The sequence below is a fragment of the Camelus dromedarius genome, chromosome 6 (genome assembly GCF_036321535.1).
Source record: "Camelus dromedarius isolate mCamDro1 chromosome 6, mCamDro1.pat, whole genome shotgun sequence".
In the NCBI taxonomy this organism is placed as follows: Eukaryota; Metazoa; Chordata; class Mammalia; order Artiodactyla; family Camelidae; genus Camelus; species Camelus dromedarius.
This window is the reverse complement of record NC_087441.1, coordinates 66,281,192-66,353,280: the sequence shown is the minus strand read 5'-3', so window position 1 is coordinate 66,353,280 and position 72,089 is coordinate 66,281,192. Positions and strand designations below refer to the sequence as shown.

General features: G+C 38.8%; 1 protein-coding gene across 2 annotated transcripts; it reads right to left on the bottom strand.

The window, feature by feature from the left end:
• Positions 1–29,682: 29,682 nt before the first annotated feature.
• ELOVL4 (ELOVL fatty acid elongase 4) lies at positions 29,683–60,158 on the bottom strand. 2 transcript variants are annotated; one of them, XM_064486926.1, is made up of 7 exons: positions 59,728–59,768; positions 40,871–41,017; positions 38,845–39,032; positions 37,587–37,667; positions 34,518–34,689; positions 33,355–33,482; positions 29,683–30,894 (listed from the first exon to the last, which is right to left on the bottom strand). In XM_064486926.1, the coding sequence occupies exons 3-7, from the start codon at positions 39,004–39,006 to the stop codon at positions 30,619–30,621; spliced, it is 819 nt and encodes a 272-aa protein (XP_064342996.1). In that variant the 5' UTR covers positions 39,007–39,032; positions 40,871–41,017; positions 59,728–59,768; the 3' UTR covers positions 29,683–30,618. The 2 variants fall into 2 exon arrangements, with proteins under 2 accessions (XP_064342996.1, XP_010996051.1); XM_010997749.3 differs by lacking the exon at positions 40,871–41,017 and having other exon boundaries at positions 59,728–60,158.
• Positions 60,159–72,089: the final 11,931 nt, after the last annotated feature.

The window sequence follows — 72,089 nt, the reverse complement described above, 5'->3', positions numbered from 1 at the left end:
ACTAACTGGCCCTCCTCCTTCAGGAAATGCAAGAATCATAAGGATGCCTGACTCACCTGCTGCACCGGCATTGTGCAATCAGAGCGACAACAGGGAGTGGAGATGACAACAGCCCAGCCCAGCTGTGGCAGCTGGTTCTCTAACTGCCTCCATAAGCCAACAGGAAAATTATGACCTAGTGAAACAAACAGCTCACGACATCCTTCAAGAAACTCCAAGTGGTGTGATTTTTCTTCTCATGCTTGCAGTGAAAAGACCACATTGCTTAATTGATGCTTTTCTTGATTTGCTATGTTGTTTTTATACTTGACTTACAAGATTTTTTTTTTCCTTGTAAGACTCTTCACAATGGCTCAATCCAATTTCTGTTCAACAAAGATTTCTCAAGCCCCTTGTCACACTAGACACTGTACTGGGAACTGGGAATGCAGTCATAAATACCAGTAAGTGGACATAGACTCTAGTCTCTTCTGTTAAAAAGTTATAAAAATTATAATCATCCTTTTCAGTTTATTCGGTTCCAAAATAAGTAATATTTATTCTGCTTGAATCCAGTTTTCCCATTAGTTCCAGAAATTCTTACCCAATTTAGTTTTATAATCTTAAAGTTATCTGAAATCTATATTTGTCAAAGACCTTTCTATAAATCTCCTTGAAGGTGACACACTTCTGCAGGGAGACTTTTGCGAAAGCATCTGAGTAAAACAGTTACTGTCTGTAAATTATGGAAGACTTTTAAAAGTGTCTGATGAGAGCTTATTACAATGGAATTCATGAGGAAATTTGGTTATTTCTGTGACACACAACATTTTAAAATAACTGGAATTACGATAACAACATTATACCAGGATATATTAGACTTGAGGAATTCTGTACAATTTCTGGAACGTTTATAACATATACCTATACAAATACACCATAAAGAAGGCTTAGTGTAACCTCTCATTTGACAATGCTTCTCATGTAATTTAACATATTAGGTAAGTCTAATTCATTTAACATCTCCTTCTTTTTTAATAAGAAGAGAAAACAAATCTTTTGAAATGTTACTGGGACTCTCGGGAAAATCCCGAAGTTGGTTATAAGTCAGAAAGACTTCATTTAGGATTTGATTTGAGAATGTCTGTCCAAAAATAAATAAATAAAAGGTTTTAAAGCATTTAGTCAAATAGGCTTATAGGTCACTGTGAAGAAACACCCAGTTTTCTACTTAACCATCATGACAATTTAAGATATCAAGGGCAAATATAGAAACTTAAATAATTATTTTTTTTGAAAACCTTAGCTCTTTTCATAGAAAAGACTCAGCTTTCTTAAGTAATCAAAGACCTGATAAAGACAACATAGGAAATTATTTGACAGAATACAGAATCTTTGTTTTCTAGATTACTTTAAAAGGTAAAGAAAAGCTTTTACAGTCTCTTAACAAGAGCAAACCAGCAATCCAAGAAAACTTCATCCTTTTAACAGAGAGAAAACCAAGTTCTAATTTTGCACCAGTTTACTGTCCATATTAAAATTCATTCACTCAATTAAATTCATTCCAATCTTAGCTGGTCCTGACCATGCATAAAATTCCTTATCAAAGATTCCTTTTCTACAAACCTTGGTGGCTTTAATTACATACGTTGGAATTTTTAACGCTTGAAAACCTTAATTTTAGTGAAAATTAAGATGTAAACAACTATGAACTGTCTCTCACACTAGCATTCTGAATTGGCAGACATAAGTATTTTTAATAATTTCTAGAAATGTACACTTTCTCATAGTAAATTTCTCTGTGTGGCACAAACATGTTTACTAATAGACCCAAATATCTTTAGTTATTCCATAAAAGGAAACCAAAAATTGATAAACCAAGAAAATAAACCCCCAAAGAACGGGGACTGTGAAGTGATTCCAAATAGATGAGGAACTGCAGCTGCCACCAGCGGGTCCCAGTGTGGACTATAGGGACCGAACCCAGGACTGGCATTTCCCAATAAAATGGGAAATTGTGTTCCTAACTTCTAGCAGTTCCCAATATGGAACTAGGGATTCCAATCAGATGGGGGAACTGACTGGAGAGCCAATTAGATCAGGACCTCATCACTAATAAAATTTGCAGCACACTTTTCAAAATATTAGAATTTTAAAACCATAAAATAGTATTTAAAAGAGCAAGGAAAATAAAAACAGAGAGAAAGCACAAAATACAAAAATGATAAAAATGGACAACAAATATCAGTTTTGATATTTTTATAATTAATAATAAATACAAATAGATTAAAATATTTTATTAAAAAGAAATGTTTTCAGATTGGATCAGAATATCGAATCTAAGTAAATGCCATTTCCATAAGACAAACTTAAATAAGCAATGCTTAAACATTTCGGGATGTGTAAAGAAAAATCAAGAAAGGAAAAGAAGAGGAAGCAAAACCAGATGGAGATAAAAATAGGATTCAACAACTTCAGACAATAAACAGGATCTAGAGGTTATAAATAAATGATAACTAAGAATTTTTAAAATTTGAATAATATAATTAAAAGTCTGATTGAATAAATATTTAACTTTATGCTCTAGAGAAAATACATCATTTTGGAACATCATGGCAATTTTACAAAAGATTCCAATGCAAAGAAGTTGCTGTTACCACGTTCTCTGATTACAGTTCAAAAAAGCAGAAATTAGTAACAAAATATTTAACAGTAGTAGAAAAACAGCCACTTGTAGGGATTTAAAATCACTCAAACTGCAGGTTAAAATAGAAAATGTCACTACAACTGCAACCTGTTTAGAAAAGTGATGTAATAAAAAAATTCTGACTACTGCAATTTACAAAATAGCATGGTAAATGAGTAAAGAGAATCCAATACATTTGTAAAGAGTTAATAAGCAGGGATGTATGAGGGGTTCAGGTCCAGAGGGAGGAGTAGGAAGACCTTGAGTTTGCCTCCTCTCACGGACACACCAAAATTGCAACTATTCACAGAGCAACTATTGGTGAGAAAGACTGGAATCAAGTGGAAAAGTTCTTCAACTAAAGATGTAAAGAAGGAACCATAACAAGATGGGGAGGAGGGGCAGAGTCATGGTAGAGTCAAGACTCATGCCCGTGATTGGTGACCCACACACGGGAGAAGAGCTGCAATTGCAGAGGCTCCCCCCAAGGAGCCAGGGGTCTGAGCTCCACATCAGGTTCCCAGTCCAAAGGTCCTGCACCAGGAAGACGAGCCCCAAGGACGTCTGGCTTTGACGGCCAGCAGGGCTTACTTTCAGGAGAATCAGAGGCCTGTGGGAAGTAGAGATTCCACTCGTAAAGGGAACACAAATTCTCACACACTCTGGGACCCAGGGCAGAAGCAGTAACTTGATAGGACCTGGGTCAGACCCACCAGCTGATCTTGGAGTGTCTCCCAAAGAGGCAGGAGGCGGCTGGAGCTCACCTGGGGACATTCACACAGGTGGAAGCCGTTTGCGGGAGCTTATTCTACCACGTGGACACTGGTGCTGGCAAGCGCCATCTTGGAATCCTTTTCCTACCATATTAGCACCAGGACCTGGCCCCACCCACCAGCCTATTGGCACCAGTACTGGGGTGCCTCAGGCCAAGCAACCAGCTGGGCAGGGTCACAGCCCCACAAACCAGCAGGCCTGCTGCCTTAAGACGTCTGAACTCACAACCGCCCTGGGACATAGCCCTGGCCACCAGAGGGCCCAGGACCTGACCTCACATCCCAGTGCGCAGGCACCAGCCACAGGACCCCCTGGGGCTCGGCTCCACCTTCCAGCAGGCCAGCAGCAGTCCTGAGACACCTTGAGCCCCTCAGCCAGCAGCCCCTCAGCCAGCAGCCCCAGGATCCAGCCCCATCTACCAACAGGCCAACACCAGCTTTGGGACCCCTCCGCCCAGGGCCCTGCAGCCAGAGAGCTTGGGACCTGGCTTTGCCCACCAGTGAGCAGGCACTGGCCTTGAGATCCCCTGGATCCTGGTCCCACTTCTGCCCACCAGCAGGCCAATACCAGCTCTGAGATACCTTAGTCTCCTCAACTAACTACCCCAGGATCCAGCCCCACTCACCAGTGGGCCAGCACCAGCAGGAGACACCTCAGAACCCACAGTCAGCCCTATCAGGAACTGACCCACCCACCAGCAGGCCGCAACTATATTCAGGAGCCCCAGCCCAGAAACCACCTGCTCCAGAACCCAGCTCTGCCCAACACTGGGCCAGCACTAGCCTTGGAACCCCACCAGGGTTCCTCAGCCAGTCACGCTATGATCTGGCCCCACCAGCCAGCAGCCGGCAGTCTCCACACAAGGCAGAGCCTGGCAACCCACTGGACTAGGGGTCAGCCACACCTCGCAGCCTGCCCACAGAAGTCAGCCCACACAACAGAAGGACCCCCACAGTCCACACAGGGCACCCCTAGAACACATAGCTCTTGTGACCAGAGAAGAGGGCACTGCTGGGACACAATATCAAAAAACACAAACAACCCAATTAAAAAATAGGCAGAAGACATGAATAGACATTTTTCCAAAGAAGACACCCAGATGGCCAACAGGCACACAAGAAGATGCTCAGCATCACTAATCATCAGAGAAATCAGATCAAAACCAATATGAGATACCACCTCGCACCAGTCAGAATGGCCATCACCAAAAAGTCTACAAATAACAAATGTTGGCAAGGATGTGGAGAAAATGGAACCCTCCTACACTGCTGGTGGGAATATAAATCGGTGCAGCCACTATGGAAAAGAGTATGGAGATTCCTCAAAAAACTAAAAACAGAATTGCCATATGATCCAGTAATTCCATACCTGGGACACCATACCAAAGAAAAAGAAAACACTAATTTGAAAAGATACATGTATTCTAATATTCACAGCAGCACTATTTACAACAGCCAAGATATGGAAGCAACCTAAGTGTCCATCAACAGATAAATGAATAAAGAAGGTGTGGTGTATACAGCCAATGGAATACTACCCAGTCATAAAAAGAATAAATAATTGCCATTTGCAATAACATGAAGGGTATTATGCAAAGTGAAATAAGTCTGACAGAGAAAGACGAATACTCTGTTACCACTTTCAAGTGGAACTTAAAAAAACAAAACAAATGAATATAACAAAACGGGAGGGGGTAGTTAATAAGAGGGACTTGCACTACATGACATTGAACATTATAAACCCATAGTAATTAAATCAGCTTTCCTCTAACTCTCTTACACTGGATACCTGATCAGACTCCACCTGGCCTAGTGACGTTTTTTCTCCTTTTGATTTACACCCTCAGTAGCAGCACTGGACTCCTTGCTGGATACCTGCCCCTCTTAGAACTGGTTCCAGCTAAAAGATTTGAAAGGTAATCATGGACAATGATAGTGGAGGTGGCCAAATCTGTGTAAGCTGCAGTAAAGTCCCCTGGTCAAGGGGTGACTCTAAACACGTAGTACCCAAAGTGTAGTTTACAGCTGAAGCATCAAGATCCCCCGGAAACTTGTACAAAGTGCAAATTCACGGCCCCACGCTGACCTACTGAATCCCTGTCTGGGAGTAGAGCCCAACACCCATCCTGTGTTCAGCCGTCTCTCCGGGTCATGGTTATACCTGCTAAAGTTTTAGAAACACTGCTGTAACCTAGTCTCCCCTTCACAAGTCAGCTTCACATAACACCTAATCAAGTTGGTTTTCCATCAATGGGGCCAACATTTTCTTTTAGATAATCAACAGGTATGTGGGGTTTGGATGTTGGGCACAGGAAACGGGAAAAGTGGAGGTGGGAGACAAGATGGAGGTCAGCGGAGATATGATTCCATCTTCCTTCTAAGGGATAACATTTTATACTTCCCGTCTCATAGGAATGGAGAAATTCAATGATTCTTTTGAACAAAATTTTAACCCAGCATCGAACTGAGTATCCAGGGGAAGGACAGAATCGCAGGTGATTATCTTCCAATTGCACCCGGTTTCTTTGACCTTCCCTTCCTCTTCTCTTTCTCATTCTGGCATCTAAAGACTACTGCCGTTAATAACAGTGTATAATAGCTTAGATATTTCTTCCGCAGAGTGACAATTATCTTGCATTCGATTCCCAAGTTCTGAGGAAAAGAAAACGGTTGTCCATTACACTGGGGATCTTCTATCCATATGTTATATACAGATCTCCAGGTTACACAGGACCATGGCAACCATGACAGCCCACCTTCTCAGAAAGCAGATACTATTAAAATAGCCTTGTGTGAGTGCGTTTCCTGCAATAATACCACCTTTAAAAAATTCCTGTCTCTTACCATGTGATCCAGCAATCTCACTCCTGGGCATATATCCAGAGAAGAGTATAATTCAAAAAGACACATGCACCCCAATGTTCATAGTAGCACTATTTACAATAGCCAAGAAGACATGGAAACAACTTAAATGTCCATCATAGATGACTGGATGAAGATGTGGTACACACACACACACACACACACACACACAATGGAATACTACTCAGCCATAGAAAAGAATGAAATAATGCCATCTGCAGCAACATGGACAGACTGAGAGATTATCATATTGATTGAGGTAAGTCAGACAGAGAAAGACAAATATCATATGATATCACTTATATGTAGAATCTAAAAAAAAGGATACAAATTCTATTTATAAACCAAAAACAGTCTCACAGACATAGAAAACAAACTATGGTTACCAAAGGAGAAAGAGCAGGAAGGGTAAATTAGGGATTGGGGATAAACAGACACACACGACTGTATATAAAATAGATAAACAACAAGGACCTCCTATATAGCACAGGAAACTATATTCAATTTCTTTTAATAACATATAATGGTAAAGTATCTGAAAAGAAAATATACGTATGCATATGTATAACTGAATCACTTTGCTGTATACCTGAAACTAACATTGTAATTAACTACACTTCAATAAATTTTTTTAAAATTCCTGTCTCAAGATTGTAAAAATGCATCCATTTTAAATTTTGAAGGGAATATGAGTCATTTAACACAAGGATATAGATCCTAACACTTCCCTTCAAATGGGACAGACTCACCCTTTGCAGGAATGAAGGGTAGTGGCTACTGATCTGTGACAAAACATTTCACATAGGATTCCTAACATTTCCACAAGGAGTTACCAGGCTTTGGGAAGTCTTACATTGCTAAGGTGATGTAAACATTTTGCTGGAGGCTTAGTACGATTGGTTGAAACAGGTCACTAGAATTTAATTTGTCTTCTGGGCGGAGTCCCAAAGAAGCAAGCAAAGTGTTTCCACAAACCAGACAACAGTTTGAGTGCTTCTCAGCATGTTACAAATATTTTCAAGGATCGATGAGACTTTAGGGATGACTTAGAGAAGAGGAAGATAATTTTGTTCCCTTAAAAATCATTGCTCACAATAGATATGATGCCATTTTTCTTTAACTTTTTAATTATTTATTTGTGTGCCATGGGACATGACTATTAAGCCAAATTTCTTTCCTTTTTTTATTGAGGTATAGTCAGTTTAGAATGTTGTGTCAATTTCTGGTGTACAGCACAATGCTTCAGACATACATATACATACATATATTCCTTTTCATATTCTTTTTCATTATAGGTTACTACCAAATTTCAGTTCTCTTAACCTTTCATATTTTTTTCCATTTAAGACTAATGTCCATAAACTCTCTCTCACGCATACCATTAGAGTGCATGCTGTACTATGTAAAAGCTAATAATTAGGCTGATGAATCAGGTACAGCAATAAAAAATTGGGTGGAGCTTAGCAAAATTTTTAATTTCATAAGAATGAAGAAATTTAGGGAAGAACTTAGTTTATTACCCACCCCTCCTCCAAAATGAATCCTTTCCCGGCTTCTTCTCTTTAGTTTCTAAAGTAAATTATTATATATGAGCCATATCATTTGAATGTAATTTTTTTTCAAAGGTAGTTTATTTGTAAACATAAGTGACTAATTATTACATCACAGCTTTCCTGTTTTCATCTGTGCCTCTTTGTTAAGCTGGTGTCTATGTACCATAGGCAAAACCAACCGGAACTTAAAAACCTGGTCCGTCCAACTCACTGTGATCTGTCTGTGTGGCCACACCTCACAGTGGGAGCCTGGACACGCCAGTTTTGCTGGTCCCAGTGGAAACTGTCCACACCTCAGAAACAGATCGTTCCCCACCTCTGTTCTCTCTCCCTGCAAGCCTGTTATTCTCTCTCATTAAGGACATGAAGCTGTCTCTCTTTGTCTAGAAGGACCTGTCCTAATTCTACCCTGAATCTGATGTCTCTGGGGTCATAATTAGAGGAAGAGGACAAGCCCAGGACCCCCCAGCCCCGCCCGTCTCTGCCACTGTTACCTGTCTGAGGTGGGGCAGGTAGGTGTGAGCTCCCCCTTCTCACTCCCAACCTCTTGCCTCCCCTCCCTCCTCTCCCCCCTCCACCCGCTGCCTCCACCGTCAGCCTGGTCAGAATGAAGGGCTCGCCTGGATCATGGCCAAAATGCCATGACTCTGATTCTTCAGTTGTTCACTTTCACACTCCCTAGCTCACTCCCTCAACTTTATAGTTTACAAAGTGATTTCATAGCTTTACATTAGAAAAAAAGTTTTTACACTATTTAAAAGAAATTTTTTCCTAATTTATTTTTGTTTTTACTTGAAGAGCCTAGTTTTTGTGGGGGATTTTTTAGCTTTTTTTTTTTTTTTTTTTTGGAGCGGGCGGTGTAATTTAGGTTTATTTATGAACCCAGGACCTCAGGCATGCTAAGCCTGCACACTACCACGGAGTTAGACTCTCCCCCCTTTTTTTTTTTAACACTCTTGATCTTATTCGATCTTTATAGCAGCTCTGAGGGGCAGACATGGCAGATTTTAATACCTTCATTTTAGAGTTGAAGAAACTGAAGCCAATAGAGGATTTTCCACCTGCTCACTGGCACACAGCTTCTAACGGGCGAAGCCAGGGCCAAGAACCTTGCCTTTACTCAAGGGTGCCTATTTCATGCAGCTGGATTTTATGACTCTACATTATATATCAAATTAAAGAAAGTTTGGTCCTTCTACTCCCATTTCCAGTCATGGAAAAACATAGACTCCAATTTGTCTGTTTGTTGTTTCTGAAATGTCCTCCCTTGTTCTGAAGCTTCAGAACATTCAAAAGTAACTCAAGGGATATATCCAAAAACAATGAAAGTACATGTGTTTAACAAGAATTGTTGTAGTAATTGGTAGGCAGGGCCAGGACTAGGGGTAAGGCAAGTGAGGCCTTTGCTTCAGGCCCAAAATTTAAGAGGATATTTAAAAAAAAAAAAGTAGTCAAGATGAACACTTTAATGCAATATTTTAAAAAATCAAAATTAATGGAAAAAATACACACTGAACAAAATATCAAAATTTTAAATAAAGTTGAGATCAGTAGAGAAAAAAAGGATAATAATTACTTGAAGAATCACAGGAGTTCTATTCTTCAACCTGTCAAAAAAAATTGGCAACTGCACCAAATCTGTACCTTCTGCTTCCAGACTTCTGACTATGTGAGAAAAAAAATAAAGCTATTAATTTAAACTACTATTAATGGTGCTTTTTCATACTTGCAGCTAAACACGCTCCTTCCTGAATCAGTAGCTTTGAGTTTCACTGGCTGAACAAACCAGTTCCCTAGGTTAGCATCTTCTACCAAGAAATGCATGGCAAATATTTATTGATCTGAAAGAAATTTCGTTTGATTGAGAATATTTCTAAAATAAAATGCTGAGCTCTTATGGGGACAATTTGAAACTGCTGGGCTTAACAGAGTAGAGAGGCAATACTGAGAAAGCCAGAACAGGTCTGCAATCAATAGAAGTAATGATAGTAATGTTTACTGACTATTCATCATGTTTCAGGGACTATTGATTTTATTTCTAAGATCTGAAGCTTTCTGAAAATGGGGCACCTCCTTTTTTTTTAGTCCATGGATGCAGTCCAAGCTTTCAGTTTACTCTTGGGGTGAGTGTGTATTAATGACTTTAGGCGTTATTAGACAAATCACAGCAGCCGTTTTTAAACAGCTGCTTTCGCCAAACCCTAAGGCTTAAAACATCTTTCCAAAGACAAATAAGATACTATCTCAGCCCTCAACGAACTCGCAATCTGATGGGAGGCTTATAACCCGGTGAGGTGTTTATTCCCATTGATCTGTTTCTGCCTGCTTTATTGTCCCCAATACCCAGCCCCTGACCTTTCTTGGGTGGCTCTGCCCTAAGCTGCTGGACCTGCCAGCAGTGGTTTGGAGCTCAGTAGGTTCCTGCTTCCATTGTGGTGGGGATGTCAGCTGTGAAACAGTCACCTTGGTGAGAACCCGGAAAGCCTTTTCCCGGATAAATGCTGTTGATTTTCTTGATGATTAAGTTTCAAGTACAACTTTCGATTTCATATGACATTCAAGTTCAATAGTTCCTGTGTGTAAGCCTGAAGTTTAATACCTGGGTATGACATTGTTTCAGCTGGAGGGCTAAATAAGTGAATGACCAACAAATTTTTGAAACGCAACGCTAGCTGGGAGACCACCGATACAGATGCTCAGTGCATTGTGTAGTATTACTAAGCCCAGGAAACATCCCCATTGTATCAACTTGAACTAGTCGCCATGAATCCAACTTGCTTAGCAAGGCAAACTCTGTCATCATCCTTTATGGATAGTAAACACCTAGTTAGTTACTATTGCATAAATTAATAATTACAGAATAAACTGGTTCAACTTGGTCTCAACTAGCTTTTATTTTTGACATGTTTAAAATTTTCCTAATGTTTATGAGCATTTATTACATATTCTCTTCTAGTGATATGTTGGCATTTGGCCATTTTACCACAACTGCATGTTAAAGGAATTAATTAAAACTAGTGCACTCTCCAGCACCATATCAACAATCTTACTTCTGCAATTTGTAACTAACAGTAAAAATCCACTGTACTTGCTTTACATATTCTTTTAAATATTGTACCATGTTCTTCCATTAAACCATAACCTCATTTCCAGTAGATGTGAAACAAGCTGACAAATTGCCTACTTCTTTGAGCTTATTATTTTATCTACCTCTTTCACATAAACCAATGTCTTCTGATATTAAAGATGACAGCACAGACTAGGAAAGAGGAAATGTGGATTCTAGCTCAGACTCCGGCTGGGTATAACAACTTGGTCAAGTTTTTTAACTTTGTATCCTGACTATTTTTTATATGCATAGTCAAAATAAGATGATTTTTAAGTTAAATATCCTCCCAGATTCATGCTTCCATAAGCACAGGTTTCAGTCGATGATTTCGTCAATTAATGTACGGAGGAGTAGTATGTTCCATTTACATTGTATCAAGAGTTTCCAGGAGGCAGTTCAAGATGGCAGCATAGGAATACCCTGAACTTACCTTCTCCATAGACACAACAAATCTACAGCTATGTACAGAATAATTTCCTCTGAAAAAGATCTGAAAAACCAGATGAACAGCACCTCCACAACAAAGGATTAAAGTGCCCCAGCAAGACTGGTAGGATAGATGGAGACATAGTCTCTCCAAAAGCCTCACCCAAGTAAATTGACCCACAATTAAAAGGAATCTCAGAAATACGTAACTTTTCCCTGAGGAGTGAGGGGCTTGTGCTCCACATCAGGCACCCCAACCCTTGGGTCGGGCACCAGAGAGACAAGGCCCCCAAAATGTCTGGCTTTGAAAACCAAAGGGATCGCTTTCAGGAGATCCATAGAACTGTAGGGAATGGGGAACCCACTCTTAAAGGGCTCATGTGCAGACTCCTTCACCCTGAGACCCAGCACAGAAACATTAGGTTAAAAAGCACCTAGACCATAAGTGAAGGAGACCCACTTGCTCATCTTAAAACATCTGCTGAAGAGGCAGGAATCTGCTGAGACTCTCTCCAGAGATGGAGGGAAGACTGGGCAACACATTTTTTTTGAAGAGTTAAAAGTGCTTTATTTTTTTTCCAACTTTTTTTATTGAGTTATAGTCATTTTACAATGTTATGTCAATTCCAGTGTAGAGCACAATTTTTCAGTTATACATGAACATACATATATATTCATTGTCACATTTTTTTTTTTCGCTGTGAGCTACCACAAGATCTTGTATTTATTTCCCAGTGCTACATAGTACAATCTTGTTTATCTACTCTACATTTTGAAATCCTGGTCTGTCCCTTCCCACCCCCCATCCCCTTGGCAACCACAAGTTTGTATTCTATGTCTATGAGTTTGTTTCTGTTTTGTATTTATGTTTTTTATTTTTTAAGATTCCACATATGAGCAATCTCATATGGTATTTTTCTTTCTCTTTCTGGCTTACTTCACTTAGAATGACATTCTCCAGGAACATCCATGTTGCTGCAAATGGCATTATGTTGGTTTTTATGGCTGACTAGTATTCCATTGTATAAATATACCACATCTTCTTTATCCAGTCTTCTGTTGATGGACATTTAGGCTGTTTCCATGTCTTGGCTATTGTAAATAGTACTGCTGTGATCATTGGGGAGCAGGTGTCATTTTGGAGTAGGATTCCTTCTGGATATATGCCCAGGAGCGGGATTCCTGGGTCCTATGGTAAGTCTATTCCTAGTCTTTTGAGGAATCACCATACTGTTTTCCACAGTGGCTGCACCAAACTGCATTCCCACCAGCAGTGTAGGAGGGTTCTCTTTTCTCCACAGCCTCTCCAGCATTTGCCATTTGTGGACTTTTCAATGATGGCCATTCTGACTGGTGTGAGGTGATACCTCATTGTAGTTTTGATTTACATTTCTCTCATACTTAATGATATTGAGCATTTTTTTCATGTGCCTATTGATCATTTGTATTTCTTCCTTGGAGAATTGCTTGTTTAGGTCTTTTTAGTGGGTGCCATTTTTACAATCTCACTCTGCCTTGCTAATGCTGGTGCTGGCAGGCATCATTTTGACACTCTCCTTCTAATCTGCTAGCACCAGTGATCCACCCACACTGTGCTTAAGCTGAGGTCCCACCACAGCCAGTGAGCATGTGCAGCCCACACAGGGGATGCCCTGTGAGTTCCTGACTCTGGTTGCCAGAAGGGATTACACTTCTGGGCCCCACGAGCCATCTCCTACATAAGGCTGCTCCTTCAAGTCTGGGAGATGTAGATATCTCACCTACTACACAGCAACAAACTCAGAGAGTCAGGCAAAATATGGAGACTGAAGAATATGTTCAAAATGAAAGAACAAGACAACAACCTCAGGAAAAAAGGTCTTAATAAAATGAAATTAAGTAATTTTCTTGATAAAGAGTTCAAATTAATGGTTATAAAGATGCTCACCAAACTCAGGAGAAGAATGGATGAACACAGTGAAAACTTCAATAAAGCAATAGAAAATATAAAGTATTAAATAAATATAAAGAGATAGAAAGTACCAAATAGAATTCACAGAGCTGAAGAATAAAATAAGTTAACTAAAAAATACACTAAAAGAGTCCAACAAAAATACTCTACAAAATACTAGCAAACTGAATTCAATAATATATTAAAAGGATTGTATATCGTGATCAATTGGGATATATTCCAGTGATACAAAGGTGGTTCAACATCTGCCAATCAATCAGTTGATGTACCATATTAACAAAATGAAAGATAAATATTATATGATCATCTCAATAGGTGCAGAAAAAGCATTTGACAAAATTCAACATTCATTTATGGATAAAAACTCTCAGCAAAGTAGGTATAGAAGGATTGTACCTCAACATAATAAAGATCATATATGACAAACCCACAGCTTATCTCACAACCCAACTGAGAGTTTTTCCTCTAAGATCAGGAACAAGACAAGAATGCCCAATTTTGCCACTTTTATTCAACACAATATTGGAATTCCTAGCCACAGCAATTAGGCAAGAAAAAGAAAGAGAATCCAAATTGGAAAGGAAGAAATAAAATTGTCATTATTTGCAGATGACATGATATTATATATAGAAAATCCTAAAGATGCCACCAAAAAACTGTTAGAACTAATACATGAATTTGCAAGATATACAATTAATATACAAAAATATGGTGCATTTCTATGCACTAATAATGAACTGTCAGAAAGAGAAATCAAGAAAACAATCCCACTTACAATTGTGTCAAAAAAAATACCTAGGAGTAAATTTAACTAAGGAGGTGAAAGACGTATGCTGAAAACTGTAAGACATTAATAAAAGATATTGAAGGCACAAGTAAATGGAAAGATATTTTGTGCTCATGGATTAGAAGAATTAATATTGTTAAAATGTCTATACCTACCAACCAAAGCAATCTACGTATTCAGTGTAATCCCTGTCAAAATTCCAATGGCATTTTTCACAGAACTGGAATAAATAATTGTAAAATTTGTATGGAATCACAGAAGATCCCAAATAACCAAAGCAATCTTGAGGGAAAGAACAAAGCTGGAGGTATCATGCCACCTAATTTAAACTATTCTACAAAGCTATGCTAATCAAAACAGTATAGTAATCATATACAAACAGACACATAGATCAAGGGAACAAAATAGAAAGCCCAGAAATAAAACTATATATATATATAATCAAATAATTCATAACAAGAAGGCAAAAATATAAAATTGGGAAAAAAATAGTCTTTCTAATATATGGTGTTGAGAAAAGTGGGCAGCTACATGCAAAAGAATGACATTGGGCCACTATCATACACCATATACAAAAATTAATTCAAAATGGATTAAAGAGATAAATCTAAGGCATGAAACTTTAAAAATTCTAGAAGAAAACGTAGACAGTAAGATCCTTAGCATCAATCTTAGCGATATCTTTTTGGATTAGATTTTAAAGTGAAAGGCAACAAAAGCAAAAATAAACAAATGGATCTACATCAAACTAAAAAGCTTCTGCACTGCAGAGGAAACCATCAACAAAAGGAAAAGGCAATCTACTGAACAGGAGAAGATATTTGCAAATCATACCCAATTAAGGGTTAATATCCAAATTATATAAAGAACTCATACAGCTCAATAACAAAAAGACAATCTGATTTTAAAATGGACAGAGGATATGAGTAGACATTTTTCGAAAGAAGATAAACTGATGTCCAAGAAGCACATGAAAAGATGCTCAACAACATTAATTGCCAGGGAAATGTAAATCAAAAGCACAATGAGATATCACCTCACCTGTCAGAATGGCTATTATTAAAACAATTAAAAAGAAATCAAGTGTTGGTGAGGATATGGAGAAAAGGGACCCCTCATGAACTGTTGATGGGAATGTAAATTGACACAACCAGTATGGAAAGCAGTATGAAAATTCCTCAAAAAAACTAAAAATAAAACTACCATATGACCCAACAATTCCACTTCTGGGTTTCTATCTGAAGGAAATTAAAACAGAAATTCAAAATGATATATGCACTCCATGCCCACTGTAGCATTATTTACAGTAGGCAAAATATGGAAACAATCCCAGTGCTCATTGATGAATGAATAGATAAAGAAGATGTTATGCACACACACATGGGAATACTACTCAGCTGTGAAAAAGAAGTAAATCTTGCCATTTGTGATGACATGAATGGACCTTGAGGGCATTATGCTAAGTGAAATAAGTCAGATAGAGAAAAACAAATACCAAATGATTTCACTTATATGAGGAGTCTAAAAAACAAAACAAATAGAACAAAAAACAAAACCAAGACTCATAGACACAAAATAAACAGGTGGTTGCCAGAAGGGAGGAGGGTGAGAGGGATCAAGAGGTACAAACTTCTACTTATAAAATAAGTAAGTTGTGGGGATGTAATGTACAACATGGGGAATACAATTACATTGTATTGACTTTGTATGGTGACAGATGGTAACTAAACTTATTGTGGTGATATTTCACAGTGTATGCAAATGTCAAATCACTATGCTGTACACATGAAACTAATACGATATTGTATGTCAAATAGTTCAATAAAAAAGTTTCTAGTATAGTGTCACATCTAAGATTGCATTGGCCACCATAAATGTTAAATAGAATGCATTGTCTAGGTATGAAAATATTATTCCAAAAAGCTCTTTATAAATTAGAAGCAAACTTTTCTGAAGTAGTTTTGGCTCTCTCTCACTCTCATCTTTCTCTGGACCTCTATTTTAGCACCTTTTATAATATAATTTTTTGTTTTCTTTGCCCATCTTCTCCACAAATCATTGACTGCTTCAAAAGCTTAGGATGTGTATTATTATATTCCTCAGGCCAACACAACAATTGGTACATGGAAAGAATTGATCAAATAATTGTCAAATTTATATATGCAACACTAATCTAAGAGTATAAAGTATAATCACCATAAAATGATAAAAGCTGCCTTTATATCATCTAACTTCTGACATAAGCACACTACTTCTTGGCAAGGAAATGCCTTGTTCCCAGAATTACACTAATGTCTCCCAAATGTTTATACAAATTATGGTTACAATTAGGAAACCTTTGACTTAAAATCTGAATACGAAAGGGTAAGAGTTGCAAAAATTGTTGAATTTTAACCTTTATCACAATTTTTATGAATTATTGTAATTTTAATCATCAATTAAGATGTTCAAAATTAGACAATTCATTTCAGTAGTACAATTCCATAGCCATGTCAAGATATCTTAAGAATTTATACCACAATTTTATATATATATATATATATATATAAGTGAAGCTTTCATCTCAAGATTTATTTATATATAAATAAAGCTTTCAGATCAAGATTAAAGCAATGTATTAATTTATACTAAATATTTAGTAAATCTATGTGAAGAGCATTAAATAACCTTCACATCTGTCTTATTTTTTTGTTCTTCTCCATGACACTCTTGACCCTTTCCACTCACCAGATAATAGTCAATATTACACACCCACAATAAGAAGTCCCATTAGGTCATGGTGACCCACTTCTTATAATTCTATGAATATCCTATGAATAGGAAAATCAGACCTTTCTTCTAGTTGCATAAATATGTTTATTTATTGTCCCTGATGCTACTGCCTAAAATAGGCTCCCAGTCCAGTGTACAAATGGAGGCAATGCCTTTCCTAAACTGAACTGGCCACGTGGTGCTATGAAGTTCACAGCAGGTGACCACGGCTTCCCAAGATTGTTGATAAATATAAATCAAAATGAGACAAGTGATTAGTCAAAATAATTACTATGGAGTGTTACAATTATACTGACAGTAATAGCAACATGCTGTAATTACTACAGTGGCAATGGTATCATGGAAACCCTGTGATAGTGCTGACTATTCATTGAACATTTGGTATGTGCCAGGCCCTAGGCTAAATGTGTTTCGAGCAGTATCTCACTGAATCCTCACCAAAACCTGATCACTCAATTGTGATGGAGAAGTAGGCAAATTGACATGAATTTTTAAGATAAAAATAAATTCAGGATGAAGTAAGCTACCTCAAATTCTTATTGGAAAAAAGAATTCCTTCTTCCCCATTCCCTCCCCCATCTACAGCACAATGAAGGCATAAAAAATGATGACTCACTCAACAATGTCTGAATGAAACTGATTGTATTAATCAGAAATGTAAGTGGTTAACTTTAAACGTCTGACTGATTTTTCCAAGAAGCAAGTGGTATTGCCTTCATAATAGTCTATGATTGTTATGATTGTTATGACTTAGTGTATTTATAAGATCACAATTCATGTCTAATAAGCAAGAATGAAACAAATCTGGAATATGTTTGCTCCAGTTTGCATGCCTTAAAGAATGATTAAACTAGTTAATCCAAAAAATGTGATTTATCAAGACAGCGGAAGACAAACCACAGACTAAGAGAAAATATTTGCTAAAGACATGTCTAACAAAGGCCCACTATCTAAAATACACAAAGCACTCTTAAAGATCACCAGTAAGAAAATAAACAACCCAATATTACAATAGGCAAAAGGCCAAGGCAGATGCTTCACCAAAGAAGATACACAGGTAGCAAATAAAGACATGAAAAGATGTTCCACATCTGAGGTCATTAGGAAATTGCAAATAAACACAGCAATGAAGTAACACTACACACCTATTAGGATGGCCAGACTCCAAACTCTGACAACACCAAATGCTGACAAGGATGCGGAGCAACAGGAATTCTCATTCATTGCTGGTAAGGGTGCAAAATGGTACAACCACTTGGAAGACAGTTTGGCACTTTCTTGCAAAAGCAAACGTACTCCCAACACACGAACCAGCAATTTGCTCCTGGGTATTTACCCAAAGGAGTTGGAAATTTGTGTCCATACAAAAGCCTACACATGGATGTTTATAACAGCTTTATTCATAATCACATTTGTGTTCAAACTGTAGGAGATTTATAGATGTATACAAGAATGGGCACGGTATTAGTAATGTTTCTTAATCTGGGAATCTATGGCGAGCCCCTCTGGATTTAAAGTCATTAATTTCTATTATTGTCACAGTGCCTGACCATGAGCCCTTAATCTGATTATCTCTCCTGCTATTCTAACCAGAGCTGTTCCAGCACCGTCTTATAACAAGTGCAAACTAATACCTAATATAAAACAATACGAGCTAATGTAGAAAGCTCTTTAAGTTTATTGTGCTATTAAATAAACTATGAAGTGCTTCAGTTCTCGGTTAAGAAATCATGCTATTTCCTTTAGTGATTTTCTTTTCCTGAATTCAAATTATAGTATATTAATCCACAATCAACAGTATCAGGACAGCAGAAGGTACAAATAACACCCCAACAAGTCTTTAATTGGAAGGCTTCTGTCTGCATGGAGATTTTATTTCCATCTCATAGTAAGTATTTTCTAAGGAGGTCCCAAATTCAGAGCATCATTAAACTGGTTTTTGATAAATCACAATACGTAAGCTATGCTATCTAAGTATCAATACACTGAATCCTTTACTAAGCAGTTAATACATACAGTGTATTATAGTATCTTTAAGGTACAGAATGCAATCGAATCACCAGAAAGGTTCTACAATTTCCTAACTATAGGAAACCATTTCAGAAGTAAGTTTTAAGCTGTGAATAGAAAACAAGAAGAAAATCATGAATCGTCTTAAATAAGTAATGAACATTTTGTTTCTCTGGGAGGGAAAAATAATCTTTTTTTGGAAATGAACATAAAAAGATTGTGGATCACTTGCAATTAAAAAAAAAAAAGCCTAGGGTAGTGATTCTTTCTTTTTATGGCTGTGGAAAGAATAACAACCCTGCAAACTACCCAACCCTCCCCGTTTCTACCACTAAATAAATTAAGAAACGTAAATAAAACAATTCTACCAGAGCTGAGGGAGAATAAACTTTTAAGGAGATGCCAAGAAAAATCAAGCAATTCACATTAAGAAATTATATGAGCTAGACACTGTACTAAATACTTTTTATACATTTTTCTATTTAATTCTTATATATTAACTATTTGAGTTAGATATTATCTATCAACCGTCATGGCATTGCAGTGCTTATGCACAAGTTACTGTTATTTTACTTAATAATGGCCCCAAAGTGCAAGAGTAGTGATGCTGGCAATGTGGAGATTCTATTACTGTGCCCCATTTATAACTTAAACTTTATCATATTTATGTGTGTAGCAAAAAATATAGTATAGATAGGGTTTGGTACATCATGTACATAGGCTTATATGTTGTTTTCAAGCATGCACTGGGGATCTTGGAAGTACCTCCTGCAGATAAGAGGGGGCTACTGTATTTATTAGTGAAAACACAAGAGAGTCATAGGATCAATTCAGGGGCCATAGCAGCCACATAACAGTGTTTTCAGAAAGAAGAACCATAGAAAAATGAAAGGGGCAGGAACTATAGGAATAATAGAAGAGAATTTTTCTCCATCAAGGAGAGACATATTTTTCAAATTAAAAGAGACTTCCAGATGTGTAGCAGAATACATGAAAAAATAACAAAATCTAGACAATTCATTGTGAAATTTCAGAAACCTAAGGACAAAGAAATACTACCAGACAAGGGAAAACAAGTCATTAACAAAGGAATAAAATTCAGACCAGCACTCGATTTTTCCTAAACAATATTATTCATGTGAAGACAATGGATATACTTCCGCCAAGTTTCTAAAGAAAAAATATTGATAATTCAACCTAGGATTCTGCACTCAGCCACTGAGGTTCCACCTAGATAATGCAGGATTATCTTCTCATCTCAAGATCCTCCACTTAATCACATCTACAAAAACCCTTTTTTTCAAATAGGTTCACATTTACAGGTTCCAGGGGTTAGGACCTGATATCTTTGGAGTCACCATTCAGTGCATTATGTTCTGAAACCTTGCTCATTTTTGTTTATGAGCCCACTGAGCAAACGTGGGGTGGCTAGGAAAAGAGGCTGACTAATATCCATGGAACAAGTCACCCTGTCCTGTGTTTATTGAAAGCCTCTTCTACAGTGGTACCTTCGGTAAGCATTTACATGGAAAAGGAGTAACGTCACACTCAGAACTTCTCAGAACTTCTTGTCATCAGTCCTCAATTTTACTCCATACAGGTTCTTAAACATCTGGCCAAACCATTATCAATTACCCAAAACCCAATGAAAATTCAGAACTCTGCTAATTTTTCCTTCTAGCAACAGTAGACAACCATGTGCACTGCCCCAGGCTCTTTTGTGGGGAGGATTTTCCTTTCACACATCTTTCAGAGCCACTCTAAGCAAAGCTGTAACACTACCACAGTCCATTTCCAGCTTGTGTTTGCATATTATGTGGAATAGCTTGCAAACCAGGCTCAATCATTTCCCTTTTCAGTTTCTCAGTCAGGGTTCCAGCATAAATTAGAATTTGTCCCAGATGGTTTAAATGAAGAGCCTTTAATAAAGAGATCACTTATAAAGGTGTAGGCAAGGTTGATGAGCAAAGGATGGTGAGGTACTTAGACACTAGCAAGAGTGTGATACTACCATCATCCCTAGAAGTGAAGAAACAAGAGAAGAAAACAGTGTTCCTGGAACTTAATGAGAATTGAAACTATAGGTAAGGGGGTGGGAGGGAATAGCTCAGTGGTAGAGGGCACGCTCAGCATGCACAAGGTCTTGGGTCCAATCTCCAGTCCCTCCATTGAAAAATAAATAAATAAACCTGATTACCTACCCTCCCAAATCTTCAGAAACAAAAACAAAAACAAACTATAGGTGAGAGGCTTCCCTGTGGGGGCTGTGGTTGTGGAGGAAGCTAGCTGGGTCAGAGATGCAACACTGAAGCAGGGAGAGAGCATGGAACAGATGTTCTACCCACTCTGTTCATCTACCTGTTGATCTTCTATTGACTGGACCCATCTGGAAGCCAAGTGGCAAAGGAACCAAGGTGATGCAGTGTCCATATGGGTCAGTATCCTTTCATAGGAACTTTCAAGAGGTCAAACCTATGGGTTGAGGAAAAGCGACAGTGCAGCAGGAGTGATGCAGTGGTCGTCTGAGGCACTGCCCGTGACACTTACCTGATGAAGGAATGCTGCTGTGTACGCCCTAGTTCATGACACGGTGAATCAGAGAACGCCCAGTCCATGACAGGCAGCTCAGCTTACATGACCATGTGATAGTCTGTGGTCAGATACACACATTTTTACCATGGTCCAGAAGCAGTCCAGTTATTTGGAGTTATTTGGAGAATAGGTCACGGCTTTGCTCTAAAATCCTAGAGGGCTGCCCTGTAATTCTAAATCAAGCCTTGTCAGAAGCCCCTACAGGATTGTTTTCTGTCAGATTCTTCAAGCATCATTTGATCTATTGGATTTTGAGGCTCAGATATCAAGAGTAACTTGCACTGCTGCAGTCCATAGTAGGAATGAAGCCATCTCTTACTCTGGTCCCATTCAGAACTGGCAGCCTTATGGGGTATTGATACATGGGTCAAAGCAGCACCCTCAAATGCATATATGTTGTTTCAAAAGTCCAGTGAGATTTACCAAGCTAAGAAATTCACCTGTTTAACAGTGATAGGTGACAAAGTATAGCAACTGTCTTTCACGGAGGAAGTAAAACCAACTGCTACAGACCACTGGACTATTATGTCCACCAAACTACTGATGTCATGGCCCTGGAAATTGCATGCTGTTTCTCCTCCCACTCTCAGGAATGCATGTCCTTTACCAAAGAGTCATGGTACTTGCTACCTCCTACTTGCTACCTCTTACTAACCATATCCAATCAGCATGATCAACCAAAGCCAGGTCTTATGGCATGATGAGACAAACAAGGTTCCTAGATTATTACAGAATGCTGGATCATCGACATTGTCCTGAAGTTAAAACTGCGAAGGAATACAGGTGAACAAAACTACTCATGTTATCTCTTACTAGAGAGTTGAAGAAAAATGTTTAATGGATTGATAGCTAAATATCAGATGCCAAAATTATGTTGATTGGCTTCAGTTAATTGACTACATCTAGGACAGCCATTGCACTTGGAATCACGTGATTAAGTTAACGATAACCCACTGTCATTCTCCAAGACTCTCCAATTTCAGGTCAGGTCAAGTAGGAGAGTTAAATGGGTGTATGATAAGAATCATCACCCCTGAATCTTTCATGCCTTTGGTGCTGGTGTGAACCTCTTAACACCCAGAAACATGGCATTGCTTTTGGTCCACTGTTTCAAGAAAGAGGGGATATTTCAGGGGCTTGGACTTGGGCCTTTAATCCATATTAGCCCTCATTCTATGAGACAGGGAACCAATGTCAAGATTCAGCCAGATTATGTCTAATCCAGCTTATACATTCAGGAACCAGAGAGGCAGGTTTGGGGATCCCCTGGGCCCACTGAGGATGGACTCAGGCCAAAGGTGCGTTTATAGCCTGGCCTCCTTAAGTTCCCATTTCCACTGATGGCCACAGTAGCAATTTGGGTGCCCAATGGTCGGCATCAGCTCAGTGTCCTGGTAATCCCCCCAAAGTCTGCTTATTTCCTTTCCCTTTTGGTGAAAGCTAGGAGGATTCATAGTGTATCTTTGTGACAATGTCATAGGGAATTTTCTCAAGGGGACCCAACATTCCTTTCATTTAGGAAGCTCTGGGTCTATGAACTGACTCAGATATGAAAATTGGTGAGGGGCTGTGTCTCTCTATGGTGGTGATTCAAGCCATGCCTGTGTTCACTAACTTTAGAGTCAGGGATAGACATCAAGCAGGACTTTTGTAGGCTGCCTATCTAATTCAGTCCTAGGGACATTATAATAAATTAGCCACCCCCATAGACACTTATGGACAAAGCTCTTCTAATAACCACTCTGACTCGGTCTCCCATTCCTGTAACCATGTCCACTTTGTCTCTGGCATTTAAGTACTGGCGTTTGGCCCCTGGCCATCCGGAATACCATCATTCCCACTGAAGTGGGGAATGCATTTCAGAGATAGCATCCTCCCTCCCTCATCATCCTGGAGGGGATCAAAATATGTCACCCCAAAATATGCCACTTTGACATAAAGATTATCTTGACCTGAAGGCCACTGAGAAAAAGCAGACACAAGAAGAGCTCTCTGCCTTCCTTCCATCCATCTAAAAGCAGGGCACACATTTCCTTTATGAAGCTGTCCCCTGTCCTGCACCAGGAAAAGGAGAACAACCCTTATCACTGAAAACGGAAAAGGCACTGAGGTGAGTCTGCATAAACAAAACCTTGTGAAATTACCCTTGTCTACCACTAGATTCCCCCATATGCCTCCTAGTTACTTCCACACAATGTATCAGCCTAGAAGCCCAGACTCCCTTTCCTTTGTTGGGTCACTTCTCCACAATTTATTGTCTTTTGTTAATATGGTATATAAGCTCTCAAATCTAACCACTTCATTGGGTTTTTCACTTCTGTCCCATGAAGCATCTATGCATGTAAAATTAAAAACATTAATAGTAATAAAAGTTACAAACCTTTTCTCCTGTCAATCTGTCTTTTGTCAGTTTAATTTGCAGGTCTCAGGCACAAACCTAAGAGGGTAGAGGAAAAGTTTTCCTCCCTGCAATCCCCAGTCTTCAGGAAACAGCCCGCACAGAAATTTTCAAGGACCTATCACCAATGTACATTTACCAATGCATTTCTCTAATAGAGTGAGGTCAGTGGGCCACACATGATAAACCGTTTCCAACATTCCTAACTCCTAACTCTCTAAGCCTTTGGATCCTCTCCTCCACACTACTGCAATGAATTTCAACCATATGTCTCATTTTGATGTAGGCCACTAATGATTCCAGGTTTTAGTTAAACAGTTGACAAATCATGACAGCTACTTCTCACGGTTGAGCTATGTCCTCAAATTATGAAGTTCTGGTTAAGTGCACTTATAGTAATAATTTCAGTCCAACCTAAAGGTATCTTTCTTTCTGCTTGCTTAGCACTCATAGAATCTATTCTTACACATTTCTACCGGGGAAAATGAGCTAAAGCTGATCGTTGTAGGCTCTCTCTCCCCAGAATAGGTTCTGCACTTGTCTCCCTGGGGCATGCTGTGATCTAATTCTCTGTACAGGTGTGATGACGTTGAAAGAGTAGCAAGCAGACACAAGGAAGATCGGCCTCCCTTTTGAAAGGTAACTAACTACCTTGGTTGAAGTCACGACAGGATCTCAAGCAATGAAGGACTAATACCTGACAAGGAAGACAGTGCTGCTTTTCTTGGCCAGAAATAGTCAATGGGGTTGAGAGATTCAGGCTCTCTCAGACTGATCCAAATCCATCCTAATGTCCCCATTCCAATTCTTTGGGTCCCACTCTTTCCCAATTAATGCCACAGCTTTCACTTACTGAGGGCTGGAAACTTCAGTTGTAACTCGGCAACCCATGTTGGATCAAACTTTGGATCTTGTTTAAAGATGTTTCAGATCTGTAGCTACAAGTTATAAGAGGGCCTCTCAAGGCAGCCAAGAATTTAAAACATGAGCTCATTTTCTTTCTGTAAGCTCTGCAGGGCAATCAGAAACAGGTTTCTCACTCAAGTCTTTATATTCCTCATTTCCAACACAATACCACAATGCAGCAGTCACGTGGTCTGCCAAAGGCTTGGCTTTCTATAATTATTTCATTCTTGGCAACCAAAGGTGAAAACAGCTATTGGCTACGTGGAAAACAGTATCTCATTTCCCACTGGTCATGATGTTATCGCTGCCTGTAAACTCAACTAGGTCAGATAGCCAATTCCATAGTCTTATCTTTGATAGTCCATTTCCTGACTAAATTTTGGTGCTGAATACTTAACTAGGTAAGGTTCACTGCATGAAACAGATACCACTCAAGGTATTTCAAGCAAAAAGAGCTTTAATTCAAAGGATTCAATGCTTATAAGATTATTGATAGGTTGGAGGACTAAAAGTCAGGAAGCCACCAGCTAGTCCTAGACCTCAAATTCAGATGACCCCCATCTGCCGTGATTACTATCACCAACACCACTCCCTGCGTTCACAAAAACAATGCCAAGACAGCGAAACATGTAATTCAGCTGTTGCTAACACGTCTGTAAGGAGCCTGTTTATATAACTGCATTACTACAGAGGGATGGCATCCACCTCCCTTCTGCCTTCCAAAAATTTCATGAGTGCCTCACATGGACAAAACCTCAGTTTGTGAGGGAGTCTGAGAAACGTTAATTTTTTGTCCTCCAGACTATAGTACCAGGAGAGGGAAGGAGGGAGAACATATCAAGGGGTTAGGAACGGCTTCACAGAGCCCATAAACACCCAGCACACTAACCTAAACATTCTGCGGGATTTCTGAAGTATACTTTGTAGGGCAGCCTCTAGGATGTAAACTCCAAATCTCAGCTCTAAGGATAAATTAGAAACGTGTTCCCCAAATTCATCTGGCTGCTCTTTTTGCCTAACAAGCTCCCATCCATCTTTTCTTTCTGGCAAAAAGACCCAACACCACTTTTACAAGGGCTGGCAGTAATAATTCAAACATAATGAAAACACGTAAATGTTGTTAAATAAATACAGCTTTGACGAGCAGTTATCTGTTCTTTCCTGATCATGTACCTTCTCTATTAAATTTTCACGACGAGAACTGAACTTGGAAAAGATCTGAAATTCAACCGTGTGTGTACAGCTCATATACCCTCACCACATAATCTGCTTATAAAAATGGGAGAGTTGTCCTTGATTCTCAGATTCAATGATGAAACTGGAACACAAGCCACATTCAAAGGTGAGGTGTGAATGTCCCTAACATAATGCTACCTACCGTGCAAGACTTCCCACCCTCTCATTACCAAACAGCTTGGCAATCGTGGTCATCACAATTCTTGAAAGACTGGTTCTCAGGATTGCTTCCTCACAGGGAGGAGAAACTCAACGGGGATGACAAAGAAGGGATTTCAACTGGATGCTTTCCTTTATCCCTGTGATAAATTTAAAAAAAAAAAATTCTAAACTGAGGGAAAGGAGCCCCCTGGCTTCTCTAAAATTGCAGAGAAGGGGTTCCGGGATAACGCAGAGGCGGGCAGAGTGTTTGCAACAGGCACGTAGACCAACAGATACTCTTTACAGCCCACCGCCTCGTATATTAGGTGGGATGCCCAACCATTTCAAGATGCTACCTTTTTAGAAATGGCTGTACTTTCTAAACCTTCCAAGATGTTTTCGTTTTAGAATCGCTTTTGATTTGGACATATTCTTTGTGCAGATGTTCAGTTACAACATGGCCTTCTGATAGGTGCATTCGAATATTATAATTAGGTAGACAGATATCAAGGGGTGTGTTTCAGCGTGCGTTTATTCTTAAAGGAGAAGCTACATTAAGGACACATTCTTGGGGTAAAATCTCACCTAGGAGAATGGGAAAAATAAAAAAATTTCAGTTGCGTTTCAATGTAAGACCAGATAGATCTCCAAGGAATAAAGAGATGAAGGAAAATGTGTTCACACGTGGACACAGAAACATGTCTTTATGTGGTAAAATGAAAAAAATGAAGGAAAAAAGGGACCTAAGTTCTGGGCATTTTTTAAAACAGGTAGGAAAAAAGTTTTATTTCTCAAAGGATACAGCAAAACTCAGACCTATAAGTCTAAAAGAACACCAAGAGATAGATCACCCTTGCTCACCTAAAATTCCTGTTAATTAACCATCACCTAAACACAGCTATTACCACCTCTCCATACGTCACAATGCTCTTTTAGTGATGTATTCTAGAATCTCAGTCTTCATCTGGTGTTTGTTCTTTATGTCAGTTGTAATTTTTAATTTAGACTTCTATATGCCCTTCAGGAATGTATCCATGTAAAATCCTCCTGTTTTAAAAACTTAAAAAAAAAAAAAAAGCTGTGCCTTTCAATTCACAGCTGCACCTTCCCCCTGTAATTTATATCAGGAAAACCAACTTCTACTTGTAGGATTTGGAGGGTTTTCAAACAAGGGATCTGTTTCCACTTCTCTCCCGGGCGCAGATGTCCTCTACCTAAGATACCAAAGATTAATTTAAGCGTGGATTCTCAAATAAACTATCAAGGACTTGTGTTCCATGGTTACCTGTCAAAACTGCTTGCATGCCAAGTGGCAGGTGACCAGTCTCCTCCAGCAGGTCTATGGTTGCTGCTCAGAGGCTGTGCTCCTGGGCACGTAGTTTGGCATCTCGGTGCCTCCCAGCTCTGCAACCCTATTTATCATCCAGCAGGACGCTAAGTCTTCGTCACCCAGGTCTGTACTGAGCATGCCTCTTCACATCCTCTACATCCATAGTCGTCTTTTTCTCAGGAAGGACGGCATTATGAACACGACGGGCCGAGATTAAGGCTCTAACAAGGGAAGAGCTGAGAGACTGTGACCAGCTCAGCGTGATGTAGCACTGAAATGAAGGTGAGAGTCCAAAGTTCTGTCCTAACAGTCAACACGTGATGCCTGTCTTGTCAAACGGATATGATGGCAAAAATCACCTCCACCTCTGGGTTCTCCTTCTTACTCACGGGGTTACATGGAGCAAACCTGGAAATTAAAATATTTCTAATAGACAACAAAACACGGCTGGATTCCATGCTCTAAAATGTGAAGATAATAATCCATATGAGAATGTTTTTTGAATGCATACAGAGTGTGTGTGTGGAAAGAGAGAAAGACAACGAATAAATTAACAATGCTAAAACTGAAACTAGTCACTGGTCAGCGTCCACCAGCAAAGCAGAGCCAAGAGTAACAGAGAAAAGGGGGAAACAAAAAAGAGCGACAGAAGGGAGACCCAAATAAATAAATAAATAATGTAGATGGGGGGGGGGAAGAGTGACAGTTACTGATTCTACAAGAAAATGCACTGCTCCACGCCTCAGCTATGGCTAGTCACTGCAAATATTTAACAAATTCCCTGCTTTCTATGTAAGAAGACATTTCTTTAGTGACAAAGTTTTGCCAAAAGAGGCTGCAGTCCTCCTGTACTGATTTTTATGTATGAGGCATGTGTATTCAGTGTGATGATACAGAAATTACCAAAGTTGACAGAAAAGGCTGTATTTACCACATCTTAAAATCATCTTTGGTCAAGAAACTTAAAGTATAGTAAGGACTGAAGGATTTAAGTATCAGAACACGAGAGCTCCCCAACTTTATTTTTGGAATCAAAAAAGCACAGCATTAAAAAGTGCTAAAATTTACATTTGAAATGACAAATGTAAGAATAAATCAGAAGAAAATGATATGTTTTATGCCTTGATCCAATAGTTCTTCCAAAGGCAACTAATTTTTAAATTTAATATTCCCATAAGAAAATAAGCTTTTTACCAGCAATTGTTGACATCCAGGTTCTAGTTTCATTTCTTTTCTACTTTAGAAATTGGCAGCAGGGAAGAATTTAAACAATCGAATCAAATAAACATCTAGTAGATAATTTACATGATAACAAACTGATTAACCAAAAAAAAAATCATTTTTTCCCACAGTTGTAGTATATTTATTGTGCTGAAATCAGGTAGCAGGGAATGAACACCTCTGGGGAACCAGTACAGAATGTTTACAAAGATTTACAAACCTCTGGTCATTACACACTGAGCAGCAAAAACAAAGGTGTCGAATCCACTTAGGCCAAACTCTTACATGTGTTGCAAATTTTCTGTAATTCTCATAACCGCATGCCTTTGGGGAAAAGTGTAATTTTAATGCACAATAAACAGTTTATAGTTTACAAAATATTCTGAGATAGCCTGCACAAACAGCATTACATCCTGCACATGCAGTTTTGACATCTTAAAGATACTTAGAAACATTCATGCTTTTTGGAGGGGTCACATTTTCCCTTTCTCTAATGATTCCTGGGCAATACCCACTAGCAATGTGACCTACTTAATAAGACACTGTACAAGTTCTCTTCCCTAGCGGATTTCCAGTAGTTTTTTTATATTACATAAAATACTTCATTTGGAAACAGCAAATTTCATTTGTTGGTTCTGGCTACTCTCACTTTTATTCATTTTATGTCAGCAATTAACACCTTGTAACAATCAAGCACTGAATTGATCAAGCTTTAGCACCAAGGAGTCAAGAATATTGTACCAAAATGGGTTTACACTTCATATCTAGTTAAAAATAAAACCTTGTAACTTTGTCACAAGGAAAATATCACTCCAAAATTAAATACATTGAAAGAGAAGGATAGTTTCACAGAAAATCTTGGTATATGCTATTAGTTAAAAAAAGAAAAAAGTTAGTGAATTCGAAAGCTAATATTAAAATTTACAGTAGAGGACTCCTTGATTTTTTTCATTAAAATTTATTTAATTTTAAATGTTCTTTCCAACAGAAGAGGTAGGTATATTTCCATATATGAAAAATCGGTAACAGCCACAAATCAAAACAAGGAAAGCCTGATAAGAAATCAACATACTCTTCTAAAAGCCCATAAATGTAACTATTTTATGATGTTACTAATAAAGACATGAGTTGTTTCATTTCCAATCAGACAATAATCTTAATTTTCATAATATATTTCTGGTAGTAACAGGAGTATTGAAAGGCTGCCTTCTCATCACAAAAATTGTTTCCCACAGTGATTTGCGCTGCAAGTCATGGTGACCTCTGAGTCGCCAGACAGGATTTTACTGTAATTCTTATTTTCACCAACACCATCATCATCAAGCCTCTAAGAGTCTACAGAAATCATCAGATTTTTAAAATTTAATAACAATCAAAAGGGTATCTTCGGACTAGAGGTGGAGCGATTTGACCATTCCAGTCAGCAAATGAATTCAAATGTGCACATTTCCAGCTCGGGACCAGAAAATGGAAGGTCACTGATTTTCGTCAGTAGGTAATAAGTAATTTAGCAACCAAAAAAAAAAAAAATGCATAAAGACCGTGTTTCTGTGATCATCGGATTGAAGAACGAAGGTACCTGAAAAGTCTCATGCGTTAGACAAACACATGTGAACAGAGGGAGGGCCTCTAAAGTCATGTAATGATTGCTTTGGTCTGACAACATCAAGGCTAATAAAAAAAAATGTTTAAAATAAAAACTTCATAAATAAAACATCTGGGTGTTGTATTTAACACTTTACTCAATCTAAAGGTTACTAATACATAGAGCACATTTGTCTTCTTCTCCCCAAAACCCCAAACCCTCATTTGCTGCTCTTTTCCCTGAAATCCTGTATGAAATGGGAGCTTCCTCATTGTCAGCAACCGTTAAGGCCCAGTTCAGTTTACTCTCCTTTCGCTTTTCCGTTTTTCTGCTTTGTTCCGTTTTCCAGCCCTAGGTGCTTGTCTGACTTGCTTACACCGTTTGCTGAGACGCCGTTCACGGCCGGTTTTCCAGGCTTCGCGTTCTTGGGCTCTTTGTAGGTCCGTACATAGAAGTTGAGGAAGAGGAGGATGAAGCTGATGGCGTAGGCGATGAGCGCCCAGTGCATCCACTTGGGGAAGGGGCAGTCCGTGTAGAGGGACAGCGCTGTGTGCCCGATGGTCACGTGGAACTGAACCTGAAAAACAAGGCAACGCGGCGACGTTGGCGCGGGCGGGCGGCACGCAGCCTGCCCCCGCCTGGGGGCCTTCCACCCGCCGGGCCGGGCCCCTCCGTCCTCTGGCTCCTCCTCGCTCAGGCCGCCGCCCAAACGCCGCGTCCTCAGCCAGGGCTTCCCAGCGACTGGGACTCAGGTGCCTCCACCCAATGGGCCCATCAATGCCGGGAACCAGAGGGTCTTGTTTTGGGTGGGTCTTTTCCTTCACAGGAATGATCACTTTTGCTTCTGTTGACTTCTGGGCTGTCCATCTCTCACCCGGGTACCGCCCCTGAAGGCAGAGCTCTGCGTGGCACCCAGGACCCCCGAGTCCTTGGCACTGTGTCTGGGCCCAGTGAATTATTTTTTGGATAATGTTGAATGATGTTATCTAATGAGAGGGACTATCAGTGGCCTAAGAGAGTAAAGTAATAGCACTGTAGGCTGTTCAGTGTTTGTTTTCCTCCCATATTTTAGACTGATTTTTCTCCACAAAGTTGTCAGCAAGCTGGTACACATACTTGTAGAAATCAGTTTATCAAAATGGTTCATTATTTGTTCCTTACAGAATGGCAGACAGGAAGGTAAATATGCATCTGAATTAACACCTTCCTTTAAAAACTAAGATTTTGGGTAAAATTTAGTAGATATTTGATAGTAAGTGTAAAAAGAGAGAATCACTTTCAACTTTAAGAGTGTTTAAAAGGAGAAAAGCCAAAATTAAGATACTTTTAATTAAGATGAGGCAAATCAATGTAAATAATGATCTATCAATAAATGAATGGTTCTCAATGTAAGAATTATGAATTCCATGGTATTAACAAGGGTTAACTTTTTACAAGATTAACTCACATGATGAACTGTTGTGAGAATATCTGGCTTGGAAATACACCACCCTTCACAAATTAACACCCTATTTGGAACAGGCAATTGTGTCTTCTCTTTTAAGGATAGCATGATCAATATTAATTATTATATTAAATATTAAAATATATACAATTATATTTATAATACAAATAAATGTTATAATTACAATAATTAAAATAATTTATTCCATCGTAAGCCCAAAATTTCTATGAGAGTAAAAAACTTTTCAAGTTTTCCATGGCAAAACCCAGATTTCATGAACTACTGATTTCACAATGATTCTTAAAACCTGCATGCCCAAAAAAAGGGTGTGTGCAGGGGTGTGACTGAGCACAGCAGGGCTCTGGGGAAGTCAGGGGCAGGCTCCAGCAACACACATACAAAGAGTTCACGGGATTTGTCTCATCTCCTCATTTTCTCAGTACCATTGCCTAATTACTAAGAGAAATGAATTACACCGTCTGTATAAACAGCTTACACAAAAAGTGGAGGAAGCTTCCTGTAGCACTGTAGTTCCAGGTGCCTCCTTCACACCCAGCATTCCCCAAAAGTTGTGCTTCCTGTTTGGCTAGCCAGCTGTTTGGCAACTTAAAGCAGAGATGAATAGTATTTCCAAATGTGATTTCACTGATAAAATTATGTACATGCTATGATTAAAGCAAATTATAATCAATTCCAAGGCTTGAAGAATAGCCACCAGGTTGGTTTGGGATTTCCAGTTTGGTGACCGGGCTAGCGCTTAGCTCTGAATGCTACACTGACACACCCAGATGCTACAAGAAGTCCTACTAGGCGTATGTGCTGAAAATCATCTGCTCTGAAGACTGGCATTTGAAAATGCTGAGCTCTGCTCTCTAAGGACTGTGTGTTAGAGAATTAGGGGTTCTCTAGTCCTTGTTCCCTTCCTTGACCCCACCCCTTCCTTGGCTCCGTGCCTTCCTTACAATCTTTATATTCTAAATGTATGGGATCTACTAACAAGGATGAAAAATGGACCAGAAAACAGAAAATTTAAGCAAGGGCAGGATGAAGAGAGGTAATATTTTTAAGTGAAAAAGAAAAAACGTAGGGGAGCACGTACAGCTCAGTGGTAGAGTGCTTAGCATGCACGAGGTCCTGGGTCCAATCCCCAGTACCTCCATTAAATCAATGAACGAACGAATGAATGAATGAAGAAATACATACATACCTCATTGTCTCCCCCCTAAAAATTTTTTTAAAAATTAAATTAAAAAAAAGAAAGAAGTTAGATTTCTTTTCTAATCATAAATGAGTCTGTGTACTTTGTGGTGTGCTTAGATCTTAACTCACCCATTTCACAGATATTTTTAAGGACTAGTTCTCTTACAGAGACAAGAGCTGCATCTGGTCTTTTAAGGACATGTAAAAAGCAAGTGGCCGTGACCACTAGGTCTACGAACAGGTCGCTCAGAGCCAAACAGCCTCAATTCCTACAGCTGGAGCACAGAGGAAATTGACTTTGTAACAGAAAATTGTCAAAAAAGACTCAGCAATCAATCAGACTCAAACAATTTCAGTGTTTCACCAGAAAAACTTTAGAAGCATTTAACTCACCAGCTGCAACATGGTCAGGTATCGTTTCCACCAAAGATACTTCTGAATCCACGGGCCAAAGGCAGTCAACCCATAGTATGAATACATAATCACATGGATGAAGGAATTCAGCTGGGCTCCGAAAAATGCTTTAGAAAAACAGAGGTAATTACAAGACACAGAAACCTTTATTAGGGAATAAACCACTTAGACATAAAGTAAGTGAATCTCCGTTATTTTCTAACATTTAATCTTGAGTACAGATTAGGAGTAAGACTTGTAAAATAGTTCTAATGGAAAAGCCTTCTCTTCAGAACATGCTGAGTAATTTCAAAGTTTAGACTCAGGCTTTCGCCGTATAAATAAAACGGGTGTTCTTCAAACGCAAAGGACTTTCAGAGTGGCAGGTTTTCAAATGGGCTACTCCAGTGGCGTTAAGTAGACGCTAATGTAGAACTATTGCTAAAGTACTTTTCCTTCTGTTTCTTGGCGGGGGGAAAGTCACGGTACACATAATTGTTTAAGCAGATTTGTAAATGTCTTATTACTGCCTTTAGATGTGATGAAATACGTATCTTCAAGACACTATTTCTCTCTCATGTTTCTAAATAGTTTAAAGAGAAAGTAGTAGGGTGACTGTACTATAGTGACTTGTACCCTGGGTCCCCATTAGAGGAACGGTCTGTTTCCAGCTCAGTGATGGAAACCATCTCCAATCTGCAGGCATCTGCAAAGCTGGAGGCAGACCTTGGCCAAACTGTGAATTCGGATCCTCTTCAACATTTAGAAGGCTACATACAGCCTCCTCTGAGTAAGAACCAGCAGGTTCCCTTGGGCCTGAGAGCAGGAGTGGGCTCTGTGCTTGGACTTGCTTCTGACTGAGCAGTCATATCCTGGCATTCTCTGGATCAGAACCACTAGAACTGCTCCCCATCAAAATTATTATCTGCTACATTTAGGATTAGTTTATGCTTCTCTCTGGGGTAAATCTTTAGGTATGAAAGTCGTCACAGATAAAAAGCTAAATCTTTACTTTCTTTAAATTTCTTTAAAATGGAATTAACAAAGAAAATGATTAACTATGCAAGTAAGTTAAATTATAGACCAAGTCAAATTCTCACTACTTTCTACCTGACACATTTACGTAATTTAATACATGCGGATGTGTTCCTGAAAATACTCACCCTGTCCCCCTGCGACCCACTTAATTCCAATCCACCACAATGTAAACATTGTACAGTGATGATATACGTGAAGGAAAGAGACTTGGTTGTTTTTCTTCCTCAGGATGAAAAACACTGTGTCCAAATACTCAATTCCCTTAGATATGAAGTACCACCACAGAGCAGCAGCTATCTGCAAAAAAGAAAGGAAAAGCGGTTATAAACACAGCAATGACACAATCACATGGCTTCCTACGCATTGTAAGTAAGTCCTTATTCATCTTCGTTGCACAAAAGGTACGGGCTACTGTTTGTTTGGATTTGGTTTTATGCTTTTGAAAAACCTAGGCATCTCTTCATGGGGAAAAAAATGGGAAAGAATCTAAATCTGTATCTGTGTAGTGCCAAAGATTCAGAGAAAATTTTCAGTCTGTCCCACAGCTGAATGTCACGAGTACCACGCTGCTGGATGCAGAGCTGTCAACGCTTTCACCCGACTATGATCTTCCTTTTGGTAGAGAAACGGAGATACTTATTCTGTAAAGGTATTTCAGTGGCCCATGCTTAGCCTGTGTCCTAACTCAGATGTCCTTTCAAGTGTGATTGTATAGCAACTGGTCTCTCTCACTTTAACACGTGCAACAAAGTAAGATCTCATCACAGTAGTTGGTGTTAAGCAGTAACATCTTTCAAATGATAAATTGAAACAAAAACAAACAAACAAAAACAACAAATATTTCCTAGGTCACAAATATAATCCTGCTTACATGAGTCTTTTCTTTTCCTAGGCTCTAATTAAGACGCCAGATGGTGCAGAAAGATTACATTACATGCTGAGATTAAGGATCCAAGGATCCAGTGAGAGGTGACCTCTGTATATATGGTTTAAAATGTATCACAAGAATCTTACTATACTAGTAACCTAAACTCAGCATTTTTCCTGTCAAGTATTCTCTATGACGCGTGCCCTGCATACACACAGCAAAGGCAGCAGGACCTGACTGCGGTCTGTTCATAAAGCCGTGTGCGTCTGGCTGTGACAGATGCCTTCACAGCCGGCCCCAGGGCTTGCAGAGCTGAGAGAGCCCTTCCTCATTTTATACCTGCATCCTCTGGGGGTCACAGGCTACTGTTTGTTTGGATTTGGTTTTATGCTTTTGAAAAACAAAATGACAATTTTAAAGTGTGGGCAAGGAGGAAAGAGAAAAGCCAAAGAAGCAATAATGTCTTGTATTTTCAAGTGGAGAATTATTTACTGTATTTGCATGAGTCGTAATACTGTTGAAAGTTGGTTGAAAATAGGCTTGGAATGGTTAACTACTTACACCAACACTGTATTTAATATTCACTACTATGCTCACACTTTAAAAGAAAGGACAAACTGGTACGGTAAACTTTATGTGGAAGGTGACAGATAACGTCCTAATTTTCCCCTCATCTGGGCCTCTAAATTAGCCACGATTCATGAATAGTCGTAAATAATCCTTCTCTAAAAAGAAGTTTGTGAACTGAATAGCTACATCAAAATGAGAAGAGACACTTCTTGGTGCACAGCAATGAACACAAAAATGAGTCTCTTGGTAAAACACTCACCCTACCACATCTAACATTAGGAGAAGAGAGAGGGAGGGAATTTTCAAATGCAATCTGTTGTGACTCTCTGGCTCCTTCCCCTCCTAGATGACAGTCTCACCATAGCTAATTTTTAAAGAACTGACTGTTTATGTATGTCAGGAGGGTAGGTTCACAATGACCAGAGTGGTGTTTTTCAACCTTTAACCTAAAACTCTAAGTATCTTGTTTGGTCAAGGGGGGTTTTCTATGAGCACACCACTTAGGAAGCAAGTCCAGCCCTCTTCCTTTTCCCTCCCCCGAGCCAAGCAACAGCAGAGTCAGTGCTTCGGGGAGAAGGTGCTCTAGCAAGATGGTTATCCCAGCCAACAAATCTAAATAAAGGAGCCCCCTTGTTCTCTCTCTGTCACACCCCGGGTCTTATTTTCTTGTTAACCATTTGTTCGCACAACCAGCGTCTGCCTCTCCTGCCTTCACTAGAATGTCAGCCCCACAAAGGCAGGGATCCTGTCTGCCTTTCCACCTGGGTCCCCAGTGGCCTTCACGCCACCTGCACGGAGCGGATGTTCAATCCACTTTTGTTGAGTGGATAAAACCAACATGACAACCAAAGGGGTGATTTTTCATTAGTGCATTAAGTCTCATAACAGGGAAATGAAGACATGGAACATTAGTACTATGATCAGTACGTTAAAGCAATGTGGTCTTGGGTCTTGATGAATATTGGTATTATATATTCCAACCCAAATGCTGAAGAGCTGTTTTGTTTTTAAAGGAAGCTACTACACATTATTTTATTACTACATCTATTACAGGTAGCATAAAACATATATACATATATAACATATTATATATGTCACATTATATGTTACGTGTATATAACATATTATATATTACATTATGTTACCTATATGTTAATGTAATCTTTAATATAAACCATAGTACACAAGAGGAGTTCAATACTTAACAAAGTAAGATAATTTATTGTTTCTTCACTTGAATAAAATGGTAATTTTACTGATGTAGGTGACTGCAAAGTGAAATATGATAACATTGTATTACTAGTCTATTTTTCTGCAACTATAATAAAAATTGAGTTTATACCTATATAAGTTGTGCTCTGCTTAATTTACTAAACATTACATTGTGTATAAAATGTTTGTTTTCCTTAGACTTTCTTAACAAATGAATTAGACTTTAAGAGTTTCTATTCTTGACCAAAAAACCAAAAATCTAAAATACATCTTTATACTAAACATGGAACTTCTTTTTTTTTTTTTGAATACTACATTTTAGTAACCCAACATATATTCACCCTCACATCACCAAAATGAGAGAAGATTCTGGAGGTATGAAAACAAATTTTCAATTATGTGCTTTTAAAGAAAAGCATAACTTCATTGACTCAAAACAATCCAATACACTCTTACCACTATATTAAAGCATGTTTCTTCACAGAGTAGGGACTACCAAATTACACCAACTTCTATGGATTAATAGTATTTTTAACGTACTTACCCTGACTTCATTAACATCATCAGAATAATCCACACCCTGGCAAACATAGCTATATCCTGCATTATATGATCCCATGAATAACTGGAAAAAGGGAACAATATTTGGAGGAAAGTTTTAGTAGGTATAGCATTTTAAAAGACTAAGTACAATATGCAACCTTTCAAAATATTTTTAAAAGCAATATTGTCTAAAAAATTTCAAATGCATTAAATATTTAATATGTTGGAATATCTAAAATTTCCTGTCAATTTATTTTAAAATTGAAATCTAAATTTAAAATGACGTAGCATTTGGACTGAGACAGAGACTCTATCTCATAGTATTAAGAGAAGTTGTGAGTAACCGTGTCACAGATCCAAGAGTTACACTGATTTCTATTCTTGAATCAGAGTGGTTTGCATCTAACAAACTAGGTAAAAGTATCCAAATAAATTATTTTTTTTAATGAAGCTGAGATTCTATAGGCTAAGTTTTCAATTAAAGAAAGATTTTTTAAAAGGAGCATAACTGTTTATCCTCCCAGCATCACCAGCCCAGTTCTCTGGGTTCACACAGAACTTTAATGAAGAGTCTCTGGGGAAACAAATTCCTTTCACTCTGACAACTTAAAAAATGGCTGTGTTAATCTAGCCTTTAGGATATTCTTTCCAAACGTCATGGAGAATTTGCTGGTGCTCAGAAAAGTACACGATGATTAGCAGCCAAACTTGCATAACAGTTAATTCATTTTAGTTCCAACCTAAAATACAATTACATCATGTAATAGGATTTAAACTTGAAATCGGTATTTTACATTTGCGTATTTTCATCACTTACCAAACCTGAAACTGCTGAATAGTAATTATAAATAAAATAGCTACAACTATATTACTAAGTGCTTAATATGTTCCAAACACTATGCAATAATTATCTCACTTATCTCTGATACCCTAGAAGGTAAGTATTTTGTCTATTTTACTGATGGGAAAAATGAGGGTCAGAAAAGTTAAATAACTTCCAATGTCAGAAAAGCCAATGTGGGTTATTTCAGAATCTAATCTGTCTGCTACAAAATTGCATTTAAAACAACTGTCCTATCCTTGATGTATGATTCATATTATTGTCATCCAAAAATGAAAACTGTTAATAATATAAAATTTATTCTTAGAGGAGCTAACAGCTATCTTAGGGTACAATATTACAATGATAGTTTTATACATTTTCATTTTTTAATTTCCAATAACCTGAGGGAATTATAAAGTGACTTTAGTAAACCTACCTCTCTGAAGATAAAAAGGTTAAGCAAAACCATCCCAAAATTATAGATAATGAGCACTAAACGCATCTGAAAAGGTTCTCTGTCCTTCATCCATTTTGGACCCAGCCACACGAACAGGAGGTAAAGAGTGCTTATACAAAGTGTAGGCAAGGGAGACTGCATCAGAGGCCAATTTTCCACGCGTTTATCTACCGAAAGACAATAAAATTCATTAAATAATAAATGTTTTATACAATGAATTTATTACAAGGTATAACATTTCAACTTAAGTTTTCCTAATTTGACCAAATGCAGATCCCTGTCCTCAGAGTCCCAACAAACACACATGACATAAAAACCAAGGAGACAAGACCACTTCCGGGCAGTAGCTTTTGAAAATGAAGTTTCATTACCAGAGGCACACAATACGTTTTACAGAGAGCCTAGAGCACAAGGAGAAGAAACAGGGCTCCTAAAACTACAGAACAGGCTTGGGATGAAAAGAGAAGCAAAGATTTCACAGACAGAAAATAAATACTTTAAGGGGAAACCAGACTTCAACATCGAATGTGAAATTGATCTGTGCAGTCAGGAAGCTGCTCCCTCCTCTGCCGAAAACAGGAAAAGCTTGGTAAGCTAAAGAGGTCTGGAGCAACAGAAGCCATTCCCTGGAATGTTTCTGGATACTGAAGAGAAGAGTATAGTATGTACTAAGCTGGAGATTAACTTAGAGATCATGCCAGTTCTGTAATTCATTTAAACAGCAACCACCACACTCAAGACATATTTCTAACTTTTTCCTGGAGAACGTGAGTCTATTTTTTCCCCATGAATATGACCAACTTAAGTGCTTTTCTCTAAGGCTATAAATCATTGACCTTACATGTGTGTACATGTAAGTATCTATGAAATGTGACACATTATTTCATTTAAAATGAATCAACTGCCGTTAATAGTCAAACATGTAAGCCTGGATCAAGTTTATAAAAGAGTTTTGCCACAAGTAAAACACTTCCGAGAGAAGCATGAAAATGAAATATGAGGCTGACAAAAATTAACTTTCCAATACATTATAAAAAGCACTGAAGTTAATTTTGGTATTTCTAAAAGCTCATCAGCATTTTAAAGGTTGTGAATCTAATGTCTATGTAAATAATGTAGTTTAGTTTTGGTAAAACAAAACATTTCTATGTTCTATTTTCAAGAAAATAGTATTTTTTAATAGTAGAAAAAAATTTAACTTCCATCCAGTTCCTGAAAGCTAGCCTAAATGAATTTAACTTAATTGCTCATTACAATGTCCCCCTATTTAAACTGTCAGTTTTACTAAAACTACCTATGCAAAATAGTTCTGGATAAGTTAATTATGTTTCAAAATAGTTTACTTAGACATAGTCTGTTTCTATATACTGTCAGCAGAAAATAAGATACAAGAAATGAAACAGAAGTACAAAAATATTTAATCACATAGCTTCCAAAGTCAGGAAGTGACATAACAACTATGGTTTTGTTTTGTTTGGTTTGGTCTTTTCAGTGAATACTGGGGATTGAACCCAGGACCTTGAGCGTGCTAAGCGTGCTCTGTACCACTGAGCTCTACCCTCCCTACCATTACTATGGTTTTTATGAGAGAAGAGTTGTTAGAAGGGTGGGAGAGTGACTTGAAAGAAAAACACATATAAGAAAAACAACAACAAAAAACCCCAGAAAAACTGATCTTACTTCATAGTTTACAGAGAAGGTCTACCATCTAACTATTCAAGGTTCTGTCATTCAAATCAAAACATATTCCAGAACTAAAAATAAACTACAAGTCTTAAAAGACAGGAGAGACAGTAATCTTCCTAGGAGGAGGGAGTGACTTAGAGATGGGGGCCGACTTCTGTTGAAGGTCCCACCAATGGTTGCTCACTTTTCTTTAATGTTGTTATAATATCCTTCTGTGACTATATCTTTCTATGCTGAAAGTCTCTTTAAAATATGGGGTATTCATCTACTTAGAGCTTTGTTTTTCTATATTATAGGAAAAAAAAAAAAAAACACAAACCCTCTAAATCCTAGAGCCCGGCTCTACTTCAGGTCACCAGGAAAAGCGCTGCCAGGGTGACCCACCCCGGGCCACAAACCAGAGGGCAGGTGCTGCTTTTCCCATGAGATGGACACAAAGAGCGAAAGGCCTCTGCTGTGAGATGATCTATGCAACAGAGAACAGAAGACAATTCATCTGTAAGGAGATTCTAATTTCTAACATCACGGGCCAGTTCTTACCCTCACACACACAGAACTCCCACTGACTTCAAAGGAAGTTCTGAGCAGCAAGCAGGAAAGAATTAGAGAAATGGGTCCAAAGTTTCCCCCAAATCAAAGAGATAGAAATGTTCCTTCTTTTTAACGCACAGTGAAACCTGTACCATTCTCTCACTCAGTGGAGATACTGAAAAAGAGAACTAACAAAGAAGGGAGAGAAAGACCCAGAAGGTCTAAGACTAAATACTGACAGAGGCCAACAGACGAGAGAAGAGGTGGCGGGAGCAGGTGAGGAGTAATGGGGGGGGGGGGGGGTTGGAGGAGTCCGGGAGACTCCATCGGGGACCAGGCAGGCGGAGGTCAAACACTGGCTCTGCCACACAGTCTGTCCTCGCCCCCTTCACCTAGAACACCCAACGGAGAGCAGGGGCACGAAGCACCTGGGGGCATCTTTAAAATGCAAGTTCTGACTCAGCCCGTCGGGGTACTGCCCGTTTTTAGGAAGATTCTGCACTTTCTAGGCAGTTCCAGCTAATGTCATGCCAATATTTCATGCACCATCTGTGAGTATCAGGAAACTAGGTGAAGTCTTAGGATTTTATTTTTTTAACCTCTGAAAACTGTTACTTTTAAAAATAACAGGAAGAAGAATGGAATTTAAGGTGAGGAAAGCAGGCCCAAGGCAGTGTGTGCTGCCCAGGGGGCCCATTTCTCATGGGCAGAGAGCCCGTGCAGACATGGTCCTGTCACTGCACACATCACACTGTCCTGTGACTGCACGCGTCGCACTGTCCTGTGACAGCTTTAACTGCATTCCCCGAGGGCAGAGGCGGGTGTTGCATTCTGGTTATTATTACAAGGCCTGTCATGGTGCCTACACATTTATTTGATGAATAAGTGAGGAGTAGACAATTTTTTTTCATATGGGTCCTTTATTCTCAAGCCCTTCAGTGAAATCCAACGGTACATTCACTGACAGTCCAGGTGTCTTCAGTGTCCAGCATCCCCTACCCTCAGCTCTTCCCGAGCCTCCCGCACGCTGGCCCATCACTCTAACCCAGAGTCCACCACACTTCATGCTGGGGTGTGGTGGGTGCTCGTGTGCCCCTGGAGCCTGACGTCTTTCCTTCATGGCTCCCCCCAGGGGGAAAACACAAAGCCCTCACTCCTTTCCCCGACGATGCAAGCCGTGCACTCAGCCACCACTTAGCAGAGCCCTATTTCCAGCCTATGAAGGGCCACATTTCACACAGTGTCCTTCTCAAACTGGCCCCACAGCTCACGAGGACCAGAAGGCACTCAAAAATTCCTCCTCCAATGACCATTATTAGGGAAGGTATAGTAACAGTCAGCAATCTGAATCACAGCATAACAGCAGCTTCCACTTACATTTGCAAATGATAACATTTGCATGAAATTTCTCCATGTCTTTGCAGTTATTTGTGTCTTTCTGAACCGATGTGCATTAATGTTTTTTTAGTACTGTCTGCCAAGACATCCCACACTTCTTCTATATGTTCTCTTTCCCACTAAAGAGAAAGACTGAGTACGTCACAATATCAAACAATGATACAAAAATTCACCATTGGTAACAGTCCCAAGTCTTGAACCAAAAGCAAATGATGGGGGATGAGAGCAGTAAAGAAAAAGCATGAATACTGAAGCTTTAACTATTTATATAAATAATGAATTATTTTATATAAAGTAATGAGTTATCCAGCTTTTCATTAACTCAAATGTATATGTTGCCTTTCTTCTAAGAAAGATGGGTGGATTCCCTTACTTTTTTTCACTTTTTTCCCCCAGTTTTATTGAGAAATAATTGACACACATCCCTAAGTTTAAGGCGTACAGCATGATGGTTTGATTTACATGTACTGTGAAATGATGACCACAGTAGGTTCAGTTAACATCACCTTCTCATACAGATAAAATAAAAGAAAAAAAGGAAAAAAACTTATCCTTGTGATGAGTGCTCTTGGATTTACTCTCTTAACAGCTTTCCTATATGTCATACGGTGGTATGATGATGTGCATCGTACCCCTAGTACTTACTTATCTTAAAGCTGGAAGTCTGTACCTTTTGACCACCTTCCTCCGATGCTCTGTCCCACAGCCCACCGCCTCTGGTAACAAGTCTGACCTCTCTTTCTGAGTTTGGTGTGTGTTTGTTGTTTTTTTTTTTCTTAATAACCTTTTGAAGGTAAACTACATCTCTATTTATTTGAGTTACACTGAATTCAAATACAGATTACGCATATTAGAGTAAAAGAGGATACATATCATATCTGGTATGCTGTCAACACCTCTATCCCTACACAGTTAGGGTGGGATTCCATGCCATGAATTTATTAGAAAAAGAAAAAAAGAGAAAAATTCTATTGAAACCCTATCCCTTCTGCCACCGCTGAAGTCAATCCTGTCATCAAGGAATACCGAGATTCAAATACGTTTTATGTAACATTCTTGGGAATTCTCTCTTTGAAAAGCTTTCTTTCTGGGGAGAGGGGAGCAGGGTCAATATGGCACAAATATAAATTGGACTCTAGTTGACCTGTTTTATTTTTATATTTTATATTATTAATGTTTATTAACATGTTTATGCCCTTCTGTCTTAATGGTTTTGTTCTTATTTTGAACCTATTTATTAACAATTTTAAGTCTTTCATGTTGTGTGTAAATGCTGACCTAAACTAGATTTGTAGAATTTTAGACTTAGAAATGATCCCTTCATCTTGGGAATGAGATGCACAGAGGTCAGAGACTTGCTGGAGCAGGGGGAGCCTCCGGCATCCTGACAGCTGCTCCAGGACCACTCAGTCACCACAGCCGCTAACTTTAGGGGAGAAATTTCCCTGTCAATTTCTTCCTAAATTATAGGTGCAAAAAATACTTTCAGATAGAACTGTGACCATCGATCATGTGCCTTCAAGGAAAAGAAAAGAGAGACCTTCTTTGAAGGAAGAAGGACAAGAGGTAAACAAACCAAGGGTCACGCTGTCTCAGGTGCTGCATCCGGCAGACCTGGTCTGGGACCACGATGCTCTGGAAGACAAGACACAGAGACCAGTGGGAAAGAACCAAGGATGTCCAGCCTGGCAAAAAGAAGGAGGCCTCATCTAATACTGACAGACCCAGTGAGAGATCAGATTTATGCTCTATTTCCAGAGACCCAATGAGAAGAGTTCTAGAGAAATACATTATACCTAAATTCAGAAAGTTTCTAACCATTAGGTCTTTCTTTAAGTAGAAAAGCTTTCTCCTTTGGTTATGAGTTTTCTATCCTAGTTTTAAATTAAACTTAAGCAAACCTAAGGCTAAATATTACAGTAAATCAAGTTCAGGTGCAAGAAATTTTAATAATAAGAATTACTAAGACATATTACCTTAACGTTCCAGACCTTTAAGGGTTAACTCTTTCTCAGGAAATGGTTTCCATTTAGAACATTTTGACTGTTGCATAAAGTTCAGGCCAAGAGGGACTAATTTATTTACAAACATTAGTTTGGTCAGCAATCAAACAATTGTATCTACATTATAAAAGGCCATGTAATGGTTACACAACTGGATGTGTTTGTCAAAACTCACAACCTGTTCATTAAAAAGTTTTTTTTTTTTATTCTGTGTAAATTATACTTGTATAAAAAAAATGGGAGGAAAAATGGTCCATCTTAAGTGGGGCTTCCCTTGAACATCCTCCACCAACAGTTTTTTATCCTTAACATGATTTGCCTCTTAAAACCACACAGCACAGTGGACAGAACAGACTTTCAACTAGGCCCCTCGATCCCTTTTGCACTGAGTGGTCTGGGGCAGGTTATTTATTCCCTGACCTCTCAAAACTCATTATCTAATAGATAAGACAGACATGAAAAATCAATTAGTTTGCAGGATGATGAGGACAAAGTCAGAGGCCAGCCTAAGGACAGTGGAAGGACAGGAGAGAGGGGACAAGGCGACCTTCAAGAGCGGACATTGAAACTGTTCCTTGAAGAAAAGAAGAGCAACTTGCCGAGCAGACGAGGAGGGAGGAAGGCCTTCCTGTGGAGAGAACCATATGTCTGAAGAGCCCCAAAGCAAGAAAGAAAACACGGATTTTGTACATTAAGCAGGCCCGAGGTAGAGGACATATACAAGGAAAGACAGCAGGAGATGATCAGAGATTTATAGGTCAGACTGGACCTGGGGAAAATCTCGCAAACGATGCTGAAGAGGCTGGAAATTACCCTATAGATAACTGGGAGATACTTAACTGGTTAGAAAGAGGAGATCACATTTGGCTTTTAACAGATCATGATGGAGGGAGTGAGAGACGGACTAAAGGCTATGTCAAGAGGCAGGGAAACCAGCTGGGTCAGTGGTTCTCAACCTGTCTGTTGCTAGGCTGATTACCTAAGACTCATCTGCTTGTTAAAAATATAGATTCCCAGGCCCCACCCCAGATCTACTGAATTAAAATCTCTGGGTGGGGCCCACAGCTATGCTCTCCAAGTTGCCCTGGTGATGCCGATGAGCAGCCAGCCTTGCCTGGAGACCGGCCACTATAATGCAAGAATGATGGGAACCTGGATTCAGGGAGCTGCCCTGGGGATGGAAGAGATGGGCAGAAGTGGAAGTCACGAGAGTAAAATCTACAGATGGCTGAAGTGGATGTGAGATGTGAAGAGGATGAGAAAAGTTCAGGATGACTCGCAGATTTCTGGCGTGGCTGGAGCCACAGATGGTAAAGTCATGGATCCGGAACTGGGCATCCAGGAAGAGAGCAGATCTGGAAGGAGATGATCAAGTGAGTTTTGAAACAACTTGTGTTTGAAGCCCTCGAGGGACACCTAGGTGGGGGTATCCTGTTGGCAATGGAACTGCAGATGACTGAGTCACTGGCAAGGGAAATCACACCAGAATTTCAGGTCATGAAGGAAAGAGCACACAGAAGGAGAGAATAAAATGAACAAGACTGAACCCTGGGGAACACTTAAGGGAAGGGTGGGATCAACGGCAGCGAAGCAACCAGAGAGGAAGGAAGAGAAAAGAGAAAATGACGTTGTAAAGACCAAGATGCTTCTGAAATGATGCAGCAGGCAATGGACTATATCGATGGAGAATCGACTGTTCTTTTCTGTTCTTTTTACTGAGGAACTAGTAACCATCTCACAGCCTTGATGTGTGGTAGTTAAATGGGAAAGTTCCAGCATACAAGGATGATACATCCACCTTCACACTGTACCCCACTCCCCCTTCACGCCACAGCTCCACACAGGTGTGTCTCACGTCAGATATAACCTACACCCCTCCCACTAAAAGTTAAGCACTTGGATGTCTTCCGGACCTTTTCTTCCCGATCCAGAGGCATTCTCTAGGTTCTGAATATGAACACTGAACATCTCAAGTCGGACTAGCAGCCCCAGAACCCAGCTTCCTCAACAACCAGCTGGGTAAGCCAAGCACGGCGCCTGGTCTCTCTGGCCCTGCGGATGATAACGGGCTGTCAAGAGGAAGAAGACACTATGTGCTCAGTGTCTGACACAGAATAAGAGCTTGATAAATGTCACCATTGTCATTACTACTGACAGCAACCAAACCCCTGAATCCTCCTCTCTCCCAAGGGAAGAGTTAAACCAGATTAAAGAAAAATTATCATGAGTAATTTTAGAAGAGTTTAAACTGAGAAGACAGCACATCTTGTAATTTACTTAGGAGAGCAAATACATAACAAGTCTAACCCTAAATTTTGAATTATTTGGAGAGGTTTTTTGTTGTTGTCGTTGTTTAAAAAAAACTTTTTAAAGAAAATGTAAACCAGATTTTTAACAAATAAAATATTTTTAATCCAACAGTTTTGACATAACCCAAGTCCTTAGAAACTTCTACTTACATACAAACAACTGTAATTAATTCTTACAACAAACTATCACTGTGTATATTAAAGCAACTTCCTTTAAAATCTCTGACAGGCCTCCTCTTTCTTTGAGAGGCTTTTTTCTTTTAAAGCTTTTTAGAATTCAGGGTTTGCATCAGCCAGAATGAACTTTCTTCCCCAGGTATTCTAAGCTGGTCATCATCTCCCAAGAGAAATATTAGCAAAAAATTTAATTTTTAGAACATCCAAATTCCTAGAATTAACAAGAAAGAGCCCAAGATTACAGAAGGAAATGATCCTAGTTGGGTGACGACTTTGGGACGTCCATGAAGCAGAGGGAGCGCACAGCACGGGGCAAGGGACAGGACCTGAATTCAGGACGACTGGACATCAGCTCTGCAGATCATTTTCTAGCCCTGTGACTGTGAACCTGAAGCTTTCTGCACCACAATTTCTTCCTATGTAAAAATAAAAAGGTGGTTTTAATAAGATTGCCCAAATCACAGAGTTGCTTGATTTGGGCCTCTCCAACATTAACTCCTTCTGCATTTAAAAATACTAAATATGTATTTCTTCTGAAACTTTTAAAGCACACCGTGATTACTTCTCTCATGTCATGCAACTGTCCTGTCACTTCTGCTTAATCGTGTCCCACACCAGACGGGGAAGGGGTTACACCTGTGTTCTCTACGTCACAGAGGCTCCCACAGTGGGAGCACCCAGCAGATGGCTGAGGACTAAGTGCACTGAATGAAGGCCACAAAGTATCTAGAAGATAAATACTGTTATCATGGCTACTGCTACCATGAGAATAGACATTCAAGACATTTTTAAATCGCCTTTTTGATTCAGGTAAAATCAGCAACAGTGACTAATTAATATTGTTCTACAAGAAATATAAAGTCCCTGTTGGGGTTAAAAAACAATGAATTGTTCTATAAAAATCCATGCCATTGTTTAGTTTTCATTCTTTTTTTTTTTAATTGAAGTATAATCAGTTACAATGTGTTCATTTCTGGTGTGCAGCATAAGGTTTCCATCATACGTCTACATGTATACATTCTTTTTCATATTCTTTTTCATTATAGGTTCCACAATATATTGAATATAGTTCCCTGTGCTATAATGAAAAAACTGGCTTATCTATTTTATATACAGTAGTTAGTTACCTGCAAATCTCCAACTCCTAATTGCATTGTTTGGCTTTCTTAAATAAACTTTAAACTCAATAGCTTATGAACATTTAAAAGTTCTCCTTTTTCAATCATAATACACAGTAGCAGATTATCAGAAACATTAGGAAAACTCCACTCCCATGCTAGTCAAAGTGTGGTCCATACCACACCAGCAGAAAAGCACCTCTTGGAAGCTTACTAGAAACACAGAATCTCAGGCCTTTCTCCACACCTATTAAGCCAGAATCTGCATTTTAATTAGATTCCCAGGTGATTTACACATTCAAGTCCAAGAAGAACTTCTTTAGTCTACTCAGAAATGTGGGCTGACTTTATATAATACATAATCAAGTCATGTAAGTTCAATTTATTTGTTCCTAGAGCCTACCTGAATAAGTCAGCCACTTCTTTCTCTTCTAACAACATCTACATCTATTTAACCTGTCATAAACAAAAGAAAAACACAAGTCCAGTAACCAACGAGAAATTCTGAGTAGCTTCACCAGGATATTCAAGACAAGAAACATGTACTACGCTATTCTCTACAACTATTCACTCCTCTTTAACAAGTTAGAACCAACAGTTGCAAATCAACTTCATTTTTTTTTTATACCTGATGGCTAATCACTATATTCAGGTGATACTGTTATAAGTCCATTTGCCTTTACTGGCTACACAAAAATAACGGTTATTCCCAGTCACACTGTACACTAAAAGCCCCCCAAAGGGAAACTGGGTCTCTTCCATAGGGAGTTAGTCACTGTCTTCCTCCATTTACTATAAGTATCAGGAGGGCCAGGGCTACAGCCCTTGTTCCTTGGTGTATCTCTGTAACAATGCCTTCAAACATCTGTTAAAAGAAATTTTTAAGGAAAAAAATGTAGGTAACAGTTGTCAAGAAGAGTTTGAAGGGGGAGGATATAGCTCAGTAGCAGAATTCGTACTTAGCATGCATGAGGTCCTGGGTTCCATTAAAATAAATAACTAAACCTAATCACCCCCCACCGCAATACATAAATAAGTATTTTTAAAAAGAAGAGTTTGGGAAAGATCTTATCTCTGTGACAAAGATAAACTAAATAGCACTGTAAGGCCTCTTCCAGGTTCTAGTCTAAAATGTGATGCTTAACATATTCTCCAAGCCAAGTAAGAGCTTGGGTACCAGTGAGGTGGAACAGGCAGACTCAGAGGAGAAAGGACCTGCATACAACTGGATAAAGGGGACAGGTGACGATCAGAGATGTACTCTAGAAATGACACAGGTTCTGAAGGTGGTGGAGGAATGAGGGGTCGGTTTCCTGCTGAATCAGGGTGATGAGGAAGGGGATGTCTGCTTTAACCCTCTACAGACTCAGGAGAAAGGATGATGGTTTGAATTTGGAGAAGTGCCTGGATGAATGGAAAGAGAGGGCAGTTCTTGCAGAATTCAGAGGTGAACCAGGCAGAGGCTGCACTGAAAAAGACCAGAAGGTCAGAGTGTGATGGGCAGGCAGGAGGGAGTGGAGGTCTGCACCAGTAAGGCCGGGGTCAGCTCCAGGGTCTGAGGGTCTGAAGGAGCAGATGGCCAGCATACAGTTTTATGGACTCAAGTATGTAACAGTCACCTAAGAGCCTGAAAGAATGGAGAGAGAAGTTAAAAAGCAGAGAAAAAAAGAATTCTTGTGGGGGAGGGTACAGCTCAGTGGTAGAGAGCACACTTAGCCTGCAGGAGGTCCTGGGTTCAAACCAGTAGCTCCATGAAATAAGTGATTAAACCTAATTATCCCTTCTGCCAAAAAAATTAAATATATATATATATATATATATTTAAACCAAAAAAAAAATTTTTTTAATTCTGGTTCTAAGTTTACCTGAACAGAGATAACAATAAAGGTAGAAAGTGAGAGAAATTATAAAATGTCCCACAGAGAGCAGATTAATAGGGATGGAGCCAGAAACTTACAAAGGAGAAAAGACAATGCACAGATAATGTGGGTGAATCAATGTGCGATACAAGCTGAAGACTGATTACTCCGAGGTTTAATTTGGGAGGTTTAGTGCTCGATGGATAAGATTCAGAAAGTCAGCTCACTGACTTGGAAACTGGGGAGAGTAACAGTACCCAACCCAAAGGAACATGAGGATTAAATGTGGCAACACATACAAAGCTCTGGACACAGTGCCTGGCATTTAGTAAGCATTCAATAAATACTCTCTATTAAGACTGGGCAATAAAACAGTATTTGCTGGATGAACAGGGAGGCTGCACCGCTTTATGAAAAGGTCCCTGATGTGAGACAGTGAAAGATCCGGATTCAATCCCAGCTCTGTTACTTTCCAGCTGTACAGTTTTAAGTCGATTTCTTCATCACAGAATGATGGCTAACTAATACTTACCTTATAAGGACACAAAAGACATTAAATAATACAAGTTGTATAAAATTCATACCACAGCATTTTATAGCTCATAATGGTCCTACACTAGAAATTCAATAAACAGCAGTGAGTTTTATACCATGTGCTCTGTATTCATGGTTTAAAAAAATAACATATTCATAAAAGCGTGTGGGGGGGATGTACAGCATTAAGAGGTCAGGGGGTGGGGTGGATATGTGTGTGTGTGTGTGTGTGTGTGTGCGCGTGCGTGTGTAATATATATATATTTTTAACCATGAATTTAGATATTATCTGCACATGGTGAAACTCACAGCTATTCACTGAGCTACGTACAAGTTCACTGCGGACATAAAATGCTATAATGGGCATTTCATATACTTTATGTTATTTAATGTTCAGAGCATCCCTATACAGTACATATGAAGAAGAAATAGACAACTACATCTATTTGATAGGGAAGAATGATGCCTTGCACACAGGAAGCCAAGGCAGAATGCAGATAAGTGGTTTCCTTCTCACCTCACCTTCACATTTTGCTGTGCTTCTCAGAAAAAAGTAGTCATAAAACCTCCTCCCTGTGCTAAACTAGGGGTTCAAAGCCCAAACATCCCCCTTGGTGCTGCCAATGTTCTTAAGGCTTTAAGAAAATTGAAATGGTGTTTCCCTTTAGCAAAAAAAGATTGAAGACACTACTGGAGTATCTATGTGTGTTTTAACGGGAACTTTGGCCAGAACCTTCTCTTGCTAACAGTCTATAAGCTGATAACCATGGTCGGTCCTGAATTAATTCCTTTTCACTAATGAACAATAGTTTTCAGTTCCTGTATTATAAAATTTGTCTAACACTTTCATAATTCACTTTGAAAGTACTTTTTATGGTTCTAGCTAGTCCATAACATGGAAGTCAACTTCATCTTCTCAGGCTAAATGCTACTTTTTATATTTTAGCTATATATTCACACATATGCTATAAATATGTAAATTTACATAAATAAATAACACTTTTAGTTTAATCTCAGACAAAAACCTTATACTACCATTAACATTTCAGATGCTTTTCTTTAGATTACCCCTGGTGGTATTATGACTTTGTTCAGATTTAGTATTTTAAATAGTGATACTATGTTGATGAGAAAGCAGTATATGATAAGGTTAAAATCAGAGAAGATACACAGGTCAAAGGACTTCGCTTTGGTGTGATGGAAGACCAGAGCACTGGGCTAAGAGACAAAACCACCTGCTTATACCCACTTCCACTACAGTGTTCATCTGCAAATTATTTAACTTCTCTGACTCTCAGGGAATTTAAAACATACGGAAATGTCACCACTAGCCAGGCCTATTTTCCTGAGCTGTTGTAAGGTTCTTGGTAGAGCAAAACACAAAGGCAAGGTTGTCATCCTTGTTACTTGCTACCTTCTAGCCATTTAGGTATTTTTTTTAAAGCAACAGCTCTGCATTCTCTTTATAAAGCCATTTTATGATGAGCTGAAAAAAATAATAGAAGAATCCACTGCTGAATTCTTCAATAGCACTTCACACTGAAGAAAGATCATTTCTAGAGATGCTATATTAATTTTAGAATATATGAAATTCTTTCTTTAATTGTAGTTTAAAAAAAACCCACATAAACCTTACTATCTTAACCACTTTAAAGGGTACATTTCATTAGTGTTACCTCACTGGTGTCATCTACATTCACACTCCTGTGCAACCAACCTCCAGAACTTTCTCATCTTGCAAAACTGAAACTCTGTATCCATTAAACAACCCTCTAGCTCCCCCTCTTCCCAACCCCTGGCAACCACCGCTCTACTTTCTGTTTCTATGAATCTGACCTCATGAAAGTGAAATCTCCAGGATCTGTCTCTTTGTGACTGGCTTATTTTACTTAGCATAATGTCCTCAAGGTCCATCGATGTTGCAGCTTATGTCAGCATTTCCTTCCGTTTCAAGGTTGAATAATATTCCACTGTCTGTATATATCACGTTTTGTTTATCCACTCAGTCACCAGTGGATACTTGGGTTGCTTCCACCTCTTGGCTATTGTGCACAGTGCTGTTATGAACATGGGTGTGCAAATATACACGAAATTCTTCAACAATACATATCTGTGCCTAAGTTTTCATTTGATAAACAAATAAAAATGAAAACAGAGAAGCTAACTCCTTCAAACACTCCAGTTCAAAATTACAGATGGCTTTATGGGATCACACCTAACTGAACAATGGATTCCTTCAGTGGATTAATGCATTTGCGTTTCAAATTCCAAGACATATTCTAATTAAAATGTGATCACAAATAAAATATTGTATTGAGGTATTTGTTTAAGGATGACAATATTCCATGGAGAAAAATACATGACAAAAGTAAGATTTCTTTTTAGTTAATAGTTTGGTTAAGGAACATACTTCACCAAAACCATTTAATTTCCTCTGTTTTCCCCATATGCTAAGACCTACACATTTGTAGCAATTTTACAAAAATTTTAAGCCATACTTTCAAATTTAAATTAGAAGTGCTCAAAGATAAAGTGCTTATAATTGAAAATCTTTTGTAATGATGTATGATAAAATTTGCATGTTCCATGGAAAAAGCAGAAAATAAGATTAAATCTAGACTATCTAAGCCATTGCTTTAAGAGATATTATGAGGATTCAATAAAATGGCCTTAAGATAACATGTAGTTTCAAACCTTCTCATTATACAGGTAGAAACATGAGCCCCAAGAATCAGGAATAACTTGACCAAGACCACATAAAAAACTATCCTCAGAATAATAAGCTTATTCTTTAATGTTATTACTATTATTTTTGACAAAATAGTTGGCTCAGGGTTGTTCAGGAATGTCTAGATAATTAAATAGGTACAGTATTATATAGCAACAAACAAAGTGCTATGTCAAAACAGAGGCTTACATATCTGTATCCCTTTGTTTTTCTATTCCTTTACCTATTTCTTACAGAGCCGATAAGAGAAAGTAAAAAGGACTAAATATGAATACGTTATTTTTACGATTTGGGCAGCACTAATAACAGCCTTGTTGGAGAAGATCAGAATTATTTCATAGAATGAGATTTTAAAATTACTTATCAATATCTGTTTTATTGAAATTGCTTTAGCTATTTAAAGAATTTTTAACAGTTGCATCTATAGCCAGAATTTAAGAGCCAGATGACACCTCAGAGATTGCCTAATTCAACTTAAATTGACAGATGAAAAAAGTTGAGTTGGAAAAGCAAAAGGAATTCCCCCAAACTCTCACAGCTAATTAGCGATAGACCCTGAGACTAAAGCCTCCTTGGTCATCTAAATCCCAGTCCATCTCTGAACCACGCTGCCTCCTCGCGTCCACACACCTCACAGTGCTTCTGCACAGACGATGGAGTGAGAGGAAGAATCATATCTGATTTTACATCTCCTGAAAGTAAGTATTTTGGGCTATCAGATGATTTAGCAGTTTGATTCCTTCATCAGATTTTGTCAACATCAACTGAATTGATGACTTACATGATAAAAATCATTTTTAAAACTTTCTATAATTTACTGTGGCCCAAACCCTGATTAGTGTCAGGGAATCAGAATATATCACTATTTGAAATTATGCTAGATTAAGGGGATTATCTCAAATCAACAAAGGTAAGGGTACTCCCTAGTGCTGGGGAGAAAAACACAAAGAAGTGAAAAAATGGGTAACAGTGAAGGTTAAAACAGTGCAGGACAACAGAGTGCCAGGAGGAATGGCACGAGAGCTACACAAATAATCGCTAAGGGCTTTGGGATTAGATGCAGTAATGACCGCTCGGAGTTCCATGGCCAAGAAAGGCTTCCTGTGGGTGGGAGACAGATCAGGCTCCGGGGAAGGGCATGTGGGGCGGTAGACGGGGGAAAGGGCAGGAAAGGCAAGGGGTACAGCGTGATAAGAAACATCAAGGTGGACGTGCACACGTTTTACTCGAGGGTGAGTTCTCCAAGTTGGCTGGAGCTGTGGGTCTGTGGGCAGGGAAAGACTCACGGACCAGGTTAGAAAGGAAAGCTGGAAACCTGGTTTTGAAAGGCTGTAAATTTCTTCCCTTCTCTTTTCTCAAAGTCAAAACCCTTATGATTTTTTTTTAAACATATATTCTAACACATTCTCACTGTAGGGGAAAATAAAACAGTGGCACGTTAATTTAACAGGAACAATGTCCTGATAATGAAAAAGAAAAAAAAGAGCCATCGAATGTAAGAAAAGACAGATTCTGTTACCTAACTCTTCTCTATATGCTAATATAGGTCTAATTCAAAATAAGTGACTCAGTAAATCTAAAATAATACTTAGGCTAATAATATTAAATCATTCACTAATGATAGTACCATATGACTTGAGAAAAAATAAAATGTTGGATTTTAAAAGGATGAACAACTTCTTGTGACCCTTAAGGTCACAAAAGCACTGTCTAATATAACTATCTATGTAATGCTTAAAACCTGTCTCCCTAAGCCAAAGAAGCTAGCTGTATAAACTGTGTCCTGACACCAGTTTCAGAATTTGCACTGTTTCCCCCCCCCTGGAATTCCACGTGGATTGGCTCTTTTGCTGGGGAAGGGACAAGAGCATCAAAGTTCAGGATTCTACCCCCAAAACCAGTGGTGAAGGAAAAAGCAACAAGGATCAAACAAGCAAACAAACTCCTAAAATAGCCTTTGGGGACCTCTCGGATGCTTCTGGGGCATTAGGAGAGAAAGGGAAGTGTAGGACCTCCCTGGGAACACTAGCTAAGGGAGACCCCATGTTAGAAGATAGAAACATTCCATGTATTTGTCTTTCATTAACTATCTAGAATTTAGTATGTCTTTTCTCAAAGAAACACTAAAAATGGTAAGTGGGTCTCCAGCCTAGGCCAGACAAAACCTATTTAGACAATAACGTAGGTTAAAAATACACATTAACTGTGACAAATAATAAAACTAACACAAATATGAGACAATGTTTGAGACACGTGCTCCTCCGGGGCCCAGCCATCCCTGGCTCAGATCTGCTTTCCCTCCAACCTGTTTCCCTCAGCCACTCTCCCCTCTGAGTGAGATGGCCGCACTCTGTCTATGGGGTGTGTATCTACTTTTACCTTAACCTGAGCACCCAACCCCACACCTCGTGGCCTTTCTCTTGCCTTCTGAAACACCCTACACTCTATGGAGTACGTATCTCTCTAAATAAATCGACCTTTACTCAAAAAAACCTAAAAAAACAAAACAAATTCCCTCCCACGAGCCCCCAGTTTCAGCAAACCAGACTGATGTACTGACCCTTAGACATCTTTCCAGTTTTCATGGCTTTTTAGTTATAACACCCCTTTCCTTAGTCCACCTATCAAATGCTCTCCAACTGTATCTGCATCAACTCCACCCAGTGAAACAGCTAAAATATTCTAAAAACAGAACCTGTATATCCTCCACACAAGTCAAGATCGTGGTTTAAGTAGAAGCATAGACGGGAAGAGTAGAGAAGGACTTTTCTGACCTTCCCGAGGCCCCAGCAAGGCCTGGCTCTGACAGACCACGCTGCCTTCAGACGGTGACACCCAGGAAGGTGGAAATGGCCATGACCCCCTAGACTTCATAAGCGGCATGGGGCAGAGACTGGGTGTCCTCATTCACTCCCCAAAGCCCAGAACTTTTCCTGTACGTGGCAGGTGATGAGATAAGAACGAATGATTATACAAGCCTAGCTTCCAAATTTCATCATCACCTGACAGGAGTCCTCCCTCCTCCTGCACCAGGCAGCGCCTTCTCCCTTCTGCCCCTCCAAAGGAAGTTTAAGGCCAGCTGGACTGGCCTTTCATGCCCTAACTTCAGTTCCCAAGTAGACATAAATTTTTCACCCAAGCATGGGGTGCTATATCCATGAACAGAAAGCAATGCCAACACCCCCCCAACACACGCATGTACATCCATACTCTGTGAACAACGGATGTTTAAAAACACATGGTGAAAAAGAAATATGGTAGCTCAAGAGACATCTGGCCTTACTGTGGGCACACTGGCTATTAACTTTGTGGGACGTTTCTATGCTAAATGTCACTTATACAAAATGCTACTAATAAGCATTTATTAAAGCAATAAATGCAATGGATAATGTAAGTAATTTGGGGATATTAAGGCTCATCAGTTCTTAAATTTTGCATAAAACATTTCTTGATTAGAGATATTCTTTGAGCCTAGGATCCCAGTTCTAGTAATTTTAATGTACTCATAAAGTAAAAGAATAGAAAACAACACAGTGACAGCAGAGTACTTCATGCCACCAACTGGTATAAAAAAAAGCCCTGGATCAGTCTCTCTGTTCCTATATATTATAGACCAAGATTCACTGAGTTGTTCAAAATATTTAAAAATATAATAGAGGGAAGGGCAAAATTATTTTTGTGGTTTTTCTAAAAGTACAGCTCTTTCAAAGTTTCAATTCCAATGTATAAAGTGTTAATGATATAGTAAAAGTAACATTTTCTGTGTCAATACACTGTGGGCCATATTCCGTATTTGCTAGATATGTGTCTTTGAAAAGCCCAGTTTTTCATACATTGCTTTGGATATGTTTTATTAAATAGCACCATTTGTTACAACAGCACAAAATGATATTTTTCCAGAAACGTTCCTAGGACAAAAGTCTTCTGGATTATCAGGTAAACTCTACAAATTTGTAACTATTCCTGTTACGACAATCAAAGTGGGTACTAGTTAGGCTGAATTCACACTTTACACTAACTTGACACTTAGGCAGAAACCTCGGTGGGGAGAAAGACACATTTAACGAATTAATCAAACAGTTAGAAAGAAGCACAGAACTACAGTCTGGGGATGAAAGCATTCAAGGGCACAGAGCCTTGCTCATTTCCTGTTCTCCCTGAATAGTCTGTATCCTTTCACCATACTCATCACTATTTCTCAAGATCATCTTTCCCTCCACCCATTTTTATTTTCCCCTTTTCAAATGCCTGATTCATTAACTCTGCCTTCAGTCTTATCTAATAAGCTACCTTTCTCCTAGGAAACTCCTTCACCCAGATGTTCGTGAAATTATAGCAAGATCCTCTTGGAATCGGAGCAGTGTGAACTGAGTCAAAGGGAAGGAACCCTGAGAGAAGCAGGCAGAAGGGGGTGGGGGTGAGAGGGCAAAAGGAAATGGGGCATCACAGGGTTCCTCCTTTGCCCAGCAGCAAGGCAGAACAGACTATCTCCCCCTAAGCCTCTGAGTTGGTTAAGAAACACCATCTACCCATACTTGGTAGCTCATTACAGAACAGAGGGAAGCGGTCTCGGGTTTCGTAAGTGGATAGCCAGAGCCTGGGCATGAATACTTTCCCTCCAACCTGCTAGTGAGAGGTCACTTGTCACTTGTGTTCCTGTGGCTACTCTCACTTCTCAGGCTGGGCCCACAGTATGATTTTATATGCTCTTCACAGGCCAGCAGACAGCTTTCACATGGGGCACCCATAAGAAGTTTGCTATTTCATTTCTGTTTTTTTTTTTTTTTTTTTTTTTACACAATCACCATAAAAAGGAATTAAGCTTTCCAGAAAGGTGTATTCTACCTTTGCTCTCAATTGTTCTCTCTGAGACTCCAGAGGTGGGAAGGCTCTGAGGGAGGAAGGGAAGGCAGGAATGAGAACTCCTGGGTGTGGCTGGCTATATAGAGATTGGAGGACCTTGACAATGCCTAAACTCTAAAACATGCAAAATGTAACCATCTGCCAAAGAGATGCCTGATGCTCAGCTCCGTGCAATTGTGTAATTGGAAACCCTGATGCAATATTTAAATAATCAAAATCACAGATGAAGGGAAGGGCACATCTTTCCCAGTTGTTGTAGGTACAGCATAAGCTCAGTGTACACTACACGCAAGAAAGACTTGAAAAGGAAAGATTCCATTAAAAACTGCCTTTTAACCATTTTCAATCACCACGCGGGTAGTTAAATAGCTTATTTCTTAGTGTCAAACTCGAGATCTTCTGAAAAAAGAAACACTTAAAGAAGTGAAACCCTAATCAATGTCAAAGAATCATTCTGCCTCACACAGAAATAATTCCAGCACACATTTTTCCCACAATAGATATCCCACGTATTGTACAGTATCCATGCTGTAACCACTGGCCCATTTACTCTAACAACAAACACCAAGTTAGAGGAATGCATTTCCATTTCCAGGGAAGGAAGGGACAGTCAGAACACGTCATGTTATCTCCTCCACTGCTGGGATGCAGGGCAATGCTACAAAAGGACTAGAAAACGTGAAATAACAAGATCGTTTCTAAAATCCTATTAGCCTGTAAAAACTTTACAAACTTTCAAACCAAACGTATCTGAAGCAAATGAAGAAAATGCACGGTATAACATAAAAACAACATAATATCACAACTCTTTTTCCGGGAAGGGCTGCATAACTCCGCTAACTGACGATCCCTGTCAAACCGCAACAGCTAAAGCGAAGAGTTTGCCGATTTAAGAAAATTGTATACATGCAGGCTTCCGGGACAACCTCTAGGTGCTGCTGTAGAGACCCCCTTCCTAAAGATTTCCTACTTCTTTCCCAGTGTTTTAGCCTTTCTCCCTCCCCCTGACCGCGCTGCACTGCGCAAAGCCATTATTACAGACAATCACTTCAAACATATTTGCTGTTGAAAGAGCCTCAGAAACTAACCTTCTGCAAGGTTCAAGGAGCCAATAATGGCTTTTTACTTTTCGTTCCAAATGACACTACAGATGGACGAGCTAGACAAGAAAATACTAGCAGGTGTGTCAAAGCAACCAGGAGGCCAAAGAAGCAAAAGGACAGCTATCACCAGGCCCTCTCCCCTTCCCCAGCCACCTCACCCTCTGGAATATTACTAAATGTTAAAACCGACCCCAGTGCATAAGTTAGAGCTGTCAGAGGAGCTCGGGAGATGTGGGACTACAGGGTGGGGCGGGCCTGCGACGAGCCCGTAGCCGCACAGGCTCCGTCTGAAATGACAGTCCTGCATCCGAGAACCTGACGAGAGATGGTGGAAGCTCAGAGGAAAACCGTGCCAGCGTCGGGGGGAGGGGGAAGCCATAACGTTCGGATCAGATTAACCAGTGCCCGACCACGGTCCCTGCGCCCGGCTGCTCCTCTGATCCGCAGCATCCCAACAGCCGCAGGGGGCGGAGGGCCGCCGGGCCGGGCGCTCCGAGGCCAGGGTTGGTGTCTCCCGTGGGGCCGGGCGAGGATGGGGAGCCAGCGGCTTTACCTGTGATGGACCAGGTCCAGCGGTAGAACTCCACCGTGTCGTTGAGCGCCGTGGACACCACATTCAGGACACTGCCAGGCTCCGCGTCCAGGAGCCCCATCGCGGCGGTAAGCGGGCGCCGGGGGCGTTGGGAGAAGAAAGGGGAGACCCCCGCGGAAGGGTTGACCTCGGAGGCGACGGCCGACGGAGCGAGCGGCAGCCGGGGACCCCTCTAACGGCGGCGGCCCAGCTGCGCCTTCTCCTACTCCTCGGGGCACCGCGGCGGCGGAGATACGGCGGCGGCTGCGGCGGCGGCGTCGATGAGCCGGGCGGAGGAGAAGGTACCGTCAAGGCTCCCAGGAGGAGGAGGAAGAGAAGGAGGAGGAGGAGGTTGAGGAGGAGAAGATCCCGCCGTGAGCGCCGGGCGCTGCACCAGTCTGCCGCCGCGCGCCGCCGCCGCTCCAATCTCCTCGGCCCGCGTCACGTGGCCACGCGCGGGGCGGAGGGGCTGGCGCGCCCCTCCCTCCTCCCGCCCGCGCGCGGGGACTCTTGCGCAGGGATGCTGCGGCGGGGGGCCGGCGGGGGCCAGGGCCGCGCAGGCGCGCATCGCGCCGCACCCCTCGTCCTGACCCCTTCCGGGAGCGCGGGAGCTGGCACCGCGGCCTCTCCTTGCCACCTCCCCGCACGGGTCTCCCTATGCCTCTTCCCCGCCTCCCTCTTCTATCAGGCCCTTGCGGAGGAGTCCGTCGCCTTCCCACAGGTGACCTCGCAACCGCCCAGGATGCGTCTTAGGAAACAGGACAGGGAAGAATGGACGTTTTGTGGACAAGGATGGAGTGGGCGAGATGCTTTGGTCCTTACCTGTCATTCACTTCGATTTCCCTTGCTTTCTGTTTCCTTCACCTCCGCCAGCACAGGCTTGTTACCATGACACGGGAGACACACAAGGTATCCCTCTAAATTAGTGAAGGGATATTCGTCTTCCAAGCTACAGTGATGGAGAATGGATTTGGGAATCTACTTGTTAACAAATTAATAAATAATTTGAATGAATGCTTGCATGTGTTTGGTAGACCCTTTTTAATATACATGGAATAATCAAAGCAATGTGATTGTTAAATGAGGTTATAATAATTAAATGACGTCATTAGGAGTTCAGAGAAGAGGGAGGACAGAGAGAGCCTTTACAGTTAGAGAAGTCCACTTGGACCCAAAGAATCTAGAAAACAATCTAGGCGAAAGAGAGAAAAGTAGTTTTTCATTTAAAACAATTGTCTAGATAATAATTAGAAGATAATGGAAGGCAACAAGATAATCTTACTCCTGAAGAGTGAACCCCTGAAAAGTAGCAAAAATTACACTACATACAGTTCATAATTTGATAGATTCTGACATTGAACAAGCCTTTGAGAATAATCCAAAAACCTTCTCACCTACTTGTTATTTAAACATGTCACCTACTTTTTCTGTAACCTTTTCTCCAATTGTTGGTTTAGGACGCTCCATTTAAAGGCCACTGAGTGCAGTGTTGATTGCTTCTGCTCTTTGATACTGTTAAAATAATGTGAATACTATCTTTTCTCACAGTTACTTGATTTATTTATTTTCGAATTGACACCTTATATGTTCTTTGACTTTATAGTGGAAGTATTTTGGAGGCTAAAAATTATTTTTGGTTCCTCAGTGCTATAAATAATAATTTTAAAATATTTATGATGATGTCAAAATTATAACTTTTTTTTCAGAACATGCTAAGGACTATTATAAGTGGCAGGCACTTTAGGGAAAGAAGAAGTAATTAAAAGTAACTGATTTATTGCATCACTCAAGCAACCACAGCCTTCATTAAATACTCTATGCTTAAGATTAATCAAATAGAATGTAATTTATCAAATGTATTTACCAGATTAAAGTTTTTGGATTGAAATTATGGTTCCTCACATGTCAACCCTAAGTTATGTGTATTAGTCAGATTCTAGTGGCTATTAACTATATAAAAAAATCCAGTCACATCTCTATATTTGGAAAGTGGATAAAGATCAGTCTACTCGTGTACTTTGATGGTCTAGCAAGGTTCAGATTAGTTTGGACTTCATCTAGAAAATTAATTACTATTTGTATATTGTGAGATCATGGATGCTTTCTATGGAGAACAGATTCCCCACCCTCACTTCCATTCACATGCTCAGAACATCAGCATCTTTACTTGTTTAATAAAGTGTGAAATTCTTAAAACCATTTCAAATAGCATTTCCCCAGCTTCTCTTTTATAGTGAGGCCAGTTTAAGTCCCTCTATTCACTAGGGGGCACTTGTCACATATAAGAAAATCCTAGATAGGCGATGACTCCTCTCCACACCCTACCTAGTAGAGGAGTCTATTTGTTATGAACTGTCCAGACACACACCAAGAACCAGAGTTCTAGAACTTACCAGCTTTGGAGCCCTATTACTCAGCAATGGAAGCTGACAGGCCAGTACGCAATTCACAAGTGGTTTACAAGCACCATTGTCTGAGAACAAAAGCCTACCTACTCTGTGCAAAGGAAAGGAGACTTGCATGTCCACTCACCTAGAATGACAGCCACCTAACCAAGATCTTGGTGGCATTGTGGCAGAACAAAGTCAAATACAAGCACCTATAGTATCTGCAAAATTTTCAAAACAGAGAGTTCTTTGTGAGGGATTGAATATAAATACAACACAATTACAAAAACTAAGGGAGAGGATGTGATTATCATAAATATGTTTTTATATAAAATAGCAAAATATTTTAAATGACTTACAGCCCATACAGAATTGACAGCATAAATAGACCTATCCATTTTTCCTCTAGTGTTTCCACCTTCCCATGTTGTCAGTATTGGTGGCAACTTGTGCTTTCAAAGAAAGATGACCCCAGGAATCTGTTGAATCAGGAGTGAAAAGAGGTGGTCTGATAAAGAAGAGCTATAGAAAGACCCTAAATCTTACAGAAGTAAATTTTGCCAAGTGGATAATACAGAGAATGGAGAAAATCAATGGTAATACTATTTGCTGTCTATTAGTTCTGGTCTTTTGTTTTATTCCACTCCCCCTACTACACAAAGAAAAAAACACATAGTACCCATGACAATACAGGTTCTTAACTAATTTAGAATTATAATTTTTGCCTTAAGTCATCTTTCATTTACAAAATTTCAAGATGTTTACTTTTTTGTTAACTTTCATATAGTTATTTTTATTATATTACATGGATATAGATGCTCCTGATAATTCATGAGTATTGAAAAAGTAACAGACAATACAGTGAAGTGAAAAGCCCCCATTATCTTATCTATCATTGTTAATAGAAATCATTTTTCCAGATTTTTACACACCTCTATAAGCTCTTTTTTCTTTACACAAATGGTTATTTATTAGTCAATAATCTCCCTTTTAAAAAATGTAACAAAAGTTCAGGAGCACTTTTCAATGTAAAAATATCAACTCCTTAATATTCCATTATATGATATACCATAATTTATTTAGCCATTAGAATTAGATTGCTTCCAGTTTGAGCTATTATATCAATTTGACTATTAGTGTCCTTGTATATACAATTTTGTGAATTTTCCTAATTATTTTCTTAGCATAAATTTCTCCGAGGGAAATTCCTGGATCAGGGAGTTTTAATTTAGAAATTTTGATACATGATGACTGATTATTCTCCAGAAATGTATCAATTCACAATTCTACCAAAAGTTATTAAATTGTGCTGATTTCCCCACACCCAATTCTTCTTACTGAATTTAATTATGCTCTGTAATCATTACCAATCTGATAGCCAAAGAATGACATTTATTGTTGCTTAACGGTTTATCTTGCTTATTGGCATTTCAGCTTCTTTCTTTTGGGAATTGCCAGTTTGTATTCCTTGCCCACTTTCTAATAGTTGTGTCTATTTTTCATACTGACTTATAAGAGATTTTATGTAATAAAATAATTAACAGTTTGCTATATATGTTGCAAATGTATTTCCCCAGTTTATTTGTGTTTCACTGGATTTATTACAACAATTTTTAACTGGACATATTGGAGGCCAGGGAAAAATTAGGCTCACCTATCACCACCTCCACCAGAATTATGTCTCAGAATAGTCTTTTCAAACTATGTAATGTCTGGCAGTTCTGATCTACCCTTCTGAGAGCACATGCTACTCCCTTCCCAAGAATCTCATCTACAATTATCTTGTATTGGATATTCGCTATTTTGAGGTCCCTAGTATGTACACCCAGTCTATACTCTTTCTCTTTAATAAGTCAGTGCTATTGGTCCAGTCTCTCTGCACATAGCCAAACTTCAAGTCCATGTAGCCACACTTCAAGTTGCATGTTCAAGGGTGTAGGGTTAAGAGTGCCAAACCATGGTGGTGGGTATAGTTCAAGTGGTAGAGTGCATGCTTAGCATGCACAAGGTCCTGAGTTCAGTCCCCAGTACCTCCTCTAAAAAGTAAGTAAATAAATAAACCTAATTCCCTGTCCCCCTCCCTATAAAAAAAAAAAAAAAGACCAAACCATGGTATTGCTGCCAGTTTTGCCTGGCTTGGTTACACCCAGAAAAGTTCTATCACTCTCAACTGAATAACTCTGGGATTCCAGTTCCTTCATTTACTATATCTTACAATATCTTCATCTTCACCAATCATACAAACCTTGACCAAGAAACCTGATAACAAATGGGAAGTGATAAGGAGAAAGCCTCCATCCTGCTCTTCTCTCCCCGTGACTAAAAGTCAGTCTGGTTTCATCGTAGAAGACAAAAGGAGCGCCTGAGAGTAAACTAATTCACCCTGACCAAGAAAGAAACTGGCTGTATTTCAAGGACTTAGTATAAAAAACCTGACTCTTGGTTCCAGGTCAGCATTTAGCTGACTCCGTCCATATTAGCCATCCTGATAATCTGGGGGTGCCTTCAGGAAAATAGCTATATGTGATTGAATTTAAAGAAAATTGCTAGTAGCGAACTGCAGTGTTGTGGCCCTGAGGCTGTGCAGTGGGACACTCAGAAGAGATGAACCCCCACAACAGAAGTGCACGACCTCCCTCAGACCTTGGAGAAGCAGCCTTTGCCCTGAAGAATCCATAAACAAAACCAAAAGGCAACAGCTGAGGGGAAGTATTGGCTTCTACACCATCAATTATATCTGGTCCCTCTTCCTCATTCTTTTTCATCAGCTCCTCTTCTTTCTGACCTTTGAATGTTAAGGTTCTTTCTGGTTGCTTCATAGGCTTTTCTTTTTCTTATATTATACCAGCCACCTAAATTATGTGATCCATTCTCATGGCATTGGTAGCCATCTGTTTATAGCTCCCAAATGTGTATCTTCAGCTTAGAACCTTTCTTCAAGCTTATCTATCTCACGGCTTGTGTAGTATTTTCTTTTTGATGTGCCTCAGGCATCTAAAACTCACCCTATCAGAACCTGTTCCCCTCAACATCCGTTCTTCCTCCTATTCCTCCATTACTACGTATGCCCAGAGTAATCTCTGACACTTTACTCTCCCTTACCTCCCACATCCAATCCATGACCAACTCCTATCAATTCCACTGCAAAACATACCTTGACTCCTTCCTCTTCCTTCAGCTCACTTTAACCTAAGCCTCTGTCACCTCCTCCTCATTTTAATCACCTCAATCAGAGGATGACTGACTACTCTTCAGAAAGGTATCAATTCACAGTTCCACCAAAAACCGATTAAACTGTGCTCATTTCCTCACACACCCCATTCTTCTTAGTCAATTCAATTATGCTCTGTAATCATTTCCAATCTGATAGACAAATAATGATATTTATTGTTGCTTAATGGTTTATCAACAGAAACTTACCTGGTCTCTCTGCATCTGTTTCTTACCTTCTTCTCACATAGCAGTTTAAGTACTCTTTTAAAATTGCACATCGGATCATGGCACTTCTCAACTTAAAACCCCTTGATGCTTTCACTGCTCTCAGGAAGCTCCAAAGCCTCCACATGTGCCCCTGTCCACCACTCCCTTGCCACTTCTGCCTTTGCTGACCAGTGAAGCTATTCTGGATGTTTTTTGGTTTCTCCAAAGAGCCAGCCACTCCCTGCCTTCAGGCTTTGGCACAGGATTTTTTTCCTTTCTTGGGATGCTTCCCCACAACCTTCTATTAGAACTAACTCCCACCTTACCATTAATACACCACTTCCTTGGAGACGTTCTTCCTGATTCCCATAATTAGGTTGGATCCCTGTTTTATGCACCTTCATGATATCTTGTACTTTTCTATCATACTATTTGTATCATTAACTATTATGTCTGAATATATACTATAGAAAAAATCCAAATAAGAGTTCCTGAAACATAATAGTTTTTTCTTCTGATTTACTTGAAGTTAGAGGTAGACAGATCAAAGCTAGTAGAGAGAAAAGGGTCAGTAAAAGGTAAGCACCTTATAACAACTTCAAAATACATAAAGCAATTTTTTACAGACTAAAGAGAAAGCCAAACAAGTTAAAAATTATTAGTGAATTTAATACCCTTATCTTACAGTTGATAGAATAAATGTGTAAAAATACAGATTTTTATCACAGTGTAAACCATTTGACCTGGTTGAGGTTTATAGTATACTATATCAAATTACTATAGAATACACATTCTTTTTAGTGCACACATAATATTCACAAAGCTCTATCAGTTTTCTGGACCATCAAATAATCAGTAAATTTCAGAGAATTGAAATAATATACACTGTGTTCTCTGGCCCCAGAGAATTAAATGAAAAAAAAATCAATAAAAATCAAATATCCATAAAATTACCAAATACCTGTGTGTTGAACAACATGATTTTAAACGATAACACAAGTCAAAAAAGAACTCAAAGTAGAAATTATAAAATATCTCAAGTCAAATAATAATTAAAACATAACAAGGGGGCAGGTATAGCTCAGTGGTAGAATGCATGCTTAGCATGCACAAGGTCCTAGGTTCAATCCCCAGTACCTCCATTTAAATAAATAAATAAATAAATAAATAAATAAATAAATAAATAAATAAATAAATCCTAATTATTCCCCCAAGACAAAACAAGACAAACATAACATGCTAAAATGTGTGGAAGGCAGCTAAAGCAGCCTTTAGAGGAAAATACGTAACTTAAAATACTTTTATTAGAAAAAAAGAAAGATTTACAATCAATGTTCTAAGTTTCTAACTTAAAGAACTGGAGAAAAAAGTAAAATAAAAATAAGCAAAAGAAATAAAATAAGATAATAGCTTAAAAGGAAATAGAAACAATCGAGAAAATCAGCACAGCCAATGGTAATTCTTTGAAAAGTTTAAGAAAATTGATAAATCTGGAGTTAGTTAATCAAAAAAGTAGAGAATGAAAGAAGGATATTATCACAGGACCTATAGTCAGTAAAAAGTTAATAGGTTAATATAATGAATAACTTTATGCTATAAGAGTTGATAAATTGGATAAAGTTGACTATATCCTTGAAAAACATAACTTATCAAAGTCAAAACAAGAAGAAATATAAAATTTAAATAGCCTTAAAACTATGAAGGAAATTAAGTTTATAATTTAAAAATGTCCCAACAAAAAGTTCCAGGTCTAGAGAGTATCACTGCCAAATTGTATGAAACATTTAAGGTTGAAATAATACCAATCTTACACAATTTTTTTTAGAATATAGAGGATAAGGTAACTCTTTCCAATTCATTTTGTAATGTCAGCATAACTCTCTGATATCAAAATCTAACTTGGACTTGTCAGAAATGAAATTTACTGGTCAAAATTCCTGAAGAACATAGGTGTAAAAGTCTTTTTAAAATTGATCAAATCAGGAAATATCATGCTCCCTGATTTCAGACTACAAAACTATAACCAAAATAGTATGGTACTGGCACAAAAACATACACGTTGATCGATGAAACAGAATAGAGAGCCTAGAAATGAGCCTGTGAACCCATGCTTATATGGTCAATTAATCTACAACAAAGGAGGCAAGCATATACAATGGGGAAAAGACAGGCTCTTCAATAAATGGTATTGTGAAAACTGGACAGCTACATGCAGAAGATTCAAACTGGAATACTTCCCATACCATATACAAAAATAAAATGGATTTAAGACTTAGATGTAAGACCTGAAACCACAAAAATTCCAGAAGAAAACATAGGCAATATGCTCTTTGATATTAGTCTTAGCAATATTTTTTTAGATCTATCTCCTCAGGCAAGGGCAACAAAAGCAAAAATAAACAAATGGGACTACATCAATCTAAAAAGCTTTTGCACAGTAAAGGAAACTATCAACAAAATTAAAAGGCAACATTTTGAATGGGGGAAGGCATTTGCAAATGATATATCGGAGATAAGAAGTTAATATTCAAAATATACAAAGAACTCGTGCAACTCAATAGCAAAAAACAAACAACCTGATTTAAAAATGGGTGGAGGACCTGAATAGACATTTTTTGGAAGAAGACATACAGGTGGCCAATAGGTACATGAAAAGATTCTCAACATCACAATCATCAGAAAAATGCAGATGAAAACCATAATGAAATATCACCGTATACCTGCCAGAATGGCTGTTATCAAAAAGACAAGAAATGACAGGTGTTGGTGAGGATGTGGGAACCATCTTGTACTATTCTTGAGAATGTAAATTGGTGCAGCCACTATGGAAAACAGTGTGGAGATTTTTCAAAAACTTAAAAATAGAACTACTGTACAATCCAGTAATTACACTTCTGGGTATTAATCTAAAGAAAACAAAAACACTCAGCCAAAAAAGATATATGTTCCCCTATGTTCCTTACAGCATTATATATAATAGCCAAGATACGGAAGCAACACAAGTGCCCACCAAAAGATGAATGGATAAAGGGGATGTGATACACACACACACACACACACACGTATATTATACATATGATATATATAATAAGATGTGATATATATACTACTCAGCCATGACAAAGAATGCACTCTTGTAATTTGCAACAACATGGATAGACCTCTAGGTAAGTGAAAGAAGTTAGAGAAAGAAAAATATTGTATGATTTCATTTATATATGGAATATAAGCAACAAAATAAATGAATAAACATAACAAAACAGGAATAGAGTTTCACAGATACAGAGAACAAACAGGTGGTTGCCAGAGGGAAGGGGGGTACAGGGAAGAGAAAAATAGGTGAGGGAGATTAAGAGGCACAAACTTCTGGTTACAAAATAAATAAGTCACAGGGATGAAATATACAGCATAGGGATTATAGTCAATTAATATTGTAATAACTATGTATGGTGACAGATGGTAACTAGATTTAATCATAGTGATCATTTTGCATATAGAAATATTGAACCACTATGTTGTACACCTGTAACTAATACAGTGATGTAGGTCAATTATACTTCAATTTTTTAAAAAAAAAGACAGAATAGCTAACAATACTGATAAAGAACAAAATTGGAGAATTTACACAACTTGATTTCAGGACTTACTATAAAGCTACAGTAATCAAGACAGTGTGGTATTGGGGAAAGAATGGACACACAGATCAATAAAAAAAAATAGAGAACCCATAAATAGATGCACACATATATAGTCAACTGATCTTTAACAGAGAAACAAAGACAATTCAGTGGAAAAGGGATACTCTTTTCAACAAACCATGCTGGAAAAATTGTATGTCCATAAACAAAACAAAACAAAAACCTAGACAGAGACCATGTATATTTCACCAGAATTAATTCAAATTGGATCATAGACCTAACTGTAAAATCAAAATAATAAAACTTCTGGATGAAAACATAGGATAAATCTAGGTTACCTTGGTTCTGGTGATGCGTTTTTAGACACAACACCAGAGTTGCAATCATGAAAAAAAAATTGATGTCATTAAAATTTAAAACTTCTGCTCTGTTAAAGACTGTTTAGAAATGTTGGAGAAAATATTTGCAAAACATTCATCTGATAGAGGACTTGTATCCAAAACATGTAAAGAAGTCTTAATACTCAACAATAATAAAACAAACAATTCAGTTTTAAAATAAGCAAAAGATCTGGACACCAGGTGAAAGAAAATATACAGCTGGCAAATAAACATGTGGGAGGCTCAGTGTCATTTGCCATTAGAGAAGTGCAGTTTGTACTGGTGTCTCTGACTCCAATCTATTACCACCGTATGGCTTACTCTAGCCTCCTTTTTCCTTGCTTACTGTAAACATCCGCTCCAACAGTGAGAAATCTGGCTCACACCGTTTGCGATCCATTTACTTAATCATTCAATTCCAGCATACACATAGAACAATAGCAGAATTGTTGACTTGTCCTCCCTTGGGAAACAACTCTATCAACTAGAGCACATTGTCTACATGCAGTTCCTTTTGCCTTCAGTCTTAACAGACTCTACTCACTTCCAAATCTACCTAGATCAGCAACTTTCATCCTGATCTTCTTCAGTGAGGTCGTCCATCCATTTTGTTATAATACAATTAAATTCTCTTGTTACAGTCTGTATTCCATCCTAGGATATCTTCACCTTCTAAATGATTTTTAAAAATTTCATACTTCAAGATTCACCTTTGCTGTAAAGTTCTATGGATTGTGAGAAAGGCATAGTGATAGTTATCTACCCTTACAGTACCACACAGAATATTTACACTGCCCTACAAAATTTCCTGTACTAAGTCTGTTCAACCCCTTCCCATCTCCCTGAGCCCCTGGAAACCACTGATAATTTTTGCTTTCTCTAGAATTTTGCCTTTCCAGAAATGTCAAGTAATTGGAATTATGTAGTACATAGCCCTTTGGGGCTAGTTTCTTTCACTTAGCAGAAGTAAGACAGAAGTATGATGGGGTGTAATGGAAACAAGAGGGTCTCTTAACTCAGATTGGGAATGTCAGTGGCTTACTAGAAAAGGTAATGGTTAAGATTTATGCCATGAGTAAATGTTAACTAACTCGTGTGTTCATTCAACATTCATTGAGTTTCTACTATGTTTATCAGGCACTATCCTGTCATTTTTTGAGACTCAAATTACGAGTGATTTCTGCATCACACTTCCGCCTTCCATAACTTTTATTTTTCCTTTAAATCATTTGACATCAGTCAATTTCATATCTGGAGCCAACAGGCATTCTTCAAAGAAAAATGTCTCTGTAAATTGGAGAGTGTTGTCCTTGCCAGAGCATATAAAGAATTAAATTGCAGGGGTTTGGCAGTGAGTAGCATCTAAGTACTACTAAGATTATTCCTAGCCATAAAGTCAAGTTAGAAAGAGAAAGAAATATTATGCTTTCATGCCCTACTGTGAAGATCATTTTACCAAGAAACTAAATCAAGTCTATAATTAATAAGGTCAATGTGGCAGAGCTAATTCAACTGATTTGCAAACTCACAAATTTTAACTGCCAAAGGTGAATTAGATTCAGCAACATTTCTTGTATTACTAGCAAGATTTGGTCCAGAATAATACAAAAGATTTCCAAATAAAATGATATAAGAATAGATAAACAAGTTTATACTGTAAAGCACAGGGAAATATATACAAGATCTTGTGGTAGCTTACGGGGAAAAAAAGAGTATGAAAATGAATATATGTATATTCATGTATGACTGAAAAATTGTGCTATATGCCAGAAATTGACATAGCATTATAAACCAACTACAACTCAATAAAAAAAAGAATTTATACATCAAAAAAATTAAATTACAAAAAGAACTCTAAGAAATACGAAAATGAATATATATATGTATGTGCATGACTTGGACATTGTGTTGTACACCAGAGATTAACACATTGTAATTGACTGTACTTCAATTTAAAAAAAAAAAAGAACTCTAAAAAAAAAAAAGCAATGATATAGGAATTAGGGTTGGGCACAAAATCTTCAAAACTGTGAAATAACTGGCTTGGTAAATTTCTGCTGGTATGCATTTATTTATTTATTTTTGATCTAGAATAAATAATATGACCAAAGGAAAGCAACATACTTTGAGGAGCACATTTTGTTAGATCCTAACTAGTAGGTTGCTTCTTTTGCTGATAGAATTTTCCTTTGGCACTTTTTCTGCAACAGATCATCTATTTTAAGAGCGATTAGGAAGATGGATAGTGTATTACAATGGACAGTATCCTGGTCCAGGAATCAGTAGGCCTCAGTTCTATTTTTATTTCTGGCCCTGTGGTGTATGGGCATGCGCAAGTTATTAGTCTCTTTAAGGCTTTCCTTATCTGATAAATGAAGATAATGTATTTCATATCTTCTTCATATAATTGTTGTGTGGGTCAAATGAGATAATGATCATTAAAAGGACAAAGCATAGCACTTTTATTACCACTAAAATTGCTTCAAATAAATTTACTTTAAAGAGAATAAGTTCTTCCA

Excerpts from the sequence above, each read along its gene's own strand:
- ELOVL4 (XM_010997749.3), bottom strand. The coding sequence starts at position 59,827 with ATGGGGCTCCTGGACGCGGAGCCTGGCAGTGTCCTGAATGTGGTGTCC. Across the intron at positions 37,668-38,844 it reads ACCTTTTTATCTTCAGAGAG|TTATTCATGGGATCATATAA; the intron begins GTAGGTTTACTA and ends CCCTTTTTCCAG. Across the intron at positions 33,483-34,517 it reads GTGGGTCGCAGGGGGACAGG|CATTTTTCGGAGCCCAGCTG; the intron begins GTGAGTATTTTC and ends GTTTTTCTAAAG.